Raw genomic sequence first — 69,531 nt, 5'->3', positions numbered from 1 at the left:
GCTCATGATATGGAGTTGAGCATGATGGCAAGCGGGATCGAAGGACCACCAATCCAGGAGTCTAGCAAATTCAAGCCAGAATTCAAGAAAGGAGGAAAACCATATGACAAAGCACCAAAGAATGAATCTATGGCGATTAAGGCAACTTCGGTGAAATTTCTAAAGAAAGAAGCTAATCAAGAAGGCAACCAGAACACTTCACGAGACCATCAGAACTCTTCCCGAGACGTGGGGCAAAGAAGAACTACCTTGAAAGAAATGCAACAAAAACAATATCCATTCTTAGACTCTGATGTTTCAGGAATTTTTGATGACCTGATCAAAGAAAAGCTTATCGAGTTGCCAGAAATGAAGCGACCAAATGAAGCAGGGAGGACAGACGATCCAAGTTACTGCAAATACCATCGTCTGGTTGGGCACCCCATACATGATTGCTTCATCTTCAAAGACAGGGTCATGCGGTTAGCTCGAGAAGGGAAAATATCTCTTGAAGAAGACGCTAATACTGTAAATATGGTCTCCACCGACTTGAATGACATAATAGAAGGTATTGGAACCCTGTATGATACATCCAACCAAGTAGATGAAGAACCTGAGCTAAATATGGATGAAGACGATGATGCATTGGCAATCACATTCTCCAATGAAGACTTGCAGCTTGGATCTGAACCTCATAACAGGCCATTGTTCGTGAGTTGTTATACACAGGAGCATAAGGTCAATCGAATTCTCATCGATGGAGGCTCGGCGGTCAATATTTTGCCACTAAGGACTTTGAAGCAATTGGGAATCCAAGTAGATGAGCTGTCAAACAGTCGATTGATGATCCAAGGTTTCAATCATGAAGGGCAAAGAGCTCTTGGAACTATAAGGTTGCGATTGCTGATGCAGGACATGGATTCGACAGCGTTGCTTCATGTTATCGATGCCAAAACGTCCTATAATATGCTTCTGGGTCGACCATGGCTTCATGAAAATGGTGTTGTTCCTTCTACATTGCACCAATGCTTCAAGTACTATCAAAATGGTGCCATAAGAAAAGTGGTTGGTGATCAAAAGCCGTTTACGGAAGCAGAATCACATTTTGCTGATGCTAAGTTCTATTTGGAAAGAACCAAAGTCTCAATGGTGAAAGATGATACATCACATGACGAGTTGAGATCTTGCCAGGAGAAAAAGAAAGAAGAATCTTTTCTGAAGATGGAAGGATTCACCATGCCTTTAACGAAGATTGATGCCAAGAAGCCAATTCACCAACCATTTGAAGGGTTTGTCCGACCAAAGCAAAGTAGCATCACAGAACATGGAGATCTCTCAGACAAAGAACTCTCAAAACACTTTGGTCCGAAGGCATACAAACTCCTTGTGAATGCTGGATACAATCCCCAAGAAAGCTCCACGTCAAAGTCTTATGTGAGAAAAACTGCTAATACAAGCCAAAATCCCAAGGCAGGCTTGGGATACATGGTGCAAAGCCCCATTCGTATTGCCATCAAGAGAGCCACTGCTAACTATGCTAGCACCAAGCAAATCCCGAAATCTTCAAGCAATCGGAGAACCCAAAGGGTTTCTGTTTTCAAAAGATTGGATGAAAGAAAAGCTCAACGAATATCTGTCTTTAAAAGGCTTGGCAAAGGCAAGTCATGGAAAAAGGACGTGACAAAAAGGGCCAATGAATTGGACATAACAGAAAAGCTAAGAAGCTCGATTCCTTCTCGTATGAAGAGGTGTACCACTTTGCTCATATCATGTGGAAAAGAATTGAAGGCCAAAATGAAAACAACCATCTTCACACGAGATGCCATAGATCAAGAAGATAGAGAAAGTGTGGCTTCCTCTTACTACACTACTAATAGTGCTAGTAATCCAGTTCCTCTTCCTCATACTACTCAAAGTCAAGTGCGTCGTGAAATTGCAAGTCTCGTTAGAAGTGGCGTTATCACAACAAGCGTTGCAGAGAATCTAGCCTTCATACGCCAGAGAAATGAAAGCATAATGACGTGTTTTGATTGCAAAGATCCTCGCCGAAAAGATGAAGACGATGTCACAACAAACCATATCACCTCCTGCGAGAAAATGGTCGTTGGAGAAGAGAATTCGCACTTAAGCCCCAAAGAACTGGAAACTCTGGATGAAGAGAGACTAGAAGTCCAGCAAAAATTGGAATACTATCAAGCTCTTCCTTCAAGATCCTTCAACAAAGCAGTGCGAGCGCCCTCTTTTCAAATTGGAGACATGACCCTCGCTGCAAGGAGGCCAATTGTTATCACTCTCAACGGAAAGTTCTTGAAGTACTACTATCCTTGAAGGGTGGTAGAAGTTGAAGCATGTACATATGTATATAGTTTGAAAAAAAAAAAAAAAATGAAAAGCAGAAAAGCCAAAAAGATGAGTCAGATGAAAAGCCACAAAACAATGAAGAAAAACAACAAAATGGAGCATATGAAGACAGCTCCTTGACGCACGAGCCTAAACTGCATGTTACTCCTGGCCCGCATGAGTATAAACTGTGCACGGCACCCAATCTCAAACACATGTTGATCATATGAACTACGTTTTGACTTGATCCCTTTCAAAAGGGTACGTAGGCAGCTTAGATAATTTCTAGGTTCAGTCATGAATTGTGTTTGACTCTTTTCAATTTATATCATCAAAGTTATGATTTAAGTTGATTATGTGAAGCCGAAGATGTCTCAAATTGGGAAGAAAATCAAGCCATCAAAAGAAGCACAAGCATTTGGAGAAGATGTCAAAATATCCATCACAAACCAAATAAGAATCATCAAGAGAGAAATGATAGAAACTGCGGTTTGCACCAATACTAAGTAAATGGGTTTTGATCCTCCAAAGTTCTCTGAGCAGAGATCAAAAGTGACTCTGAAGTCTTCAAAATTCCGCAGCATTTCCTCATTAACATGTGCAACTTTATGTTTGTCAAAATCTCTTTTGAATTCTGGGATTGCACCTCGGACAATATGAAAGGAGGCACTATCTTGCTTGAAGGACAACGTCATCTCTGTCTTCCACCTCTCTATCATAGCAAGCACTTCCTTGATCAAAGCAATTCGGACGATGGCTTCATTCTCCTTGGCTTAAGCATCAAGAAGAAAATACTCAATCTTCTCGAGCTGTTGTGCAGAATTCTCCCAACTTCGTGAGATGCCAAACATAACAACAACCTCACTTAAACCAGAATCAAACAATCCCAGGCCTGAGCGCACCCAAGACCTGTCAAAGAATTGAGTCATCTAGCATTGAGGTCGGCTATGCATCGACAAATTCACTTCTCTCCAATCTAAAGTTGAATGCGCTCGTGGAGTTGAAACACATGTTCGCCAAACATAATAGAACACCATTGAGTCATCTAGCCTGCTCGAATGCGCGCAAAGAGAAAATGTAACCAGCAATCTTCAAAGGTTGGACTCACAATGGCCCAGATCTGAGCGCACCCGAAATCTGATTAAAAGCCAATTGAGCCACCTGAAGTGCAAAGTAAACATCACTCAAATAAAGTCTTAGATAGGCTGCTGTCAGATTTTTGGATGAACTCTCTGAGGATGGTCTTTAGTCGGGCTGATGGAGATGTCAAAACTGAAAGAAAAATGACAATAGATTCCGAACTTTGCAAATACTCAAAGCATCTTGTTTGGGGCAAAATCCGCCATCAAATTGGTTGATAAGATTACACCAATCTTGAATACAGTGATGGAACAGTGCAACGGTCTTTTGCAGGTCGTCATCATTAAGTTCGAAGGGCCAACGCCTCAAAGTCAATAGAAAATTGGACTCCTTGCTTCGCCAAGGACGGGCCGGATGCAATGTATGAGCCTTCGACGCTTTGTTCAAACTGATCTCGCTGGTCCACTCCGACTGATATAGAGAATTCAAAAGTTTGGGCCAAGGTTTCACATAGTGGCCTATCAATGCCGGAAATACTCTTAGATGCGTGCCCATTTCCGTCTCTTGCTCATCATCACTCAAAATCAGCAAATAGTCTTGACTATTGACCACAATATCTTTGAAGACCACCATCGTGACACTGCAAAGAAGCAACAAATCCAGACTTAGAAATTTATTTACATTTAAATAAAATGTGAATTAAATTCTAGTCAAGATAAAAGGAGGCAAGCAAAAGGAGGCAAGATTGAATTATATATATATATATATATAATAAAAAGGAGAAATTTAATCATTAAAAAAAAAAAAAGGCCACCATTCCTTGAATTATATATATATATATATATATATATATATAGAAATTCAATCATTTTAAAAATAAAAAAAAATAAAAAAAAGGGTAAAAAAAATCGGCCCACTCCTAAACTTTCAAAAAGAAGGCCCAATACCCATCTATTACTCCTTGAGAAAACAAAAGAAAATAAAAGCCCATCTCTCATTAAAAATGAAAGCCCATTTTTTTCCTTTCACAAAAAAAAAACCCACTATCTTTCTTTCACAAAAAGGGCCCAGACTTTTTATTTTTATCACCAAAAAGGGAGCCCATCTCCTTTTCCACTAAAAAAAAAGGGCTCATCTCCCCCTCTTCTTCCTCACAGCCGCGCCTCCTCACAGCCCCATCCCTTTCGCCCAAAAAAAAAAAAATCAAGATCCAGCTGCTGCGCTCGATTCTCCATCACCACCATGACTGGAAAAAGCTAAGCCGAAGAAGCACACCGCCAAGGAACTCGCTGCGAAACTCGACGCCGCCACCATCAATCGCGGCGGCGGTAAGGCCGGCCTCGCCAACCGCACGGGCAAAAGAGAAAGGCGGCCACGCCAAGCTGGAGTGCCCCCTCTGCAAGGTCACCGCCCCCGACATCAAGTCTATGCAGATCCACCACGATGCTCGCCGTCCCAAGATCCCCTTCGACGATTCCAAGCTCAAAAAAAATCTCTCCTCTCTCTCTTTCTCTCTCTCGATATATTGATCATAATCAGTCAGAGGGAAAAATTTATGAGAGAGGTGGACATGATAGAGAAGAGGGTAAATCATGATATTTGATTTGTTTCCCTATATGTATTTTCTTTTGTTTTCTTTTTTGATTGAAAATGGAAGTCAAAGAATCAAAGGAGATTGCCACAAACTTGAAATTTGGATTGACTGTGGCTTTATCTCTCGGTGGGGCTCTTTATACCTATCATAGAATTAAAAATATCAAAGTTCCTCCAGGGCATGGTAGAAATGTGGATTCAAGAAATGAAAATGGCGAGATCAAGAACGATGATCGTGCATTAGAAAATGGAACATACAGAAGAGTCCTCTCCCAGAATTCGGTGAGCGACGTTTCATCAAGCAGCAGGCGCAGTGTAGAGAGAGAGAGAGAGTGTTTCCTCCTCCCAGAATACAACGACGATGATCTGTGTCCTAAGAAATGCGCCGACGAGGAAGAGCACGAGCGAGAAATCCGGCGCCTCCGCAACCGCGTGAAAATCCTGGAAGAAAAGGAGAGAAACCTGGAGCTGCAGCTGCTGGAATACTACGGCATCAAGGAGCAAGAAACCGCAGTGATCGAGCTCCAAAACCGCCTCCGCTTGAACACCATGGAGGCCAAGCTCTACAACCTCAAGATCGAGTCCCTGCTCTTGGATAACAGACGCCTCGAAGCTCAGGCTGCCGACCACGCCAACGCCAGCGCCGAGCTCGAGGCCGCCAAGGGCAAGATCAAGATGCTCCGCAAGAAGCTCAAGTCCGACGCCGACTGAAATAGAAGGGCTGTTAGTGGAAGACAAGCTACAGCTAACTCTATCAAAGATGGCGACAAGAAAGATGAAAGAAAGAGAGATGGATTTCTTTGAAGGAAATTGCTTCTACTGCTAGTATTGAAAATGCAAATAGCTACTGAAATCTACTGCTAAGGGAATTGGTGAATGAGGAAGAGTGGCAACATTCTATTTATAGGCAAACTTCTCACCAAAAATCCTAGCTACCAAATCCCTAAACATAGCTGCCAGTGTACGAAGAGTGGAGTTCCAGCTGTTTTCCAGCCTGCAATAGCTCTCAAGCAAGAAAAAAAAAAAACATTGTTGCAGACTACATTTAATGCCATAATACTTCTCTATGCATAAAACTCCCTTTTTTTAGTTATGGGGCAAAAAAAAAACAAAACTGGCTGCGAAAAGGATAAAAGGACAGTGGAGTTAGCTGGAATTGAAGTTGTGTTGCTGGAAAGGGTAGCCAAATATAAAATATTGGGCCTAGCCTTCAAAAAAAAAAAAAAAAAAAAAAAAAAAAAAAAAAAACGTAGCAAGTTTTCAAAATTTTGAACTCCTAAATACGAGTATAAACTATTTACAAATTCAAATCCAAGTCGAGCACTCCTAAATACGAGTATAAACTATTTATAAATTCAAGTTTGAAGTGAAGGACTCCTAAATACGAGTATAAACTATTTATAAATCCAAATAAATTGAAGAACTCCTAAATACGAGTATAAACTATTTACAAAGTTCAAGAAATTCAAGAACTCCTAAATACGAGTATAAACTATTTAAAATTTCAAAATCAAATGAAGAACTCCTAAATACGAGTATAAACTATTTAAAATTTCAAAATCAAATAAAGAACTCCTAAATACGAGTATAAACTATTTATAAATCCAAAGAAATTCAAGAACTCCTAAATACGAGTATAAACTATTTACAAAGTTCAAGAAATTCAAGAACTCCTAAATACGAGTATAAACTATTTATAAATTCAAAGAAAATGAAGAACTCCTAAATACGAGTATAAACTATTTACAAAATTCAAATCAAGAACTCCTCGATAAGAGTTTAAACTATCAAGATATATTTCGAGACTCGTCTATTACCAAAGGCATTTCGTCTATAAACAAGTCTCGATGGGGCAATTTGTAGACAATTAAATTGTCGTCGAATTAAATCGTGCCACGTGTAAATTCATGAATTAAATATTCAATTATATTTTCTATTTTATTAAATGGGATTTTATTCCTAATTAAATAGATATATATGATTAATATTTAATGAAATGAATTAATGGGCTTATTGGCCACTTAAGGCCCTAAGGCCCATACATGGAGGCCCAAAGCCCATAAAGCCCACGAGGCCCATCTCTAAAATCTATAAATAGAGGTGTTGGGGTGCTCATTATAACAACGTGAAGGAACAGAAGATTGAAGAGCATAAGAATTCTCTCTAGTATCACAAGTAGAAGAGGCGAAGAATTGGAGAGTTCAAGTATTCAAGTATCTTGAAGAATTCTATCTAACGTTCAAGTCTCCTTCAAATCTTCAATCGTTTGAGTATTCAAATCTTCAAGTATTCTTCGAATCTTCAAGTATTTGAGCATTCAAATCTTCAAGTATCCTTCGAATCTTCAAGTATTTGAGCATTCAAATCTTCAAGTATCCTTCGAATCTTCAAGTATTTGAGCATTCACAATCTTCAAGTATTCAATTATCTTCAAATCTTCAAGTATTTCTTCAAATCTTCAAGTGATCAAGGCGTTCTTACAAATTCCAAGAACGATCTTCCTCAAATCAAATCAACCAAGTCCCAAAGCTTCAAGGCGTTCTTACAAATTCTAAGGACGTTCTTCTCAAATCAAATCAAGTTCAACGTTCAATCCAAAATCATGACTTAAGTCCCTTGGATTGGCGTCATCAAATCAAGTATTTCAATAACCTTCGAGCTTGTTCAAGAATCAAATGGAAGAGAAGAATCAGAGGATTAACTAGAGATTGCAACCCGCATAAACTCTATCTTCAAATCTATCAAATTATCTTTGTAACGCGTTTTGTATTTTATCAAATTGAAATACAAAAAATTTGTGTTTACATATAGTGATTCAAATAACTCGCAGCAATTAATTGCATTCTATTTTTAGATATCGGTCGTGATTTTTCAGCATAATAATGCGTGAAATTCCTTTTTTTCGAGTTCGTCCGAAATTCAACGCCAAATCACTTATAGTAATAGGACTAAATAGCATCATACTATTTGATTGGAGTTTCAGTATCGTGTGCCATTGTTCAACGTAATGCGAGAGAAGGTGCATAATTTCGACATCAAATAACTTATAGTGATGCTTGTATAGTTGTATTACAGTAAAGCTAACACAAAAACTTTGGTACAATTGGGTGTATCGTACAATTGAATTGACTCAAATTGCGTAAATGATACTATTCGATTATACAAATGACATTGTTTATAATTGATACTATTCAGTTATATAAATGACATTGTAACATTTTAAAATGTTATAGTGTCATTAAAATATTATAGTGTCATTTACAATCTTATAGTGTCAATTATACACATTGTCATTTACAATATTATAGTGTCTTTTATACGCAATGTCATTTGTATAACAGAATAGTGTCAATTACAGGCAGTGTCATTTGTATAACCGAAATGTATCATTTACACGATTTGGATCAGGATGCTGGTCAATCCGATTGTACGGTACACCCGGTTGTATCCAAAACGACATCTAAAGCTAAAAAATAAAGCTCTTTGTTATATCTAGTATTTGCACTCGTGTTATACATTAAAAGTATATTTATACTTCTTTATATATGTAAATTAAAATTGATATCAATTCAATTATTATATTTATAAATATAATTTTAACATTCCTCAAAAACCAAATACCTAATATAGTTGAGCTGAATAAAAAATAAATAAAGACGAATTCACAATAATAAAATTTAATATTATTTTAAAAAATAGAAAAAAAAAATTAAACTAAGTTAAAAGAAGAAATGAAAATGAAAATAGAAAGGAATTTAAAAAGGGTTAATTCGCTCTAACTCCTTAAACTATAGTCATTTTCCATTTTTTCCCTCGATCTTTGAACTTCCCACAAAAAATCCCCAACTTCCAATTTTTCCTAATTTTCCAATGACGGATTTTCCGGCCAAATTCGGGGTCAGAATTTTCCTATGTGGCGTTCTTCATGCCAAATTACCCTATATGTGGCAAATCACCCCCACCCCCCCTCACACGTCTCTCTCTCTCTCTCTCTCTCTCTCTCTCTCTCTCTCTCTCTCTTCCCCCATCCCCCTTTCCCCTCTGCCCCCGTCTAGCTCTCCCCCCCTCTCTTCCTCCACCGCCGCCACAATCGTCCAAGCTGCCGTCCAGATTCCCGGATCTGCGCTCCCAAGATTCGACCTAAGAACCCTTCTCTCTGACACCCACGTTTTCAGAGTTGCAGCTAGGGTTTCGCCCCCTCTTCGCGCCGCCTAGAGTTTGCACCGCAAATAGCGGTGCTGCCTTGACCTGTCTCCTCCGATGAGCCTCTGCCTCCCAGTCACACCACCTAACGCCCCGACCTCTGGTCTTGCTTTCTGTCATTGCGCCGACCGTAAACGACGTCCGACGGACAATCAACCTCTAAAACTATAGGTATTGAAAGTATTCATAGGTTCACAAAGAGCAAAGAAAATAGGTTTCCATTTGGGCATATGTAGATCTGTTCTTGAAGTTTGGTATCTGAGTGGAGGAGAGAGGGAGGAAGGGGGGCGAAGTGGATTTTCAAACGTGGGTTTTCAATCGGCACTGGGAATCAAGTGGAGGAGAGAGGGAGGGGGCGGAGGAAGTGGCGGCGGTGGGGGATCGGGGGGAAGGGGGAGAGCCGACAGAGGTCCCAAAAAACGTCGGCCCTCTGCCGGCGCCGCCTGAGCTCGCTCGCCGCCTCTGAAATTTCGGCGGAGTCGACACCGCTCTTCGGCTTGTGCCGTCTCCTGGAAACCACCGTCCCGAGAATCTGGACGGTTGTGGCGGTGAGAGAGAGGAGGAGAGCCAGACGAGGGGAGATGGGGAAGGGGGATGGGGGAGGAGAGAGAGTGACGTGGGAGAGGGAGAGTGACGTGTGAGGGGGAGGGTGGGTGTGATTTGCCATGTATAGGGTGATTTGGCATGAATAACGCCACATAGGAAAATTCCGACTCCGTATTTTGGCCGAAAAACTCGTCATGGGAAAATTAGGAAAAATTGAAAGTTGGGGGTTTTTTGTGGGAAGTTCAAAGATTGAGGGAAAAAATGAAAAAATGACTATAGTTTAAGGATTTAGAGCAAATTAACCCATTTAAAAATAGATAAGTTTCAAACAAAAATGAGAGAGAGAGAATTTGGTTAAGTTTTAATCTTTATGTAAACATAACTTTTACATTATAAATCTAATATTTACATAAAAGTATATCAAATAAAAGTTTTTGTCGTGATCTTGAATTTCATTTGCATATCAAATATTTTAAGGATATTTATCGTAAAATACACGAACCTTCAACAAATTCTGACTTTTCTCATAACCTTTAAAATTTGAAAAAAAATATACACCACCTTTCAATTTTTTTATTTATTTTTCCTATGAATATGAAATTCCCTCAAATAGAAGTTGATTTTAAGGCTTTTGACTTAGATTTTTTTATACTTAAGCGTCAGGGATTTTCATTTCACGGATACATCGGCTTTATTATGCCACCTTCATTATCTCTCACGCTTAGGTATCAGAAAATTTAAGTCAAAAGCCCTAAAAATAACTTCTATTTGGGGGTATTACATACCCGTGGAAAAAAAAATCGAAAGGTGGTGTAAATATTTTCAAATTTTAAAGGTCATGGGAAAAATCAGAATTTGTTGGAAGTTCGTGTATCTTACGGCAAATATCCAAATATTTTATAATTAGCCAATTTTTACAATTTAGGAAAAGAAATAAAACATAAAAATAAGAAAATAAAGAAAAATAAAGTTAAAAGAAAATATCTAAATAAGAAAATAAAGAAAAACAAAGTTAAAAGAAAAAATATAGTATATATAAATAAACCTTAAATTTTATTATAATTACAAAATTTACACTTAATTTTAAAATGAAAATTACCTTTTTAATACTCCCTCCGTCCCGTTAATAATGGCACGTTTTCCTTTTTGGGTTGTCCCGCTATTGATGGCACGTTTCCTATTTTGGAAAAAATAAGGGAGTGATTAATGTTAATTAAAACCTAATTAAAAGCCTAATTAAAATATCTTTAAAACCTACCCCCTCTCTCTCTCCCGATTACTCTCTGTTTCTCACCCTCGCCGCCTCACCCTCCTCCACGGCGACGACGCGGCGACTCCGGTCCACCCACCCTCCTCCGCCGCCTCCACCCTGTCTCAAGTAACCCCATTATTTCTCTCTCTTTCGAGATCTATTTCTCGCTGCCCTCTCTCTGCTCTCCCTCTCGATCTCAATTTATCTCTTATTTGCGCGGCCGCTGCGAGCCGCGGCGGCGCATGCAGCACCGGCCGCCGCCGCCGCCGCTTCTGCTCCCTCTTTCTTCCTCGCTCACTCCGCCTCCATGTTCGTCTCAGATCTGTCTCTCACTTTATCTTACTCTATCTTACACAGCGTCGTCGGAGTGCGCGACGGTGGAGTGCGCTGCCCACACCGACTTCACCACCTCCTAGCGCTCGTAGCAGCGGCGACGGCGGAGCAGCGGCAACGGCGGAGTGCTCCACAAACTCCAGCGACTTCACAGACTTCACACCCCTCTCTGTAAAAGAACCGAGCCCTAGATAACCCCATTTTTGGTTATAGAAATTGTTGGAATTTTTAGTTTTGAGTAATTGAATTTTTCAGATTATGTTGCTGTGATCTTGTTGCAGAAGAAAGAAATCGAAAATGTTGCCAAATGTTTCAGATTTTTTGAAATTTTTGGTTGTGATCTTGCTGCAATCTTTGCTGCGATCTTCTTAATTTTTGGCTGTGATCTTGATTTTTGGCTGTGATCTTGCTGCGATCTTCTTAATTTTTTATTCTACGATTCTCTAATTTTTGCTCAGTCATTGAATGTGAATCTGAAGCTATTCAGATTATTGAATTAAAATTGTACATATAAAGTCTTGATACAATAGAAACAATTAATAATCCCTTAATCACAAACACCACACTCCTTATTCACCTAACTTGCTTCTCCTTAATCTCCGTGCCGAAAAGAAACGTGCCATTATTAGCGGGACGGGGGGAGTATATTATACATTATAGATATCACAACATAATATTTTAAGGGTTAAATGCATGTAAAATCACAAACTTTGGTCAAAATACACTTTACCCACAAATTTTGAAAATTTTACTCATTCATCAAAAGGAGAGTGCTGAACTTTTTCACAAGTCCCCCAAATAACTTCCTCATAAGGGACGACACAGGTTTTAAGAAAAATTTGTTAAGTGTATTGATAGTATAAAAAATGTGTTATAATTAGTATTAGGAATAGGGAAAAGTTGAAAGGTAAGAATAAATAAAGTGTTATTAGTGGTGGGGTAATGTCCCAACATGGATAAGAATTGGGGGACGTCCCAAAAAGGAAATATATGAAGTTATTTGGGGGACAGATGAAGTATTTTGTATCAAAAACTTTTATAAGTGTTTACTTTTAACCATCGATTTCATATCCAGTGAACTTAAAATCAACGTGGCACTAACGTGAATTTAATTTTACATGTGTAGATTTGTAATAACATTGTTTTACAAATGAAACAACGTCGTTTCATGATAATCTATGTAACTGATGAAACAAGTATTAACAGATTAAATAAAAGGATAAAGAACACGAATATTTACGTGGTTCGATCATAAAATCTACGTCCATGGGAGGTCGCCGGAAAATTTCTCTATCCGCCTTTGAAAATTACAATTACAAGGTTTAATGAAGAAAAGAGAGAAAGGCCTAAGTTTACGAGTAAAAATCCTATTTATAGTTTACAAAGAAACCCTAGCTTAAAAGGCCCGTCTAGACAAATTTGCCCAAGCCTTATTACAATAGTTTTTATCTCAGAGCTGAACTGTTAAGTATAAACCAGAGTTGAGTATGGCAGAGCTGAGCTGCCAAGTGTAAGACAGAGCTGAGTTACCAAGTGTGGGGTAGAGCTGAGCTGCCAAGTGTAGAGTAGAGTTGAGCTACCGAGTGTGGAGTAGAGCTGAGCTGCCGAGTATGGAAGAGTTGATCTATCAAGGGTGACCTCGATAGAGCTGACCCGTCAAGGGTGACATTAGTGTCTTCACTTTCTTCTTCGATAGTTTCCCTTCATCAAATTTGACTCTTTTCCCTTACTCATACCCTTTATTAATTGGCCAGGGGGCTTAGCCCACTGGCCACCGGGTCCTCACTTAAGTGAAGTGACCCGGGTTCGATCCCTCTTGGGAGCGAATTGGAGATTGGAGATATAAGGTGAATTTGGTGAATGGAGAGATAAGGTGGTTCTTGGAGTGGATGGGGGGACTAATTACTAACATCTAACATGACTTTGCCCGATCAAAAAAAAAATACCCTTTATTAATTGGATTTGGGTCAAAGAGGTGTGTATAATATTGTCCTTATCAGTAAGATTCCTAAACCCTAAAATAATATCCCAAAGCACACATTCATCTCTAACATAAATGAAAAGCATTGCACCAAAACCGTCTTCTCCAACATCTTGTTCAATCTTCTAAATTTGTTTTACTTCAAGTTCGTGAATTATTTTTCTAAAACGCTCAATGTGTCCAATAAGCATCTGACTCACACCAATCCAGTAATTAAATTTTTTTGTGGGCCATCTTTAACAATGTAGACACACATTTCAATTTGCCTATGTGCTTTACACACCCATACAAAAAAAAAACACTATAATTGAAAGCATGCCCAGGATTCTTTGTGTTAAAGTTTCAACATCTGTGGCCTTATTACACATACAAACAATGATTTTTAGATTCGAATCTAAAAAAAATGAAAAAGAAGAAGATATCTTTGATTCTTCTCACTTGTACCATGATAAAATAGCTTAATATATTGCTCGATTGGAGCTCATATGAAAAAGAACAAAAAGGTTCCCCTAATTGCACAGAAACACGACAAGAAAAAAAAGAAAGATTATGGTTCTGATTTAAATTTCATAGATTTAATCATTGATATATATACTACATAGTTTTGTACTGTTACAAAATGATGCATTTAAGTTATCAGACAGGAAAAATTATGGCGCGTGCTGGCGAGCCACATCACTGCCACATCATTCTTGAATTGGGAGACTTGAAAATCGGTAGTAAAATTAAACAATTGTGAAAGTTTTTAATAAAAAATGTAATTGCCAATATTTGTTGGCAAAATGTATTTTGACCAAAATTTATGATTTTACATGCATTTACCTAAATTTTTAGTACTCTATCCGTCCCACGAATATTGATGTATTTCTAAATATAGTAACAATTAGCTAAAAAATAAAGGTTCTTAATTACCTATTTTATCACTTTATTACCTACACATTTTTCTACTTTATCACTTTTCTATTTTATTACCTATACACTTCTACTTTATTACCTACACACTTAAAACACTAATTTATAATTATTGGGGATAGATCCAACAATTACGGATAAGGACGTCGGGGTCGTCCGGTACGATGGGCACTAGCAACCTGAAACACGAACAACGTTAGAGCCCTTCTTGGATCACCGGTGGGGGTGTCGATGGAAGGGCCTCCGATGCTCAAGTCAGTAAACAATATTAAGAAAAATCATATTGAAAGTAATTAAAAGTAAAGGAAAGAGTAAATCGGGTCGATCTGGTCGACGGAGTTGAAGGGCGATAGAACAATGAGCGGGGGCCGTCGAATCGTCCCGATTGATCTCGTCACCGGAAAACCTAAGGCTGAGAGCGTGGAGACATAATAGTGCGAGTGTGGAGAGAAGGTGGAGAAAACGTGTTGGAGTGAGAATGATCATATGCGTCCATTGACCTAATTGGTCTTTATTTATACCGTGATGGCCTGACGGTTAGGGTTTTGCTGACACGTCTCCCTCAACCCTAGTTGTTCCAATATTTGTGGGGTCGATATCCCTGATTAGTTTCTGCCTTCTTCTCCAAGTCGCTGCCCTCTCTAGGGTTTGTGCCGATGAGCCTTAATGACCTTGCATTCGGGATTGACCCTGATGACCTAGCATTTGGGTCAAATTATTTGAAATTAATTTGACCTTTTTAATTGGACCAGCCAATAGGCCACGAATATTTATTCAAATGGGCTATACGAAATTTGTCAACTACAATAATTCCTTAATTCCCGTGATGAAAACAAATGCATCAAGAATCGTGGGACGGATAGAGTATAAATTAGTGATATTACTCATTTGTATTAAGGAAAAAGAAAAAAATCACTAGGCCCATCAGGAAAAGGCCCACTAATATATGGGCCAAAAAACAGCAAAATCAGCCCAATGAGCAAACAACGAATTCTTCTTATACAAAGCCCCACACCCCCCCCCCCCCCCGCCCTGCTCTCCTTCGCCGCCTTCTTCCACAAACTCGGCGCTCAACTCGCCGGTAATTTCTCGCCGTCTACTTAATCGCTGTACTCGATATTCATCCTAGATTTGATATGAAGAACTCGGAGCCCTCAATTGCAACTTCAACTAAAATTACGTTTGATGACAGTGATGACCACGAAACTTCCTCTGGAGAAGTAAGTAATCTGCCCCAAATTGAGTTATTCTATTTCCCTCGGATATCAGCCATCGGAATTCTTAATTTGAAGTTTTTTCGTTATTGAAAGTGTTGTGTATTTTGATGAGAAATCTCTTGCTTTGTTACTTGCTTATTTGATTAATGTATGCGTAGAATTCACCTGAAGCATTGAATTTGTATAGGAGGATATCATAGAGCGTGAGCTTGCTGAAGTAACATTCGAGGAGCTGCAGAGGGCGAGGTCTGATGGTTCTGATTTGGTTTACAGGAAGCCTAAGCCAGAGAAGAAAGGCGGTCGGGCTAATAAGAATAGGTCTTGTGTTCTTCCAGTTTAACTGTGTATTGTGCTCTTATAAAACTGTTTCCCATTACTAATTTTGGATATGTGTATAGGCCGATGGAAATCAGTAGCAAGAAGCCTGTTAGTAGATTCAGAGAAGTTATTCAAGCTCCTAAAAAGGTTGGTATTTTATGCCCTTTTTTTTGTAATTTTATCAACAAATATTGGAATCCCTTCATCTTTTTTCCAGTGACATGTTTGACCTCTAGAAGATTTTTTTTGGTTTATGTATGAATTATGTTAATGTATGGAATTTACCTTCACTATCTTTTTTCCACATTAACAAAATTATAATTTGCTTAACGAGTGTTATTTCTAAATTAAATTGTGTGGCACCCTTATGCTATTTCTGTATAGAGTGCATTATGATGGAGAATCTTGACATGAATGCTCATGTTCGTCTGAAGAAATCACATATTTTTAAATGGTTTAATACAGCCTGAGGACACCTATTTCTAAGAAATTATAGCTTTCCTTATAGTTTGAAGCTCATTGTAGGTCTTCTATCCTCTTGAAGATATTGAACCAACAGTAACATATGTGTCCTCTTAAAGTTAATTGCCCTAGCCCCTAGCTCTTCCTTGTAACTTGGTTCTGTTTATGTCAAGCTTCTGTTAGACTGATGTGTTTTATAGAAATATGCACTATCGACATAAATTAGGCCGTGCTACTTTGAACCACTCACTTTTTCCAAGTGGGTGGTGCTTATATGATCATCTGTCCTTTGAGTGCGTGCTTGTTATCTCACCAGTTTATTATGGTTAAAATCAGTTTATAATTTATCTACAGGTGGTACGGGATCCTCGTTTTGAATCTTTATGTGGCAACCTTGATGTGGATGGGTAAGCTTTTACTTTCATCTCGCTTTCTTTTTACTTTGCTTTGCTCTGCTGTAGGTGCTCATTGTTGAGGGACAATATCCGTGCTTGCACTAGCACTAGTAGAAATGCTGTCCTTGTGGCAGGGATAGTTATTACAGTTATCTCTTCATTTGTTCATTAAAAAATAATTCCTCATGGCATTTGGAGTTGTTTCCTCATGGTATGTATCATGTAGAATATTTAACATTATTCTCTGAAACTGTAGGTTCAAGAAGAGATATAATTTTATTTATGAAAATACACTTCCTGTGGAAAAAGAGGTATCATTTAATCTTCAAAAGGTTACTTCATAGATGCTTTTGCGCAATGTTCTGCTTACATTAGTTGTGGTTCTGGCACCTATAGGAACTTAAGAAACAAATGAAGAAAACAAAAGATCCTGAAGCCATTAATGATCTAAAGGACCGATTGACTCGGATTGTAAGTGCTTGTACAAAATTCTGATCTTTATTTCAGTCCTAGTCATTAATGCCTGCCACGTGCAAGTAGTTTCTGATGCTGAACCCCAAGGTCCTTAAATATTTTACCTGGACCAGGATAAAGAATTGAAATCAGTAGCAGCAAAGCGTACAGAGAAGGACATTTTGGCTGAGCATAAGAAGAAAGAGAGGGAAGCCGCAAAGAAAGGAAAACAACCTTACTATCTGAAAAAATGTAATTTGCTCCTCTCCTGTGCCTCTCTGAGTGACAAACTCTTGATTCTACGTAGAATGTGGATAAAATCATATAGTTTCATTAAGTTTGCTAATGTAGAAATACACGAGAAAATGTCATTTCCCATCAGGTTACATTTTCTTGTTAATTCATGATCAGTATGTTATAGAGAACATAATTCTGGGTTATTTGATGAGGAGGCTGATATTAAAGTATTGCGTAAATGACGTAGAGAAATCTTTTTCCTCTTATCTTTTATCAATTGTTCCCCTTGTTTGGGTAGAGTCCCATTTGCCTGTTTTAGAAATCACAAGTTGTTTATCTCTACTAGGATACTGCTGTAGCTGAGATTAAAGTTTCCATCTCTTAACATTCATTTATATCCGCATTTGTTTGATTTGTAAAAGAAAAAAGTGTATTAACAAAATAGGAAATGAGAGAGAAAAACTAACTGATTTGATTTGATTTGATTTGATTTGATTTGATTATAACAATATCATTTGTGTTTGGTTGCAGCGGAAATTCAGAAGCACAAGCTTGCTGAGAAATTCAAGGAACTCAAGGTACACGAACTAATCTATGACACGTTTTCATCTAGGATAAATTGGTGGGTAAAAGTTTGAAGTTTACCCGAATCTGCAATTTTTATACGACTTCTACAATGCTACAATTAACCCTTTCATTTGCTATTGCCAAGTTATAATGATGAATCTTCTTGTTATTAATCAGGAGTCTGGCAAACTGGAGTCTTTTATTGAGAAAAAGAGGCGGAGGAATGCTGCGAAGGACCACAGATACATGCCATATCGACGCCCTACTGAACAAGGGAACCAGTAGCAGCACTTGTTCTATCACTATTCATCAATTGTGCACCGGCGTGCCATCAGGTTTTGATTACGGAAGCTTGCTGGTCGACAGGCTTGGTGATGGCCTTACTACGCCCGTCTCTAACATAGAGCAGGTTGTTGGGCTTGATGGTGGCTACACTGCGGCCATCCCTCGTTAGAGACAGTTGAAATCTTCAATGTACAGGGGAAAGATGCTGTAGTTTTCTTGTTTATGAGTAGCATCATAGCTAAATCGGAATCAAATTTGTTTGTGCTTAAATTAGACTATGAATGTTGCAAAGTTTATAGCAATGAGAAATTTTATTGGACACCAGCTTCAGCTCTTTGTGTGTATGCTGGAATGGATCTTTCTTTATTTAGGGACATTAAGTTTGGTGGATTAGATTGGACGCCGCAAAGCTTATTTTAAAGAGCTTACAAGATGTTTAAGAGCTTATAAGATATAGTCTCTTAAGATCTTATAAGTTGTCAAAGTGTTTGGATAATTGAGCTTATAAACTAGAAAGAGAATTTTTAGTTAGATAGAGCAAATTTTTGTTAGAGAGCGAAAATTGAAAAAAGATAAAATTAGAATGATATATAATGACAATAAAAAATCATAATTGAGTTATTTATGTAAAATGAGTTTTGTTTATAAGAAAATAAGAAAATAAGTTGAGGAAGGGTAACTTATTTTTTGGAGAGCTTATAAGCCCTTAGAGCTTAATTTTACAACTTATAATTTGTTTAATTGAATAAGCTTATACGCTCAGGCAAACACCCTCTTAAATGGAGAGCTTATAAGCTCTTAGGAGGTGATTGGTATGGTGGAATGGAGGTGGGAATGGAATGGTGATTCCTATCTCCATTCCATTCCTATGCTTGGTATAGTTTTATTTTAGGAATCACCATTCTTAAGGGAATCACCATTCCTTTACATATAGGAATCATCATTCCTTCCCTCCAACATGGTATTACCCATTCCATTCCATTTCTAATTCCACCTAAATTTAGGTTTTGACAAAATTACTCTTATATATTTTGCCCTCATCCCCAACCCCACCCCACCCCCCTGCCCCCCAAAAAAAATAATTTTTTTTTTAATTTTTCTCGCCACCCCACCCCCCACCCCCTAAAAAAATATTTTTTTTTAAATTTTTCTCGCCACCACCACACCCCACCCACCCCTCCCTCCCCTCCAATTTTTTTTTCTCCCCACCCCACCTGCCACCCACCCACCCACCCCACCCCCAACATTTCATTTATTTTTATTTTTTTTATTTTTCTCGCCACCCCTCCCAACCCACCCAAAAAAAAATTAACCTTTTTTTTAGTTTTTCTCGCCACCCCCCCACCCCCAAATTTTTTTTTTAAATTTTTCTCGCCCCTCCCCCTCCCCACCCCCACCCCCACCCCCAATTTTTATTTATTTATTTTACTCGCCACCCCCACCTCACCCCACCCAACCCATCCTTCATGATGCCGAAATGCGACAAAGATACATGCCCCATTGGTATTGCAACTCAAGAAGATCCAATTCTTAAGAAAAAGTGTGCTGGTGAACCTGAACATGCAATAAAAAATGGGTAAATTTGGTATAAAATCATAATAAATTTCTAAATTTTAGTTTTTCTGACAATCTTTCATTCTTGTTTCAAAATTCATGATAAATCATTTTTTTTTTGGAATTTCCCACGATGACATATTTCGATCAAAAATTTAAATGACGTTGCAATACAATGTAATTACATGAAAATTATGTGACATGACAATCGAATTGCCCCCTGCGTTTTAACGGTGATTGATCCCATTAGAGCAGCGCTTGGGGCAGCCTTTAAAACGTGGAGGCATTTTGCTTTAGTTTTGAAACGTTGAGCTAGTAAACAACGTCAACCCTGACGTTAGGGTGTTAAAGGTGACAGGGGTGTCAACGTTGAGCGGGAAAGTGGTACTTAACCCTTAAATATGCCACATCATTCAAGTTCGGCGCCACATCATTTAAAAAATTCGCCGAAAAATCACACTATGGAAAATTTCAAAAAAAGTGATTTATTATGTATTTTGAAACAAGAATGAAAGTTTGTGGGAAAAACCAAAATTTGAAAATTTATTAATGTTTTAAACCAAATTTACCCTAAAAAAATTGGGAGGTAAGGGGGAGGGGGAGGGGGGTTAGTGGGAGGTGGGTGGGGGTGGCGAGATTTTTTTTTAGAAAATAAAAAAATAAATTGGGGGGGGGGGGGGAAGGTGGGGGTGGTGAGTAAAATAAACAAAAATTTGGGGGAGGGGGGTTGGGGGTGACGAGATTTTCTTTTTTAAAAAGATAGAGGGTAGGGTGGGGGGTGGGGTTGTGGGTGGCAAGAAAAATTTAATTTTTTTTTCGGGTGCATGTTTGTGTGTAGTAGTAATATGCATGGAAAACAAGTCAGCTTTTTAAAAAAAATTAATTTGATTAATATTCAACTTTTTTTCTTAATTTTCGATTTTACCCCAGTGCATATTTTGGTTTGTCCCTACAAATATAACACAAAATAGAGGTGGAAGAGAGATGCAAAATAATGCCAATTTGATAAATTATGATGTAAATGTTAATTTAGCAAAACAAAATAATTCAATTCCATTCCTAAAATTTATTTTTAGATACCAATCATAGGAATGGAATCAAACAAGGAATTACAATTCCATTCCTTTTGTATTCCTTATGCATACCAAGCAAAGGAATCACCAAGGTTTGTCATTCCTTTCCTCCCTTCATTCCATTCCTACCTCCATTCCATTCCACCCTCATTCCATTCCATCATACCAATCACCTCCTTAGAGCTTAATTTTACGGCTTATAATCTGTTTAATTGAAGAAGTTTATAAGTTCATGCAAACACCCACTTAAATCTGTTAGGTTAAGTGGATTATGTCTGATACTTATTATCGGTACAATGTTATAAAAGTAGTCTTGGCTTCTTCCATATGATAAGATAATCAATTTATTAATCTCAAATAATCAAACACCTTTTTTTAGTTTATAGAATTAAACTAGTTTTACAGAGGGATATGAACCTTCTTGGCTAATTGTATTGATTTTGATATAATAACACAAAATTGTGTGAGATCGTATTCATATTTAGATATTATATTTTCGATATGAAGTGTATTTATGAATATCATCGCATATACTTGTTGGGTAAAAAGAAATGAGATTGGAAGAACTTTTTCATGTTTCCACATCAAAACCACAGCATTTTAAGTTAACACAATCACAAACTTGAACTCACAGCCCGAGGTTACTTACACACAAGCGTCCGTTCAGGACTAAGAACTTAGGCCCTTAAGATAGTAGCCCAATAAAGTAGCAAAATAGGCCCAGTTTAATAATCCGAATAATATTACTAGAAATTCCACAGTGCAAGTGTGGGAACGACAATGGAGTCATCTTCTGCAAAACCCTCGGTGGGTCCACCTCCCAATCCCCTTCTCCCCCTCTCTACCTTCTTCCACCGAGTCGGCACTCAGCTCGCCACTCGACTCGACGACGCCAAGCGGTTCGCCGGAGCTGCTCTGCTGGCTCCGCCTCCGCTGCCGCGGCTATCCTTGCCTTTCGCTTCCGTGTCGCAGCGCCAGGGGAAGCAGGCGGCTGCACCAGAGGCGTCGTTCAATTCGGAGCATGTAGCTAGGAGGCTCTCCGGAACCTCGGTCTACACGGTGAGCAACACGAACAACGAGTTCGTGTTGATTTCTGATCCTGACGGCGTCAAGTCTATCGGGTTGCTTTGTTTTCGGAGGGAAGACGCCGAAGCTTTTCTTGCGCAGGTATCATATTAAAATTAACTACGCATTAATTGATGAATTTTAAGTTGTCTATGTGTGTGCGCATTGGTGGCGTGAATTCCAGTTACATGGTGCTATTTCTGTGTCGGTTGTTGTTATGGAATGATTGGTGAAAATGTGGTTATATGGTTTAAGTAGAGCATTGTTTAACATTCGTCTTGCTATAATGATCGATTTTTCCAGGTAAGATCAAGAAGAGGCGAAGTGAAAGGCGGGGCGAAGGTGGTGCCGATAACTCTTGACCAGGTGGCTATTATGCATAGACCATTTACAGGAATCTTGTTCTGGAAACTAAATTTTCTGATTTTGGCTTTTTAAGTTATATTGTTGTTTGACTGAATGTGAAGAATTTTAAGTTTGTGTGGTGACTGAATGAAAAGCAGAGTTGCCTAAGAACATACTTTGGGGAGATGTATAAAATGTGAGCTTTTAGCTGAAAAGTTTTTTCTTTTTTTGGGTTGTTTAGCTTCTGAAATTCCGCCTTTTCTGAGCTTGAGATTATCATTAGCTAAAGCATTTCTCTCTGCCTTGTGAAAAGGCATAAGCTTTCCATAACCTATAGTTGTTTTTTTCCATATAAAATGTTTGTCAGTATGGTTATTACTTCTATTTTCAGTAAGAAGGTTAGTTTGTTGTTTTTGGTAAAACTTTGTACTTTTTCCTCTCAAGTGACACTATCTAAGAACTGATTTTGGTCCCTTCATTTGCAGGTTTATATGTTGAAAGTTGAAGGAATAGCATTCCGGTTTTTACCCGATCCTGTTCAAATAAAGAATGCATTGGAGGTCAGTGCTGGAGTTGCTTGCTTGTCATACAAAGTGGAAAATACTAAAGAACGTATGATTGGGATAAGAATGAAATAGGCAATAGTATTTAAAAAGCAAGATCAGAGAGTATCCTGTAGGAAAAGAAATGAAAGTTTGGGAAGGGATATTGATACTCTTTGCAATACACACGCGCGCGCGCACACACACACACACACACACACACATATATATATATATATATATATATATTGTGACAGCATAAAAGCTTTTTCTTTATGAATCATAAATAAAGGTTAACTGCACCTAAGACTAATGCGCTTGTTATCGATCTTAAAACCTCATTTTCTTGCTAGGTTATCAAGTGATGTAAGTTTAATGCTAATGCCTTACTCATCAAATTTATTTTCACATTCTTCATATTGTGATGTTCAGATAAGAGCATCAGATGTCAAGAGTGGATTTGATGGAGTTCCCGTTTTTCAGGTATCTATGAGTGAATACACACGCTCTTTGACACATTTCACATGAGAACGACCTTCTGTGTTTAAGTTGTTTTTGAATTGCCAACGAGCTACAACTTTTGTTTGAGATAAATTGGTGAGTGCTCTTGTGTCGAAGGACAACTTTTTGACATCCATCATACAGATTGGTCAAGATAAAACAGCATCTTAGGTCAGTGTCCTGATTGTTTATGTAGGGAGAGGGGGGTGGGGGTGGGGGGAGGTGAAGGCCTTGAGTTTAGACCTTTCTGATGAGTTGTTCTCTTCATTGGCTAATTTCTCTATCCATTTTATGTGGGCAGATAGACATTGAGATGTCTATGCTATCTCGGCTTCATAATCTAGAGCATATGCTTTAACATCCTTTGCTATAGGAACTAGGAGCTCTCCATTTACAAAAGACATGCGCAGAAATTCATGCATGCATTGAGTCCAGAGTCCAGAATATTTGAGAGCAGATAATAAGGAATATTTGTTGACTAGTGACACCAACTTTCATTTAGTGGCTTCGTACTTGGTTTCTGATTAGCGAGTATAGGGTAGGTATTTCCTGTATTAGATTAGCGAGTATAGGGTAGGTATTTCCTGCATTCTAATACATGCATGCCTTTCCTATCATTGCTTGTTTTTATCAACTTACATAGAATTTGTTTTTGCAGTCAGACCTCCTAGTTGTAAAGAAAAAAAACAAGCGCTATTGCCCCATTTATTTTCAGAAGGTACTCTTCTTTTGTAGGTGATACAGTTAGAAAGGATCCGAATCTGCTTGAATTGCCTTAGGAAGTTGATCATCTTATAATACAGGAAGATATAGAGAAAGCACTGTCAACGGTGTCAAGGGCTTCCAGAGGACCTGGTCTTTCTCAGCACATCTTGGTATTACAATTTGTTACCCACTATCACTTAAGTTTTTCTTTAGCTTGTACTAATATATTGAGGCGGGATATATGTGGATGGATGGCTGTTTAATGAGTTCATATTTATCTGACAAGTTTGGTTTAAGACTTAAGAGACGTATAGAATATTAAATCAGAGTGCCGACAAGAATAACATATTTCACCTTTTCTAGGGTTTGACTACTCTGAGGGCCATGTCGTATACCGTTTGTGCTAAGTCAAAGCTTATGTCTTATGAAGTTATATAGGATTAAACCATGCTCTTCAGGGTCAGGTTAATTTGAGCTTCCAGTTTGTACGATGTTCTTTGTGCAGTTTAAAAATTCGATCATTTGTTATATGAACTGAAGCGCCAACGGTAGTAAATGAATCTCAACTTAGAGTTGGTGCACATTCTCTGTTCTGAGTTAAATAATATCTACCTTAGATAATGCTTAATGTTGAGATGGTAGCTAAATACATAAGAAGTATTTCACCAGATAACAGCATTGAAAATGAGGACAATCATCCATGTAATATGGTGCTGTCTTAGCCAGTATTATTTTGATTTTTGTGTTCAATAATAATTTCAAATGGCTCTTCATGTGTTTGAATGCTGACAGGTCGGGAGTTTGGAGGACGTTCTTAGGAAAATGGAGGTATACTTTCATGAGTGAGTTTATACTTTATTTGGGTTGGGATTCAAATCACTCACTGCAACTTATGATATGGCAGATAAGTAAGAAGAACTCGGGCTGGGAAGACTTAATATTCATTCCACCTGGTAAAAGCCATTCTCAACACATTCAAGAGGTTGTGAAATTATAAAGATTGATTGCAGAACTTCCATTTGACTATACAGCAAGTAGGTGAGGAAATGCATTTTTTGCATCTTTGTCTATCTGTGCTTAATCGAATTACTAAAGTCGATCTGCAAATCTCGGTCTCTCTACCTCTCCCAGCTCATGACCATGCGAGTTCTTCAGCACGCCCAATCCAGCTGATCATAGACTGACTTTCAAACAGAGAACTGAATTGCCATTTGTAGGGCTTGGGAAGACGCCCACTGAAGCCTCTTCTTCTCTCTCTTGTTAGTTCCTCTTTCCATTTCTTTTATTTATATATTTTTGATAAATTTCTCCCTTTCTACTTATGTTACCTCTCAAATTGTACAATATCATTCATGTTCTGCTTGCAATCAATGCTCATGATTTTGCACCTCTTCTCTTTAATCGCATCAAGAACAATGCTGGAAAGCAGATGTGTTTTTTTATTTAATTTTGTTTTAATTTTGATTTTCTTATGTTTGATTCTGTGTTAGAGACGACTCAGACGAGTTGTTCTGCTGTTGGTTGAGTACAGAAATTTGTTGAAGATAAAAGATGTGGTAATTATAAAATAAATATTTGCAGTCTGCTATATTGATCTAAATTTTTGTTTACTTTCCATTGTTACCATTGGGGATGCAATACTGCAATCTGTGGAGTCTTGTAGAAAAATAAGCGAGTCATAAATAATAAAGGAATATTTATCAATCTATGTTATTAATTATAATAGTGATTGATGTAGATTGCTTTTGACTAAATTTGGTTTGTGTATTCAATTGATTGTAACATGTTAGTTTTAACTACTACCCGACGTCGAGTATTACTTTAAATAAATATTTCACTCCAAGTAAAGGAATTTCCATTTTTTTTTTTTTTGATTCACAAGTTCCTTGTTTTTTTGGTTATTTACATTTGTAGCCAATTGTATTAGTAAAGACTGTAAGTTAATGATCGCCTAAACCGAAGCTGATGATGTGTAGTTACTTTAAATAAATATTTCACTTAAAGTAAAGGAATTTCCTTCAGTTCCTTCTTTTATTGGTTATTGACATTTGTAGCCATTTGTGTTAGTAAAGTTAATGATCACTTAAAAAACAGTTGATGTGTATGTCAAAAAAAAGGGTTAATAGTGTTTAATGTCCCGAACTTTTAGCGTTTTCCATAAAATTTTTCGAACTTTCATTTTCCCTTAAAAAATTTCGAACTTTCAATTTTTTTCATAAAATGTTCCGTTATATAAAATTTGGTGACGAAAAGATGATTTATCTCGCCAAATGAAATACTTTGGGGATCATCATTGTTGGAAAATCATACTCCCTCCGTCCCGTCCAAGATGCTACATATTCCTTTTCGGGTCGTCCCAACGAAGATGCTACATTTCTATATTTGACAAAAATAAGAAATTTTAAACACTTAATTAACACTAAGAGCACTCTCAGCAGAAATTCCAAAATTATGCTCCTATATTCCTCCCTAAAGCTTCCCTATTTAATTTTAGGATCTCGATTTTATAAATGCATACACCAGATTTCCTATTTTCTACATAAAAATAATTATTATGTGTGGGCTCTATTAATTATAAGCTTAAAATAAATTTAGGGTGGGTGTAAATTTAAGATTGAATTTAGGTAGGTGTAAAATTTTTTGTGGGCCCCATCCAATTTAGGGGATCTGCTGGATGCATTTTTTATCTCATTTTCAATTGTTTTAGCCTAAATTTAGAGTTAATGATGCATTTAGGTGATCTGCTGGGAGTGCTCTAATTAAGTATTTCCTTATTACCTTCTCTCTCATACTTTATCACTTATTACCTTCTCTTCCTTACTTTATCATTTTATTACCTTCTCTTCCTTATTTTATCACTTTATTACTTTCTTTCTCCTACTTTATCACTTTATTATTATACACTTAAAACATTAATCTACAATTCCTTAAATCCCGTGCCGAAAAGCAAATGTAGCGTCTTGGCCGGGACGGAGGGAGTATTAGGAATCACCATTGTAGGAAAACATTGAAAGTTCGGAATTTTTTTGTCATCTTTTCGTCATCAAATTTTATATAGCGGGATATTTTATGGAAAAAATTGAAAATTCGGGTTTTATTAGGAGAAAATGAAAGCTCGGGATATTTTATGTAAAATGCTGAAAGTTCGAGATATAAAACACTATTAAGCAAAAAAAAAAAAACAAAAAAAAATTGATGTGTAGTTTCTTTTTATTAAAACTAGTACACTCAGTAAGATATACGGATGTTACATCTAAAACTCTATGGGTACGGGATAATGTGTGATATGTTTGACTGAGATATTTTTTACTATATGTCATCTTAAAATGTTTGATAGAATGTATTAAAATATCTATAAAATATAATATGTTGTTTGGTATGATTTATTAAGATTATATAAAGTTAATAATAATTTTTATTATGTACAATGGATATGGTATATAGAATCCCTTAAATCAGTATGATATTTTTGGACTTTTAATATATAAAGGATCGTGTGTTTTGTAAGTATATTACGATATTACAATAAGATATTATGATATTATAAATATATTATACACCCTAATCACATGTAATGATATTATAATTATCAAATAATTTAAATGTTTTATAAATAATACTATAGATAAATACAAATTATTAACTTTATAAAAGTAATAATTGGGTGTGTTATATTCATATGTTTATATTTATGAGACTTCAAATCTCTTAATTTTTATGATAAATGTGTATTATAAGAGCTCGTTTGGTACGCGGTATGGGAGAATGTGTGATATGTTCAATTGAGATATTTTTTATCATGTTATATTAATATTATGTTCGGTAAAATACATTAAAAAATCTGTAAAATATACTCTCTCCGTCCCATAATTTGTTATTCATATTTTCATTTTAGCCTATCTCCCAAATTTAGTATTCTTTTCTATTTTTAGTTAAAATAATCTACACAATCTCATAAATGGTGAGACTCTTACTCAACTATGATCACTTTAACACTTTTATAAAGTTGAGATTCTTATTTCACTCACAACACAATCAATTATTTTATTAAAATCTGTGTCATTCTTAAACGGATACTAAGACCGTGCGAGTAATAGATACCTTTGTGATACTAAATTGGGTTACAATGGTAAAACTGAGTTATCCAAAGACTATCTTTTATCAGAGATCTTAGGTTTAATCCCTACCTATGTGCGGTTAGTTTTTCCACCTTTGTGGGTAGTAAATGTTTTGTCTGCATGTGATTATTTTTCAACCTTTGTGTGGTGTAAAGGTTTCGTTTGCATGTAGATGACTTATTTGATTATATAATTAATAGATATTTTTTGTAATTTTTTTAAATATATATTATTTTATATGATATATGGATTATAGTAAATTATTGGCATTTGTTATCCATGAAATAACAACTTCTTTAATCCAATCAACGAAAGAATTCGATATCTTACATTTGGCTTCTAAATGTAATCCCGGCAAGCCAATAAAAGTTCTAGCCGGCTCCATGTCACTATCACACTGCGTCACCAGATTTGTATGAATTTGTGAAAAGATTTACTTAAAAGCTTCACTACATAACAATTAACACATGGGAAGTTAATATCTTTTGAAATCTTATTTAAGTTTTAGGGTTATTACTATTTAAATACATCAATTTTTCTTCAATTTCAAATTTTAACATAAATTTTTAATTTTTGATTAAAACACATGAACTTTAATACTTGTTCGATTATTAACATTTATTTCTATTTCCTCTAAATTGAATTTCAGATGGTATATCTGAAAGATAATTAGGACTCATGGAGGACAGATACTTCTGTACGACGTTGTACTGCCGATAAGTCATAATCATATTTCAAATATGTCACCTCAAATTCAATTTAGAGAAAATGTAAGTTTGTATCAAAAATTAAGTAACTATTAAAATTTATGTATTTTAATAAAAAAAAATAGAAAATTCTTATTAAAATTTGAAATTAAGGCAAAGTTGGTGTGTTTAAACAATAATAAGCACGAGTTTTATTTATGAAGTGACCGAGCGGTAAATTTATTCGTATTCCAATGCAAGCAAATCACATATGGTTTGTTTCTTAAATATTACTCCTCCGTCCCAGTATCCTATATACTAGAATAGATTTGTTTTTCATTTTGAAATGTCTCATTAGAATAGGTTCGTATTTTATTTTGCAAGATTAATAATGTATTTTAAATGTATAATTGGTGTATACCACACCACTTTTTTCCTCCAAAAATAAGTTTTTTAATTTCTATGACCAAAAAAATTAAGTTTATTCTAGTGGAATGAAGGGAGCAGTATTTTATATCTGGAGTACATCCCTAATTCAAATAATATAGTCTTATAAGTAAGAGATGAGATCCAGTGTCCCACAATCTTATGTGTGCCACTGTGTCCCATGCTTATATATATTATTTTAAAAATATTTTTTATAAAAATAAACTTTATTATATCACTATGAATTATATTGAAGTTTTATTTCAAAAAAATAATTTTTTTAAAACATATATACCATGAATTTGAATTTATCAACCTATTATTAGCTAATAAACGTGAAATTAAATGATAAAAAATAATTATATACCCTAGATTGATGGAATAAACCCTAGTTAATAATCACAAAATTAAACTAAAGCATATAAAGTTGAAATTGAAGAAAATATACATAAGAAATTAAACAAAATTGAAAATGGGACATAAAGTGTGGTACACTGAATCTCATTCCTATAAGATAACGTATATATTAATTTTATGGTATACCCCTGAATGATCACAAATTTAAATAAAATTAACGTGTTGGTAAAAAATTAAGCTGGGCTCGCCCCACATCTTCTAGAATGATTCCAAATTTATCAACTTTGAGAGTTAGCAAAAAAATTTCATTTTATTTTTCAATTTTGGAATTCGTTTCGTTAGACAGCATATATCCATGATTAACATCATCTCAATAAAATATTTAATTAAGAGCATCATCATATATATTATCCCTCAAATGTAGATTAACAGTCGATTTCGATGGACCCATTTTCAAGATTTAATCATTTGTAATAACAACAAACTTATAGCTAAAAGTTGGAAGTAATTCACCAATATTTTTGATGTTTAGTGCAAAATTGCGATATTCTAACGTGCTTAATAAATTGAATTTGGTCCCTCGCACAAAACAATGAATTAATTCCTTCAGGTGTGGTGTGATTATATATCTGACCTAATTATGTAGTAATCTGACTTTGTTAAAAAGAAATGATACTAAAATTGCATTAGAGCTAGATCATGATTAATCTTGGTACCCAACTTACACTACAAAATTCGCGCAAAATAGCTACGGAAATTTCCGTAGCTAAAAACACTAATTCCGTAGCTAAACAGTTTTACCTACGGATTGGGAACGGATGTCGTCCGTAGGTATATCGCTCGTCGCTAAATTTTTAGCTACGGAAATTCGATCCCTCGCTAATGTTAGCTACGGATTTAGCTACGGAAAATCCCTCGTCGGAGTGTGTCGCCATAATCGTCGTCTAGCGGCCACCAACGGACTTAGCTACGGAAAAATCCGTAGCTAAATGGCTACGGAAACATCCGTAGCTAATCTGAATCCGGCGACAGGTGTTTCTTCGCCAGCTATTTGGATTTAGCTACGGAAAAATCCGTAGCTAATCCGTAGCTAAGTTGCTAAAATTTTGTAATTTTTATTTTAATTTTTGTTCACCTAGATACAACCTGTTATGTACTCGATTTCTAGCAGAACTAACAACAATTAATATTATTTTAAGCAATAAAATGCAAGTTTGTCAATTTTATTAACGATTATGGATCTGTTTGTTTGAATCAGAAATCAAGAATCGTTGTATAGAGCATCAACATCACAGAAACATGTACATGGTGTGAGATTGGGAACAACCCAAGAGAAGGTGAAGCGCAGTTAGATGAGCAAGAAGTGCATCAGCTACCTCTACATTAGACTATTACAAATTCGACACCACTACCTAACTGAAGCTTTTTTCAGTATACACTCTTTGTATTCTTCAACTATTCTTGCCATCATCAGTATATGGTGTAAAGGATTACCATTTTGTTGCTCCATAGGTCAGCCAGCAGAAGATGCGGTTTCATCGCCTACCCGAACTCGATTAGGAAGAGGCCTCGCAATGAGGCCATCTACAACCCAACCTGCAATCTCACTATCCTTTTTGACATGGTTGAATTCCCTTTGTACATAATCCAAGGATATCTGAAGCTTTCCCCCGCCTCTGCAATCATCTACGATACTGCTCGACTTTATTCCAGCATTTCTCTCCAACCAGTACAAATAACAAACCTGATACAATGACCTCAGCATGTCTTGTGGGGATGACCTCTCTTTCAGTGCCACCTGATTAAGTTAATTGATTCAGAATGAAAAAGAAATTGGACAAGAATCAAAACATTATTCACTCAATGAGATTAATGAGACATAATGCAACACGTGCAAACTAGATATACATACACAATATCTTCCTTCAAGCTCTGTCAGGATATAAGCCTCGTCTTTGTATAAATCAAATAGAGCAACAACATCTTCCCTGTTTCTCATAAACTCGGAGGGTTTGGAGCCCAGCTGGATAGTATGTCCAATTGTTCCTAGATATGTGTCCAAATACAGGGGTTGTAACATCAAACTCGATTTATCCGACCATTTACACAGCAACTCCACAAATTTTGTAAACCAACTTTCATTCCACCACCAAAGTAGCTGCCCATGCTTTCAATGTAAATCAAAAACTACGACCAGAGACGAAGCGATTTGCGTGTGTAATTCTCAATCACAAAACTCAGACAAGCCCAAGTGACCAGAGGGTGAAACTTGTACCAGAAACCACGGAGAAAATGCAACACAATGAATCTTTATAGAAACCTACTTGCAAAAGAATTCAAGATAGTGGAGAGTTTCACCTACTTTATTTAGAAGCTTACATGTATTGCTGTTGAATCCTGGCTCTGTTTCCTTCCCACCACACTCTTGCTTGCGTTTCTCCAAAATTTTCACGGCTGCATCAACCACTTTCACGTTAGATTCAAGCATTGATGAGCAAATACATGGTGGCTAGGTATGATGTTAAGCTATCCAGAGAGGTAGACTAGGTTTGAAAGGATAAATATAGAAATCATATTTAGTAAAAGCTTTTTGTTAAGCTCCAATTTGATTGTTTCCCAGAGATATAAATGATTATCAGCAGGCAATTGATGCTAATTTAAGGGATTCGTCAAGCTTCATAAATCATGTAGTTCTATGTGACTGCATTCTTTAGGGGCATTTTGTCAAACAACTTGTGCGCACTTTCTACATCGCACATCTTAAAATAAATGTGATTTTAGAATCCATTGGAACAAAGAGCTTGATTATCGAAGAATTTTTTGCTAGCACTAAAACTCCAGCTAAACTGAGATAAACAGAGGCAAACCTTAGAAACTGACGGCGGCTGCGACGGTGAGCGAGCACGGTGGCGGCGCCTGTGAAAGAGAGAGATGGTGAGAGAGATAGAGATCGATATTGAACGTGGTGTGAATGCCGTGATCTGTACCTACCGATGATTTTGAGAGAAACGGCGGAGCAACCACGGCGCGGCGAGGATGAACGGCGCTGGAAGAGTGAGAAACGCTAGGTTTGCAATGAGGGAAAAATCAGAAGGAAAACGCGGCTGCACCTTTAGTTTTGAAATTTGGTCTTAGCTACGGATTTTGCTACGGACATTCCGTAGCTAATAAGTCACAATATCCCGCTACGGACGGAGTCCGTAGCTACGAATTAAATTTTAGTTTAGCTACGGATTTAACTACGGTTATTCCGTAGCTAAATTTTTTTAACAAAAATTAGTAATTTTTTTTACTTTAATGACGGAATACATCCGTAGCAAAAGTATTGCTACGGAAATCCGTCTTTAAATCCGTAGCTAAATTCAACAAATTATTTCCGTAGCTAATCCGTTGTAATTCCGTCACAGAATAGCTACGGAAATAATTCCGTAGCTAATTCCGTAGCTAAATCTAGCGTTTTTTTGTAGTGTTAGATAGTAAACTTTTTGTGTTTCATTTTATTTTTATTAGTACATTCTTTACACATAAAGTGACATATATCATAATAATTTTTTTTGTTTATAAAATGAGAGACTGAAATACAAAAGATTAATTTGGTGTACAACCTTACGACTGCATGGTGGAAGTTGACAGAGCAACTACAAAGCTGTTGGTATTTGCCGAAATCCAACTTGCAAGATTCGTATATCAATGAATCAACTAATAAATTTTACCCATTTTTATGTTCTTACCATTTTCAAAAAAAACAAAATATATATGTCCATTATGATATAAATGAAGAAAAAACACGGTTAATCGCCTCTAATAACACAATACTTATATAAATTTGTAACTTTCAACACAACTTTATATAAAAACATTGAAATTATAACACCATTTCTACAAAATTTGAATATAATTATAGCATTCCCGATTATATTTTTCACTAATACTAATAAAAGATTGTAGAAAACTGAAACCTGGGAGTCTTAAACTCTAGGCATCAGTCAACTACCCGATTGACGACTAGCCAACTCCAAATCACAATTAAAGAGGTATTTTAAGAATAAATCAACATTCAAAACAAAAACAATACATATCTCATTTCCACATGAATCATGATCAATTGGCATCATCATATAATTTTGAGCACTAAACAAATCACATAGGAGGTTTTTGTATCTTCAAGTCTAGGACAAAAGGGGATAAATTAAGCATTCCCCAAAATAAATAGCATTTTCATGGAAATAACAAAAACCTATAACTCATATTGAAAAAGGCCCTCATTATCTCACCCTTTTTCTCCCAAAGGCAAGAAAACCAACAGTACCCTCTCATTGGTTCCACAAAATTTCCCAAACTCAAAATTCATCACTACACATTCTTTACAAAATCATTGTGTATAAATCCGCAGGCAGCATACAATCATCATCTTCACATATATATAAATCACACACATTAATTGTGTCATAAAACATGGTGTTGAAGAAAATGATAATGACGACTTCTGCAAAATCTCTCATCATAAGAATCAATCTCTTCTTCTTGGCATTCTTCTTCGTCGTCTACGCCACCCTCCTCCTCTACCCCTCCGCCTCCGACTACCACCACCGCGCCGCCTCCTTGGTCCGCTGCTCCCTCCTCGACTGCCATCATAAGGTAAGGTGAGCTACCCACATTAATTTTTTTAGTTTCCCCGATCCCTCATCTAAGAGGAGCCAAGGGAGGCTTAAGCCCCCACTAAAAAATCGTTATAGTCATTTTGTCTTTTCGAAATTTCAAACTCAAACTTTAAAAAATATAGAATGTGTTGTTGATTGTTGATGATCAGATTCAGAGTGAGAAAGGGACGATGATGAAAGCGGTTCTAGAAGATTCCGGGAAGCTGAAACCTAGGAGAGAGCTGATCAAGAGAGAGAAGCCGAGGTTCTTGGACGGCGGAATGAAGATCGGAATGATCAACATGGACGACGAGGACGTGTCGGAGTGGAGCGATTACGCCCAGATTTTTCCGGTGAGCTTCGAGAAGGTTCCGGAGCACTTCGAGTGGAAGTCGATTTTCCCGGAGTGGATCGACGAGGAGGAGGAATATTCCGGCGCCAGGTGCCCCGAGATTCCGATGCCAGATTGGGAGGAGTACGGATACGTGGACGTGGTGGTGGCCAAGCTTCCGTGCCGGAGGCCGGAGGAGGGGTGGAGCCGGGACGTTTTCCGGCTTCAGGTGCATCTCGCGGCAGCCAACATGGCGGTGAGGCGGGGACGGCGGGATTGGGGCGGCCGGACCAAGGTGGTGGTGCTGAGCAAGTGCCCGCCGATGCCGGAGTTTTTCCGGTGCGAGGAGGTGGCGGAGAGGGAGGGGGAGTGGTGGTTCTACCGGCCGGAGATGCGGCGGTTGGAGCAGAAGGTTTCTTTGCCGGTTGGTTCTTGCGATTTGGCTCTGCCTCTCTGGGGTAAAGGTACGTTTTTAAAATTATATTTTTGGACAAAACTATTATAATTTAAATATAATAATCAAAATAAAATTGTTCACACGACTGTCCGGTCGGGTCGTGCGGATCCTTTGTTACAAATTATGTTTCGTGTTCGAATTATGTTTTTTTTGTGATAAAATAAATAAGTAGAATGACATTGCTCATGCATATAGATGATAAAATATTTTTCGCGATCATGAGGAACTTTTTGTTACAAATAATCTTTCAACTTCAACTTAGACATTTTTCAGAATTAGATCGATAAATTCTATGATGTCGACGATCCATATACATGCGTGGTTATACCGTTATAGTATTAGGCGGAAGGATAAAATATTACTTACAATAGAGAATTCCAATTGATTAAAATTTTGATTATAATTATTTGTGGTCACGTAAGTATATATTGTGGCTTTGAAGTAAAGTCATAATAATGCTCCTCTTTCCTGGATAAACAACAATATTTTGTTTGTTCCCTAAAAAAAAACAATATTTTGTTTGCTAAAGTATAAAAGTAATTAGATTTTATCATTTACAATGTTTGAAATAGATAATTCAGCTATTTTCAAACTTTTTTTTTATTTTGAGGAGTTGGGAAGGGGAGCAGTGGGATTTAAATCCAGCATCTCACTGTTCACACATAGGAGGAGGTCGCACCGCTTTGGTGTCCCCTTGAAAACGCTATTTCCAAACTTGGATATAACATATATGCCGCAAAAGGTAATAAAGAAAAACTAATTTAATCGCCAAAAATAATAATATTTCGCGCCAGGTAGGGGTCGAACCTACGACTTTCTGCTTAGGAAACAGACGCTCTATCCACTGAGCTACAGGCGCCTCTTATCAAATAAAATATGCTGCACATAAATATGTATCCAAAACATTATCCCCTTGGATTTAGATGAAATTTCACTTTCGGGGGTAGGCGTTGTACCTGCTCCTAATCATTTAGTAGTTGGAAACACTTTTCTTTGATCAAATTATTAGTCATTCCTCAAATTGACAAATCAATATCGTCCCACATGTAAGTAAAAAGGAGAAATTAGTTCACCTAACTTCAAATCTTGATGGTGAAGTTGCTTCTTGTATAATAACCATTATTATGACTTATTTAACATTTCTTCTCTTAACAACTTTTAATCCCACAACAACAGGAGCAGTCAACGAAAGATACGATATATCGAAAATCAAAGCCACCACCCAAAAATCTCGAAAACGAGAAGCTTACGTCACAGTCCTCCATTCATCGGAATCCTACGTTTGCGGGGCCATAACCCTGGCCCACAGCTTGATCCAAACCCGAACACGACGCGACCTAATCCTCCTCTTAGATACATCCATTTCAGAGCCCACCCGGATCGCCCTCAAACGAGCCGGATGGACCCTCCGTTTCATCAAACGGATCCGAAACCCGAGAGCCGAGAAGAATTCATACAACGAATACAACTACAGCAAGTTTCGGCTATGGCAGCTCACCGATTACGACAAGCTCATCTTCATCGACGCCGACATTATCGTGTTGCGCAATATGGATCTCCTCTTCCACTTCCCTCAGATGTCCGCCACCGGCAACGACGCTCACATCTTCAATTCCGGTATGTCCTAAATCGCCGTCTTATTTAATTTAATATCTTCACACGTGCTCGCTTTATATTTTTTAATTCAAAATATATTAACCTCGCTCGCAAAAATATTTTGTTTTCTCAACTGGTGTCTCTTTTTATAAGTGATAGTAGTAACTGTAGATTTTCATCACGCTATAAGAGTTCATTAGGGATCATCCATGACATGCAAGGTTACTTTTCTTGCACGTACATTAAATCTTCTATGTGACTTCCTAAATCCTAGTGCCCCCCTTGTGTTAAACAATTAATTTTTCAGCTTTCCATTTATTTATTTGATCTTACGTTTTTCTTTTATTGTAAAATAATTAACTAACCATAATTATGATTTTAACTATTTATAATTTTTTTTCTCATTCTTAGTTAATTTAGAATGTAATTTTTAGGTCCATGCAAATTTTGGTTGATAAATCTTAACAAGAGTTTATTACTCGTAACAAATTTTTAATTCTAATTTGCATGAGTAATCTTTGTTTATTGAGGCATCATGGTGATTGAGCCATCAAACTGCACGTTCCGCATGCTGATGAGGCGACGCAAGGAGATCATCTCCTACAACGGCGGCGATCAGGGGTTCTTGAACGAGGTGTTTGTGTGGTGGCACCGCCTCCCCCGGCGTGTCAACTTCCTGAAGAACTTCTGGTCCAACTCCTCCATCGAAGCGGGCGTGAAGAACCAGCTATTCGGGTCGGACCCTCCGAAGCTCTACTCGATCCACTACCTCGGCTTGAAACCCTGGCTCTGCTACAGGGACTACGACTGCAACTGGGACATCGCCGACCAGCATGTCTACGCCAGCGACCTCGCTCACCGCCGCTGGTGGAAGCTGCACGACTCCATGCCAGAGGATCTGCAGCGCTTCTGCCGCCTCTCCGACCAGCGCAAGATCGAGCTCGAGTGGAACCGGAAACTCGCCGGAGAGATGGCCTTCCAGGATCAACATTGGAGCCTCAATGTTACTGATCCCAGAAAATTTATTTAATACACTCATTCTTTCTTATTTCAATATTATTTCTTTCTCGTAGAAATGTGTTTTTCTTTTTTTGTTTTTTTTTTAGAGATAGGTATTGAGGAAGTCTTGCTTCTCATAATTTAAGTGTTTGTAGAGAACTAAGAGATGGTGGTTTTTCACCAGCTGTTCAATAAGGATATAAGTTTTATTGTCAATTATTAGTTATTAACTTAGAATGTTACTTAGTTCTTTGCATCTTATGTTTTAAAGAAAGAATTACATTTTTTTTATGGGATTGCAAGAAAACTGCATTGAATGTATAAAGTTACTGTATTTGTGGAAAAATTAATTGCACAGTTGCACTTAAAAATAAATGGAATTTTCATCGATCTCTCCTGAATTTCGAACTTTAGTAATGCATTCATCCATCAAAGTAATATATGCATTCACTATAGATGTTAGCAATTGAAGAGCTCAAACTAATTCTCCATTTCTCGTTCCAAACCCTTTCCTATATACATGTATATATTAATTTCGTCATGAACTATATTAAGCCACAAATGTGTTTGAGTTACAACTAAAATTATGACGAAAACCCTTTTCCTATATGTATATATTAATTTCGTTATGAACTATATTAAGCCACAAATGTGTTTGAGTTACAACTAAAATTATGACGATTAATTTGAATATATACAATGGCAACCATTAATCCCACCAAGTTATTTTTTCCTTTTCTAAACAAACCTATTTTCGTTTTTAAACAGAAACAAAATTGACTTATCAAATGTTTATTGAGGCTCAGAAACGAAAATATTCGACCTTGAGTTGCATTATATCTTAAAGTAGGTACAAATAAATTATTTAATTTAGATACACTTTATTTGTGACCATATCGAAATATGTAATGGGTCAGATTAGGCACTTTAACAACCTAAATCATATAAAAGTAATCATTCCAAATTATAATAATTGAAGAGTCTATAATCATTATCCACAAAGAAGCCCATACCAATTGGGCCTATATCTCTCACGTACCATCGATTTTCTTTTCAGCTTTAAATTTGGAATTTAATTTGGTCGACAATTTTTTTTTTAAATTTTTTTTTTTGACGATTGATAAGAAAAAATAAATTTAGTAATCTATCCAGCGAGATGCATACAGTAAGAAATTATCAGATGTTTAAGAAAATATCGGTTTCGAAATATTCTTAGTTTATTAAAATAAAAAGATGAGCTATTTCTTCTAGAGGTAGCACAAGAGTTACCTTACCATAAAGCTTTAAATTAACCTAAAAATGTACTCCCTCCGTCCCACCATTTTAGTCCTTTATTCCATTTTGAGATGTCCCAAAAAGATAGTCCACTTTTCTAATTAATACTATATAAAAATATTATTTTTATTAAATTAACCTTATTTAATGCTTCACTTAAATGTGAAAAGAATGTGTGAAAATAATAAATAAGGGTATAAAAGATAAAAATATAAAAATTAAATTAATATGTGTGAAAAGTGGGAGGGGACTAAAATGGTGGGACGGAGTAGTATAATATTGTCAACACATCTATTTTGTACGATGAAAGATAACTCATATTCAAGGTTATCACTGGACCGTACAGTAACTCTGATGCCATATAATTTGAGTTTGACCAATAAATGATTGATGAAATTTAAATTTAAGACTTTCACAAGTGTATTCTCTGTCTTTCAATTATATAAGTTTGATTTTCTTTTTCAAATTACTCAAATATATAAACTGATTTTTATAAAATGTAATATTTTTTTTAACTCATTTACTAAAATAGTCATATTACACTTTAATTGATTCGAGCCTTAATTTATTAATTGTCAAAAAATAAATATGAACATGTTTTTGTAATTTATTTATATTTACACATTAATACACACGAGCTGCCCACCAAAGACAACATTAATTAATTAATAAAATGTGTAATGGAACAAAATGCAAAAGTGCTAAAATAAAGGGCCTTCTAATTCCGCAATGGTCGGCTACTTTATCTTTTATCATTACATTAACTAATCATTCGACCTAAAAATATTAATAAAACAAAGACAAAAGTTAATGTTTTCTCGTCATTCAATCAAGGCTTTCTTGCTTCTCATGCAAACCACAAATAATTCCAGATCTCCGAAAATTAAATAGTACAAGTATAATATAAATATAATATATATATATATATATGAATTTTTTCAAATTCCCACAAAATGGGCCTATCGCTTAACGAATTACGGATGGATCTCCTTCGTCTCTGACTGCTTGGAGAAGTAGGCTCCATACACGTGTTATTACAGTCTATACTTGCAACTTTTCTTCATAAAATTTTATCTTGGCGCACTATTTTTGGGTGTTGAGTGATTTTAGGAGGGGTTGTAATTATTTGGAGGTCAGGAATGAGTGGAATTTCCTGTTTTTTCGGGTAATATTTTGGAAATAATTCATAGCTTCGGCGTTTGACTTTTTGTCTCTTGTGGTTTCTGGTGATTCTTGGTACGCTCTCTCTCTCTCTCTCTGTATGTTTGCTTGTTCGTTTATGTGATGATTGTGCTGTTGTAAAAATCGGTTCTCGATTTGGTTTTATCTGTTGTGAGTTTTCGGATAAGTTGACTATTTGTGTTTTTTGAATTTAGCAATGGAATTCAGAGATTATGGGTTGAATTTTTGGTCGGATTAATGATTTTTGCAGCTTTGGTTTTGTGTTCTTAATTAAACAGCTTTATTCAGTTGATTATTGATGGGGATTTGGATATATTTATGTGGCTCTCTTCCTGTAAGAATCAGATGATGCATTTGCTGGTTTGGATTAGGATGATTGTGTATTTCAAGAAAGAAACTAATGTGTCTGAGTTTTCATAATTATCATTAGCTTCCTTGTTGCAGATTTTGGGAGTTCTATTTATGATGTTTAAATTTGGGTAAACAAGATTTATTAGGGGCCTTTCTTATATGGCAATTTGAAAAAGATCACACAAATGAGTTATCATACCTTTGCTTCGTTCTTGGCACTAACTCAAAACGAAGCTTTGTAGAATTCCTTTAAGGATATAATCATACCGTTGCTTCATTCTTGGCACGAACACGAAACGAAGCATCGTAGAATTCTTGTTGGGATGTCGGTAGGGATTCTTAATATGGATGGTTGTTAGATGATTACCAACATCGCTTTTTGTTAGGTTAGGCCAATTAAGCATTTCTAAGATTATAGATGGTATTTTTTCAATAATATCAAGCTGCATTTGTTATTTATGAATCAAGAAATTGAAGGTTCAATCTAGATGTTACATTCAATGCAAAAACCAAAACCAAGGTTATCTATCTCTAATCGTATGTTCTCTTTGACTACAAGTGTGCAGCGATTTAGTTTGAGTGTTGTTTCTTGTTTATTTTAGCTTGTCAATGTATCAAGATACGTTTCGAATATGATTTACTTCTCTATGTTTGTTCTCCCAGCTTTCGTCTCGTTTACACACTGCTGTTGCTATGAATATGGCGATTATTGATATTGAAATGTCGTCTGTGGGTTGCAGGTGCTGGAACGAGGAAGGACCCTACCATTGCAGGAGAATGGAGGGCGCAAAAGTTTTGATCGAGGATGCGCCTCCTGCACCAGGAACTTCACCTCTGAAAGAGGACCAGCCAACAGCTGCAGAGATCACGAACGTTTCTGAATTGGCTTCAAGAGAGAATCTGGTCGAAACTTCTCCTGACGCAGGTGGGGAAACGGTAGCTGCAGAAGAGGAAGCTACCACACCTGCAGATGCCCAAGACGCCACTCTCTCAGTCGAGGAGGAGATGAATAAAGAACCTGCAGAAGGTATCCCTCAAGATAATAATAATGCCACATTGCTTAGAGAACCCGTTTCACCAAGTGCATTGGAAGCAAAGGTGGACAACGCCACCATGTTCGAGAATAAAGAACCAGTAGAAGCATCTGTTCAACCGAGCACATCAGAAGGTAATGCCTCAGTTGCATCACCCGAGCCTCTTCAAGTACAAAACCTCGGCCTCAAAATTATTGCACGTCCGTCACCCGAGGATGATCATATACCACCTACTTCGTCACCTCAAGTCAGAAATGATCCCACTTTCCAGCTGCCCAAAATAGCAACAAAATCTAACAAGCCTGAAAAGTTCCCCGACCTACCTGAGACGCCTAGGACACCTAGGACACCTAGGACGCCTAGGACTCCTAGAACGCCTCGAACGCCTAAAACACCAACTAGCATCGACTTCACCAGAGGTCAAGTTGATACGACAGCACCTTTTGAATCCGTGAAGGCCGCTGTTTCAAAGTTTGGTGGGATCGTGGACTGGAAAGCCCACCGTATGCAGGCTGTCGAGGTATAATCTTCTCCGTGTTACCTTAATTAACGAGTAAACTCTTCTCTCTCGAGTTTTATATGACCCTCGCTAACTTCTTGGCCCTGCAGAGACGAAAAACCATAGAGGAGGAACTTGAGAAAGCTCAAGTGGAGATACCGTTGTATAAGAAACAATCCGAGGATGCCGAAGAGGCCAAAGTCTTAGTTCTGAAAGAACTAGACAGCACTAAGAGACTTATCGAAGAGTTGAAGCTCAATCTCGAACGAGCACAAACAGAGGAGCAACAGGCGAAGCAGGACTCTGAGCTTGCAAAGCTCAGGGTCGAAGAGCTGGAGCAAGGGATTGCCGATGAATCCAGCTTCGCCGCCAAGGCGCAGCTTGAGGTCGCCCAAGCAAGGCATGCGGCTGCCGTTTCAGAACTCAAGGCCGTTCAAGACGAGTTGGAACAGCTCAGACGGGACTATGACCTGTTGGTAGCCGAGAAAGATGCATATGTGAAGAAGGCAAAAGAAGCTATTGCCAAATCGAAAGAGATTGAGAAGTCCGTGGAGGATTTGACAATCGAGCTTATCACTGCAAAAGAGTCGTTGGAATCTGCACACGCCGCCCATCTGGAGGCGGAGGAGCACAGAATCGGGGCAGCTATGGCGAAAGAACAGGACATGCTCAACTGGGACAAGGAGATCAAGCAAGCTGAGGAGGATCTTGAGAAGATGAAGCAGCAGGTTTCATTGTCGAAGGATTTGAAGTCAAAGTTGGCGACTGCAACTGCGTTGCTGCAAGATTTGAAGGCTGAATTGGCAACGTACCTCGAATCAGGACCAGAGCAGGATTCTGGACATTTCAAAGATGTGATCAACGAAACAGATAAAGCAACCCGGGGTCAAATCGATGCAGCTCTTTCTGCAGCTAAGAAGGAACTCGAGGAAGTGAAGCTCAATTTTGAGAAAACGACCGATGAAGTCGCTATCTTGAAGGTGGCTGCCTTATCGTTGCAGTCGGAACTCGAAAAGGAAAAGACAGAACTGACTACTGTTCAGCAAAGGGAGGGAATGGCATCAATTGCCGTTGCGTCTCTTGAAGCTGAGCTGAATCAGACGAAATCCGAAATCGTGCTTATGCAGCTTAGGGAGAAAGAAGACAGAGAGAGAATGGTGGAACTTCCAAAGAAGCTACAAAAGGCAGCACAAGAGGCTGATCAAGCGAAGACCCTCGCCCAGATTGCTCGTGACGAGCTCAGAAAGGCGAAGGAAGAAGCCGAACAAGCGAAGGCGGGTGCCGGTACCATGGAGAGCAGATTACGTGCTGCTCAGAAGGAAATCGAAGCAGCTAGAGCTTCTGAGAGGTTGGCATTGGCCGCTATCAATGCATTGTTGGAGAGTGAGTCTTCTCAAAGCAACAACGAGGAGGATTTGCCAGCTGGAGTAACACTCTCATTGGAAGAATACTACGAGCTCAGCAAGAGAGCCCACGAGGCCGAAGAGGAGGCGCATGCGCGCGTGGTCGCTGCTCTTGCCGAGATCGAGGTAGCTAAGGAGTCCGAGATGAACACCTTGAAGAAGCTGGAGGAGACCAACCGTGAAATGGCTGAACGAAAGAATGCCCTGGAAATCGCGTTGCAGAAGGCCGAGAAAGCCAAAGAAGGGAAACTAGGCATCGAGCAAGAGCTGCGCAAGTGGAGGGCCGAGCACGAGCAAAGGCGGAAAGCTGGAGAGTCAGCTCCGAGCCCGAAGGCAGGCTCAGACGAGAAGCTGGACGTCAAGAGCCACGTCAGCACATTCAAATCCGCGCCTCTCCATCAGGTATCGAGCCCCAAGTCGTTCACAAGCAACACGGGAACGGATACGTCTCCGGAAGTGAAGCCTCTCAAGAAGAAGAAGAGATCCTTCTTCCCAAGAATATTCATGTTCTTGGGCAAGAAGAAGTCGTCCAAGTCATCGTCGGCATCGTGATCGTCTTCTCGTATCGCTTGTGGGTAGTAAACGCCTGCCCTTGGAAGTGAGTTTTTCTCAAAACCACCTTAATCTGTTGTCCATTCTTGACAAACGTCTATATTTGTATAGCAGTATTGTTGTGTACAATAGGTTGCTCAGATCCTAAATTTCTTTTTTTTTTTCCTAATACTTGATTGGGTTTTACAGTTTGTAATCTTAGCTTGGTGTGGCTATGAGGGATTGGATTCTGTAACGAAACTTTTCTGCTTTTTGATTCATTAATATTCAAAGTTTTGTTTCTATATAGTATTAGACTTCCTGATTCCAGCGTTTCTGAAAATGCAAGAAAGATTCTGGTGTTTTTGCATGAAAATAACTATATTTAGTGTATTTCACTCGATGTAGCATTCGCCGTACACACAAAAAAATCCGAATATTGTGATGAAACATTGGAAAAATTCATTCCACTATATATCACAAAGTATCATGCTCAAGATTTAGATCCAAAAACTATTTGAATGATTGTTGTATGCCAAGGATTAGAAAGGTGTTGGATGAGATTATCGATGGGGCCAACATGTGTGACATTTGCTTGAACAAAGATTCCAAGAATAGCCACCATTGCCAATCGCCCTACACAGAAGACAGGAAAAAAGGGGGTTAGAGAGAGAAGGAGAATAAGATGAGAGAGAGAGATAGGGAACCATTTTTAATCTCTTTGAGCTTCCATTCATGAGCATTCTTGATATCTTTTGCTAGTCCAAGAGGATTGAGCAATGGGCCACCAGGATAGCTGCTTGAAGCAGTGCAATGTCAAGGCTACATACATACCAAAAAGGGAAGAAAGCTGCACTACTCTGCAGCATCTTGATGAGCTTATAAAGTTGAAGATTACCCGGGTTCAAGCCCTTGGAAGGAAGCTTCTAAGCCGAAGAAAGATCCATCTTTGGCTTGAGATCCAGGAGTTTTGAAATCCATGTATCTTTTGGTTTCAGCAAAACTGCACCACCAAATATCAGTTGGGCTATGACATGAAGAAAAAGTCATGTAAGAATGTGGATTAGTAGTTCTAGTACCCCATTAAGAGGAGCTGCACTATGATGAGAGTTCTGGTGCTAGCGAAACTGAACTTGGTGGCACCGGCTTCGTACCAAACCGGGAGGTTCCTTATGCCCGTCACGCGCAGTAACTGCAGAGGCCATTTATAGTGTAAAGGCATCAAGAATTTGATCATCGGTTGAAACTGATATATTATTGAACATTTCTGCTCTTTGGAATTTCATGGTTTTTGCTTAGCGACTTACATCAGTTGCAAGAATCCCTGCAACTCCAGCCATGGCAAACCTGGCATGAACTAGCTCTGCTTGGACGTACCACTTTAAGCTATCAGGATCCTCACCGAGCCCGAGGGGATCGAACCCAAAATCTCCAGCTAGTCTACATGAATACATAACAATGCATAGATTAAAAAAATAACAGCACTAAGGTTGTGTGTATAAGCACTAAGAAGTTTACTCAACAAATATGGCCTCACGTTCCATCGAGATAAGGTGGAGGGTCGAGGCCGGGGAGCCACGTGGGCCGGTCCTGAGCTCGAACCACCACCACGCGGTGGTGGTTCGGGGCAGAACCTGCACCCTTCTTCACAAGCCAGCCACCATTTGATCTGGTGAAGGAAGTTCTGTCTCTGCTTTTAACAGTGAATGGGAAGGAGCCAGAGTAAGCCAACATTTGAATCCCTCTTCCCACTGCTATCTGCATCATTTTCTTACCTCATATTTCCAAACTTCTTGCTAAAGTACTCAGCAAAATAAATGCAAAAAACAAGGTCCACAAATAATCAAGAGTTTCATTTATAACTGGATGACGAACATGATAGCATGGCCCCACTTATCCTTTTCTTTTCTTTATTGTTGCTGCACTACTACATGGAATATTATAGTAAAAGCTAATCATTGGATTACGCAAATACTAACACAAGACATTTTCATTCAACTACAAGAAATTAAGATTGCTAGAAGCAACCAGCCACAGCAAATTTGTCTTAGAGAATCTTCCAATACAAGAACAGATAAAGGTCAATATTTTCTAAAATTGACCTCATACATGGAGATTCCCCCTATAAAGTACAGATAAGCTTGATTAATTGTAGATTGAACTTCACAGCTGCAGTCGCCGGCTGGAGATGCTGAAGGAGCTGACTCTCATGGGGGTTGCCACCACAAGTGGTGCCTCAGGTGAGTCGCTGACTGCGAATTTGTCATGCATGAAGCGACTATCAACAATAGAGTCATCCTTCAAGACAACCTTGTAGCAGTAGCAGCTTTTCAGGCCTACTTGGTTTTGATAGCATTCATGAGATCCATCCTTCACCTGTTGGAAATTCCATATAACACTAAACTTGCCCACAGTGGCGACCAAGTGGCGCTCCTGCTTCCCTTCCTCAGTGACCTGAGCAATTAGATGACATTTCTAGCATCAGCATGTGTTGCAGCATATGATCTCAAGAAAAGCCACAAATGGAGGTGCACAGCAGAAAGAGGCTTCAAATTATATTAGGTCAAAGAAATTTTCAGAACTTACTACAGGGATGTCAGTAAGATTAATTTACAGCGATCACCAAAACTCATCATCAAAAAAGCAAATAAGAGAAAATTAAGAATACATAGTTTTTCCCGCCATCATCAAAACTCATCAAGATTCTTTCCATAAAGAACCGATACCTTCAAGTTAAACTCATCAGTGCTGTATCTTGGCCATCATCAACATACAATCATAACAAAGATTTTAGTAGCAGCCAATTTATATTTTTATGACCAAAAATCCAAGATGAACAAAATGGTGGTGACAGCTTGGAAGTCATGACGCTATCGCTCATAACAAGCAAGAAAGCTAAAAGCATCTCATACATGCGAAAAGGATTATACCACTTTACTTTTGCTCTTTCTCCAAGTGTTGAACTAAATATGATTAAATGCATATGGAACAAACTATCTAATATTGATATTTAACTAAATGTGTGAAAGGGAGATTGGGGAGACCTTCTTACAATTAGGAAGAGTGAGAGGATATAAGGAAGATTTCAAATTTGGCATCTCATGTCTGGTAGTAACAAGATTGATAAGTGATGAATAGTTCAAATTTTCCAAAAAGGACTAGCTTACCAAGACCATAATCGTGCAAAAATAATTACATGAATAGAATCAAAACATGTACAATGTTTCTCATTTTTAATGCTTGACTGAATCTATCAGCACATCTAAATCATCGAATTAGCATACATCAGGCATGTGACCACATAGCATTTTTTAGAAAGTTGGGCGAACAGGCTTCTCTAAGCCACAACTCAGCAAAACAAAAATGATAACATGTCTTAATTAAACAGAAAGAAGAAAAAGAAACCAATAACAGTTATATCACAATCTCATTAAAGGAGAACAAACAAGATCAACAATAAATGTTAAGACCAAGCTAACCACAGAAACAACACGAGGAATGAACATGCTTACGTACCCATGAGAACTGAGCATTGCGGAATTTGCTTGCTCCAGCCATGTGTGAATCCACAGGATTCAGCTTCAACAACCTCGGAGCTGAAATCCTATGCCCCATTCTGCCAGAAAAACCGGTCTTCGTTTTACCATCTTTATCTGTGAACAGACTGCATATGAGAACCAAGTAAGTATCAGTGGTTCCCAAGATCCACTTCCCATCAAAGGTAACATCAACATGAGTGATAGGCGAGCCGAGGCCAGGAAACGCAGTCTTGGCCTGCCTCATAGAACTGATGGAATACAGCCTAATCTTCCCATCAAGCGATCCAACCACAATAGAGCCATCACCAGTTGTTGCAAAGCACTGGAAATTAGTCCCCCTCGAAAACTGATGCCCCTGAGTCCAATTCAACACAGGCGTGTTCTCATTCACGATATCTTGGACCATCCCCCTCCTATCACGCATATCCCAACGACACAACCTATTGTCATCCAATCCCAAGAAAGTCGACCCCGAAGGATCCATCTGAGCCCCCTTGTTATCATTAGTGATATCTCTCATTGAAATGTCAGCTCCATCCTTTTCAAACTTCCACTCGCTCACAATTCTCCCGGTTTCAATGTCAAGCTGATGCAGACCCTTCGAATGCGGTTTAGCATCATTCATAGGGCTCATGAGAAGCATATTAGTCTCAGCTCTCATGAGCAGAGCCTTCCTCGGAGTTGCATTAGCACCTTGCCTCCCGCTCAATTTACCATCTTCGAAGTTAACATACATGCCCTTCCCTTGAATCCCATGGCTGTAATTCCTAACAACCTGAATCCCCGAATCGCTGACTAAGAAACTGTTGTCTAAAGCGCCCAAAGCCAAGCTCTGAATAGCGCCACCATTTGCCGCAGCCTCCTCGAACTCCTCAGTCAAATCATTGCCTCGTCTTATCCGAGTTTTGCTCGGAGGAGTCTTCATCTCCGCGTCCTCCCACATTGAATCGTCCGCCGCCTCGGGGTTCGCCCATCCAATGAAATCCTTCCCGTATACCTTCAGCTTATTGGCATCATTAGCTTCATATCCGTAAGTATTCTCAAACAAGCAATCCTGATACATCTTAGTGAAACGATCCCACTCTTCCCCGCTGAAGAACCTAATCGCCCAAACACCATTCGCGACGAAATCCGCGCGCCTCTGCTCCTTAAACGCCTTCAATTGCAAGTTCTCATCAACCCTAGCTCTCACCTTCGACCCGATTTTCAAGAGCCAGCACGAATTCGAGTCGGATCTTCCTCCATCGTCGTATTCGTCGTCTTCCTCGTCGTCGTTCAGAGCCGCCTTCACGAAGGAATAGGAAACGAGCTTCTCGGATACCACCCATTTCGATTTCGCGGTGTGCCCGCCGACGTGGAGGTAGAGCTTCACCGCGTTCTTCAGATTCGGGTTACTGGAGTTGTTGCTGTTGTTGTACTTGAGTTTGAGCGCTTTGAGGCGCGCTTCGACTTCGTCAATCGAAGACGGCGTTTTGGGGTCGTCGCGCTTCCGGTCGGATGGTTGCGACGACGGCGTGCAGTAGGTTTCTTCGGAATCCGATTCCTGGCGGGTGGTTTCCTGAGATTCGGTTTCGGATTCCGAGTCGGAGAGATCCAGATCTCTGCTGGCGTTGGCGCCCATTGCGACGGCTTAGAGAGAGAGAGAGGGGAGCGGGAGTTGAAAAGTTTGAATATGGAGGTTTGGTTTTTCTAGGGTTATTAGCCGATTTTCTTTTAAAAAATACCAACTGGTGACTAGCAACTGATTTCAAGAGTTTGGGAAGGAATAAATTATACAGCTTTTTCGGAGATAAATAAATACCCCGTTTCAACTGGTTTTATAGGAGTACTTTATATATTAATTCATGTATTCGGTTGAAAATAATATTTGTCCACTTCCACGAAAAAGAGTTCCATTTGAGTGTGGACATAAATTTTAATAAAATTATTATAAATAGAATAAAAGTATAATTTGTAGATATAATGTTAATATAAAAATATATATAATAAAAAATACATAATTAATTAAAAAAATATAATAAAAGTATAATTTATAATTAAATATATGAAAAAAGATTTTTTTTTTGATAAGAAAATTATATAAAATAAAACGAAAGAGCGGCACCAGAAGTACCACAAGATTATAGTATGATTAAAGATAGGATATGATGGTTCAAAAAGTGAAATGAAACTCTTTTCCGTGAACAAAAAAAAAATGATAAGTATGACTCATTTTCATGGACGGATGAAGTATTTTTTTTAGAGTTAATTGCATAAAATTATTGAGCTTTCGTCAAATTTTGATTTGTATAGACACTTTAAAAGATAGCGTAGTAATTATTGAATTTTCATCAAATTTTAATTTTAGATACAAAATTTAAAATATAATGTGATAATTATCGAACTATTAATGACAATGAAGCGCAGCTCAATTGGTAAGATATTTTTCCTCTAACTACGGGGATATATATGATGAACTATTATTGATAATCTTGTGAATAAAAGAAAAAAAATGAATTATTAATGTAATCTAATTTTTCTGTCAAACGAGAATTTGGAAAAAAAATTTGAATTATTGATTTAAACTGATTTTTCTATCAAACGAGAATTCGGTCAAATTTACTGTTGACATAGCTACCAAATATTGACGTGGCATAATGGACGGGAAATAACACACTGTATGTTCTATTCAAAATATGCAAAATCATAGTAATATTATTCGACTTACATGTCAGCAGTAAATTTGGTCAGAATCTCGATTAGTAGCAAAAAAATTAATAGTTTATCGTGCTATTTTTTAAAGTTTGTATGTAAAATTAGAATTTAATAACAATTCATTAATTATTATGCTACCTTTTAAAGTTTGTATGCAATATAAGTTCAATAATTTATAGGAAATTAACTTTTTTTTAAAAAAAAATCTTTTTTCATTTGAGGGTTATGGCACTTCAATACATATTTTGATTAAATTATACTAATTTTGTACATGAATTAAAAAATTTCCCGACAAATACACCAACTTTTAAGTGATTTTTTCATATGATTGTTAATGTCCCCTGAATTCTTTTTTTTTTTTTTTTTTTTTGATCGGATAAGAGAAGTTTTTATAAAACCAGGTACCAAAAGTACCAAAAAGAGGAATCAAATACACAGAAATAAAAAGCACCAAACTGAAAACGAGAGGATGTGAATCCTCAAAGACAAACACAAAACAACTAAAAAGCTGACTAATCAGAAAAACTTGCTGCAAAGAACCAGCTTCTAAAATCCTGCGCTTAAAACAACTGATTTGAGGCCAATCTCCATCCCCATAATTTGGAATTAATATCTGCCACCATTCTTTCCTTATTCCAGCTTCCATGTTCAAAAATACAGTTGTTTCAACTCTTCCAAATGCTCCAAGTAACACAAATCCACGCACCAAGATAAAATAGCATCTCATTTTTGCTCCCAATATTCACAAAAGCATTGAAATGAGATTGCTTACCAATCCAACTCAAGATCTCCTTCCAAATTCCATCTGTTTTTTGACATGAGAAGAAAATATGCTCAATGGATTCTTCTTTCTCCTGGTAGAGGACACACAGATCAGCCGATTGCACCACCACTTGTCTCTTCCGGAGATTATCCACTGTTGGAATTCTTCCTTCAAGAATTTTCCATGCTGTAGCGATGGCCTTAGCCGGAGCTTGCGCTTTCCAGATCAGGTGTAATGCCACGACTTTTTATTAAGGATTATAGACTTTTAATTATTGATTTAAGGATTTCTTATGGTAATTAGGGTTCAGCATCCATTAATAAAATACGGACTTATGTGAATTTGATGATTACAAACGTGATAATTTATTTTTATTTTTATTTCAACGGATGATGCACTCAAAGATTTATTTTGAGTTTTCAAAAAAAAAAAAAAAAATTATGTATTTATTTATTTTTACCGAGAAATTTAGGAATGATGAGTTATAAAAATTTTCCATCAATATTTTTCTCAAATTATTTTCCTATGATGTATTTATAAATTGAGAGAGTGCACTAATGTTAGTGCTATTTATTCTAATTTTGATCACAAGAGTTTTATGCTCTAGCATTTTATTAATTGATGATTAGTCTTACATATATTTTTTTCTTACACATGGGTTATTACTACACCACATTTTTATATTTACTTAATGTAACACTCCATTATCCTCCACTAATATTTTCTTTTCCCTACCACTAATCTTTTTCCCTACCATCACTAATATTTTCTTTTCCCTACCACTAATCTTTTTCCCTACCACTACTCCTACCTCTCCACCACACTATTCCTTTTCCCCCACCACTACATTCTTTCTCCCACTCTCACAACTTTTCTCCCACCATTATCACACTCCATAGAAGCCTTTGAAGCCCCAAGAGAAGTAGCAAAGCAAGGGAGAGTGTGGGAAAACTATAGAGTGAAGGTTGTGCTTCGAGGGTGAGTTTTTCTTTGCTTTTTCTCAACTGAAAATGCTTTATGGCCATGGATTTTTACACATTTGTGTGCTATATTATGTGAGGATATGTTTTATGATTTTGGATGATTATTTTGGTAGAGTTTATTGGGTGAAAAACCGTGCATGAGGTAAGGCAGCGAATCTGCCATAAGCACACTGCTCGGCAGTGTTTTGCAAGGCGATTCCAGCCATCCAAACGGTTCCCAAAAATTCCCAAATTAATTGTGTATCATCTTTCATATGTTTTCTATACTTTGGTAAAATTTCAGAAGGTTTGGAGCTCTTATGATTTATTTATGAATTTGTAAACATCACTGCCCATCTGGAATACATTTTTGGTAAACAATCTTTGGGAGGCCATAAGTAAAGTTTCAATCGGTGAAAACCTTTGAAACTTGAATATGTCACTCTAGACTTCCGTATCTTTCTTTCGACATCGGTCTCACCATTTTTGAGTAAGGGAAACAACCGGTATAAATTCTTGAAATCTAGTTCTTATTCCTTGTACCATCCAGTAGATTTTACAAACCTACGACTTTGAGGTGGCAAAGGCCGACTTAAATCTTTGATTCTCAAGCCTATCTTTCTACTGAATATTCACTGACATGTTGGGAACTTACTTGTTCAGTTTTAGAATTTTTGGTGAAGCCTAAAGTGGGTTTTCCGATTTATGTTCTAAATCTGCCAAACTTGAACTCTTTTTGTGCACTGAACTTTAGACAGTCATATCTTCTAAACCATGAATGTTCTTGGAGTAAATCCAACTGTAGAGTGTTATGATCTCTCCCTAGTTTCCAGATTGACCCTTGGGGTTCCCAGTGGAGTTTTGTAAAGGGAGATATGAATTTTTAGAGAAAGCCCACTGACTTGGTTGTAATCTGGAAATCTGAAATTTTCAGATTTTTGCTTGTTAAATACCCATCTTTGAGAGGGCATATCTTGCTCGTTTGAATTTGTTTTCATTCGATTCAAATTGGAGAATGATCCTTGAAATGTCTAGTTTCCAGAATGTCTTTTGGAGCCTCATTTGGAGATCCGAGGCAGATTTGATGTCTGTTGCAAAACAACCTCTTAAGAGCTCAAGTTGTTGAATTATTTTCTATGTATCAAAGTTTATTTTAAAGGATGTTTCATGAAAGATTTAGTATATGTGCGTAACGAGTTTGGGACTATTTATTTTAAATGAGGTCCGTTCTTTTATTTAAATTATGATGGACTTTTAATGAATATATTTGGGATTAAACTCTTATTTCTTGATTTATATAAATTATTTTTTTAAGGACTTATAAATATGAATTTCGTAGGCCTACTGACCTACTGTGATCGACGGTTTGTCGATGTCTAATAGCTTTGAAAATTTTATAGCAAGTCCCTACATGAGTATTGAGTACCCTGGTAAAATTTCAAGCCATTCCAACTTCGTTTGATACTTCTTTAAAATGCAAAACCTAAACTGCACATTACTACCGAGAATTTCAGAGAATAGAGGAAAGAGTCATTCATTTCAGTAGCTTCCTGTGTGATCTAGATTTCCAAATTTTTATGGTATTAACCTTATTGTGTTAGCTAGATATCCACCAAAGTTGAGCCCAGTTTGACAACGTTTACGATTTTTCAAAAAACCAAGTTTTCGATTGTTCAAAACTGCCGAACATGGTAGATCGTGGTAAAAACGTCATATCTCTCAAACCACTTGGAGTTTTCGACTCTACTTTTTTTTTTTATATGAAACTAGACTCGAAGATCTTTCTTTCGGTATGAGTCTCGAGTCCAGGAGATGTCGGAGTCAGAACAGATTAAATTTTGAAGTTGAGTCAGTGTAAAAACAGAGCATGTTTTGATGATGTTTGATTGTGATTCTTATGTGCCTTATGTGTTTGTGTTGCCTATGTGTTTGAATGAGATTAGACGAGGTATGATTGATTTTTGACTGTCTTTAATGTAACGAATTATGGATGCTAGAACCCTAAAACATTAAAAGATACCCTAGGCACGTAGAATTAGACTTTGTCTTATGACAATTTCTTCACGAACTTATCGACTCTTCATCAATGAAGGTCCGGGCGACAGAAAGTGAAGCCGAAGAAGAAATGACTCCACGCCAGCTTTAAGAACAATTGAGGTGGGCATTACTTTTACTATACGTATATAGAGATCCCCTGCGTGTCGTAGGCCTCTTATACGAATATATGCATGAGATGATTTTAACTGTTAATTTCAGTTTATTATTATGCCCAAATGATAAATGACTCTTATGAAATGAAAATGAAATGTTCATGAAATGAAATGAAATGTTTATGAAATGATTGACTGCCAAAAATGTTTATGTTTTTATATGTATCCTATCTGTGTTGGTTCGCCAACTTTAAAGGAAATCCAATTGGGATCCTATGCTAGACAAAGGTCGCTAGCTAGGGTTAACGTGTACACTCATGGAGACCGCGAGTCGCTTGCGACCGGTCTTGGCGTCCGTGGTAAGGAGGCCTCCTTCCCGGCGCGTGACAGAAAGGACAGATATGGATCATATAGACTGAAAATGGGATGCGCATCCACCTTTATGAAAATGAATGAAATGTTTTAGTAAGCGCAGGTCATTCAAGAAAACCCCCGTGTGTTACTGTTGGCAGTTCAATTTATATATGTATGCATGTTGTATTTTCGGCTTATGTCACTGAGTATTTTTATACTCAGCCCTGCATGTATTTCTAAATGTGCAGGTTGAGCAGGCGATGGAATGGATCGGTGTTGAGCGGATTTCCCTTTTGATGTTTATGTAATGAAACCTTGAGTATGCATCTCCATATGCATAACTCACACGTTTTTTCGCTGCAAACACTCTGACTTATTTATCATTTCTACTTGAACTTATTACTACTTCATTTTAATTAACTTTCAGTTGGGGTCTAATCGTTATGGCAGACTCATTTGTGAATTACCCAAGTGGTTATATATATATACCACTAGTTTGTTATTAATGTTGGTTACTTAGTAAATCCCCTTTAATTTCCGTTTCTTATTGTTCACCCCAAGTCATAACCCCGGTTAACCCGTCATTGGGATAGTGGGCTGTGACATCAGGGCCAGCTCTTTATCTTCTCGGCGTTCATTCATCGGTCTTCCTTTCCAACTGAAAATCTCATAAACTGTCTTGACTGAAAAAATGTCCCCTGAATTCAAAGTAAAGTGAAGCTTGAAATGTTTATTTAAGTTAAATGATCAATGTCCTAAACGAGATGTAGTTAGATATTTACGCATTTTAAATAACCATAATGACATTAATTAATTTGTTGAAAATCGGAAAATTAAAGAAATTAAAAGCTTGTATATTTGAATGTATAATTTAAAATTTACATATAAAACAAAAAATTGATCAAAGTTTTTGTATTTTGATGCGCCTATCCTTCATGTTATATCTGATGGAATACACTGATGTTTGCATAACGATAGCATATCTAATACCTATAACAACATCAAACACCTGCGCAAGAGATCATTTTGGCATCATTATTATGAACTGACTGTCAGTTATATATATATGAGAAAATGTTTAATTGTAGCATTTTTCATATGGTAAATGAAATTATGTTTATGTAAATAAAAATATAAAAATAGTAGTAGATGCCTAGATGATTTTTTTTTTTTATCAGAAAAAACACACATACTATTGAAACTACTGGTACCAGAGGTACCACCACGATTAGTTACAGAGAGAAGCCATAGGGCCGATAGAGCACCAAGAGGAGAAGTTAGTCTCCCAATCACAAATATTATAAATTTTGTTCCATCTCCACATTCTAGCGATGATTTTCATAATTGTACTCCCTCCGTCCCAAACGAAATGTCATATTTTCCTTTTTGGGCTGTCACAAACGAAATGTCATGTTTCTTTTTTTGGCAATACACTCTCTCTCTATACTTAATATTTAAATCATTTCCACCAACCCACTTTATCTACTTTATACACATTTCTTAATCTCCGTGCCGAAAAGAAATATGACATTTCGTTTGGGACGGAGGGAGTACTAAAGATATCCCACCCGGTACCTTCAAACCTACTTAATTCTCTAAAGAATCCAAATTGTGCACACCCAAAGATGCCTAGATAGTTTCTATTATTATATTACCCTAATAATACCCTAATAAAAAATTGGCTACTAGTTCTACATTTTATCAACGTGTATGATTAACTACTATAGAATGCCAACTCTAATTAAATATATTGTGCTCTCTAATGATTTACCTTCATGTGAAACCAATTTACAGGTCCAGCTTCTACAACAACTTGTTTCAACAATAAATTAAGAGTAAAATTTTAAAGTAGCCAAAATGGAGCATAAAACACAATTTATGGCCACACATTGAAAAAACACAAATTTTGGCCATTTTTATTGATTTGGACGTTTTTACCCTTAATGAGGCGGACCGGGTAGGATCAGGCACGCGGATCGTGTGTCGGGTCGGGTTAGGCACTTATGGCACTATTAGTGCCATAAGTGCCAACGGAAATCCAAAATAAAACCAAGTAAAATAATCATTTTGGGCACTTATGGCACTAATAGTGCCATAAGTGCCATTTGTGCAGCACAAATACAGAAACAACAACATCATTTAAACCCTAAATGGAACATCTAAACCCTAAATGGATAATCTAAACCCTAAATGGAACATCTAAACCTCAAATGGATAATCTAAACCCTAAATGGAATATCTAAACCCTAGGGGGAAGTGTGCACTTATGGCACTAATAGTGCCATAAGTGCCATACGTGCAACACATAGATCAGATCAGATCAGATCTGTCATGGCTGAAATCGAAGGAGGCGGAGATCAGATCTGCCGATGGAGGAGGCGGCGCAACGATCAGATCAGATCCACCGCCGCCGCCTCATCAGACCAGACCTGCCGCCGCCGCCTCATCCTCTACTCCGACGAATTCTGCCCAGGCGGCGCGCTGGAGAGAGAGAGAGGGAGATGAGAAAGAGAGAGGAGAGAGCGGCAGCCGCTGGAGAGAGAGAGAGATGGAAGATCTCCTCCACCATCGCCGCGAGAGCTCCGACAAATTCTCCAAGCTCGGCGCCGCTGCCGCACAGCCGCTGGAGAGAAAGAGAGAGGAGCCGCTGGAGCAGAGAGAGAGAGATGAGAAAGAGAGAGGAGCCGCTGGAGAGAGAGAGAGATGAGAAAGAGAGATGAGAGAGAGAAGGGTAGAATAGTCATGACATACAAAAAATGGCCAAAATTTATGTTTTTTCAAATGGTGGATAAAATTTGATATTGTATGTTGAATAGGGTCATTCGGCCCTATTGTTTCATAAATTAATTACTTGTGTCCCATATCTTCAGTTACTTCTCATTAGATCAAATCTATAGTAGTATTCAAATTTTCTAAACAGAGGTCCTGTTTGCGTGCGGTTATTTTCTCACGTTTATGTGGTGTAGAGGTCCTGTCTGCGTGTGAGTTGCTTATTTGATTATATTTAGATACATCTTGTAATTCTAATTCAAAAAAAAAAAAGATTAAAAAATTCTATGTCCTCTTTTTTTTTTTAATGAATCTATTTTTTTTTCATTTTTACAATATCATTTTTTTATTATTTTGTGAATTCTTCTTTATTTTTTATAATTATTAAACTCAAATATATTATACTACCTATAATTTTTTATATAATAATTGAATTTAATTGTATCAACTTTATATACTCCTATAAAATAAGATACTATATACTCTGTATAAAAATATTTGTGGTGTATTACAGCATTGCAATTGCTAGTAACCGGAAATTGAAAAATGAAGATCTCATTTGAGGAGTGATGAGTGTTAAAGCGAGATCCTTTATTTCATTCGTCACTCTAATGTTTTACATATATATATTTAATTAATTGAGTGGGAGGTTGACACACACACATGTACATTTAGCTTGCTTCTCCCAAACAGCATAATCAACTCCAGCAGCTGCAACCTCGAATCCCGCTGGAATTAGGTTTCCGATATCCTTCTTCGCCCCGATTTTAGTGATGATCTTACCATCAATCTTCGCCACGTAAAGATCAGTCTCCGCAGCCAGAATCGTCACTTTGCTCCCCGCACCAATGCCATTCCTCTTCCTTACTATGCTCAGCTTTATAATCTCTTCCTTCCAATTCTTCCCCCAATCAAACAAATGATCGTAGAACTACACACACACACACACACAAAATCAATAAAATGAATTTAGCTAGGGGGTGCTTCTGTGGTGGCAGCTTCACCATATTCTTTTATAACTTTTTTGATCTTAATTATATCATGCATGCATGTATTGATTTCCTAAAAAAAAAAAATTAGTCCCCAAAGGGACACCAAGCGGTGCGACCTCCTGTGTGTGAACAGTGAGGTCCCGGGTTCAAATTCCACTGCTCCCCCTCCCCAACTCCCCCAAAACAAAAAAAAAACAAAAAACTAATTACCAGGGATGGAATCCCAGGATGAGTAAGGATATAAGCATAGCCCTGCAACACCTTGTCCGCCGGAAAAGGCCAATGTTTCTGCGTGGAGCCAGTGTCGTGGTTGTCGATGAACGTCACAGCGCTCTCCGGCCTAATCCCTATCAACCCCGGCGGCTTTCCCTGCGCGTCCTTCAACCTCCACTGCTCCCCCTCCACCGCCGCCTGAAGGATCCCCTTTGTCGTGAAGTCCACGGCAGCCACCCTCCCGCCCCAGCCCTCCGCCCACGCCGCCAGCTCCTTCCTGTGGGCGTCCTGATCATAGGCGAGCTTCCCGCTCTTCCCGTAGGCGAGTGCGTTCCAGAGCTCCGCCACGGCGAAGTCCGGGCGCGTGTTGTCCATGTAGATCTTGGTGACGAAGGGGGCGAAGCCCTTCACGAAGTCGAAGCGCCAGCCGTCGAAGCCGACGTCGGACTTGAGCCAGTTGAGCCACTCGGAGAGCTCCTTCTGAACACGAGGGTTGAGATGGTCGATGTCCGGGGCTGCGTCGTAGGGGGCTCCGGAGTCCAGGTTGCCGGTGCCGTCAGAGTACTGTGTGTCGTCGCGGCAGATGAGGGAGGGGCCCCAGTCGAGGCGGTCGTCGGGAGTGCCCCCCTCGAAGATGCTGTAGATCCCCCGCCCGTCCTTCTTCTCGGCGGTGCGGTGGTTGATCACGATGTCCGCCACGGCCTTCATGCCCATGTCGTGTATCGCCTTGATTAGGCTTCGGAGCTCGCCGCCGTTGCCGTAGTTTGATGCGTCCAGGTCGTACAGCCTTCCCGGCAGATATCCTGCGGGGGCACAAACAAGGGAATCTAGACGTTTTATGTCATGTCATTTAAAATAATACTCCCTCCGTCCCACGAATCTTGACACGTTTGGTTTTGATACGAAAATTAAGGAGTTGTAGATTAGTGTTTTATATGTGTAGGTAATAAAGTAGGAGAAAGAATGTAATAAAAGTAATAAAATAAGAGTGAGAATTATTACCTTATTTGGAAATATGCCAAGATTCGTGGGAGGACCCAAAAAAGAATATGTGTCAAAATTCGTGGGACGGGAAAGTAGTAAAATATAAATTACATGGTGATATTCTTATTCTGAAGATCGAAATATTGACTTGAGACATTTTCATGCAAATTTAATAATTAGAAATTTAAAAAAATATTTCATATAGTTAATCCGAAATTTTTTTTATATAAGGAATGTATTTGGATTTAATACAATATTTATTATTATTATTATTATTTCCACCTTTTATATATATGAGTGCAATTTCATGTATTCATTCTTAAACTCTTTTTGCTTTTGTTTTTAGACGGGTACTCTTTTCCCTTTTCACGGTTTTTCCCATTGGGTTTTCTGTGAAAAGGTTTCAATGAGGCTCGGCCCTTAGTCTGTTTTTCTTGTGCTTTCAAGGGTTTCTTTTAGGTTTTCTCTTCTTCTTCTTTTTTTTCCTAATAAAATCGCAATTTAATAATGTATTCATTCTTAAAATTTTAGGTCGGCCTCTGAAGTAAAAAGAGTGTGAGGAAGATGAAAATTTTCAAGAAAGAAACGAGAGAGAAGAAAAAGACCTTGAGAATCAACCGAGTGAGTGGGAGGTGGCAGCCAAATATGAGTAACTCCAAAGCTGGCTATTTCCGGTACAACATCGATAAGCGAATTGTACCACCCTCCTTGTTTGCTCGACTCCCAGTTGAATCCCTAAACACATCGTTATCTTTAAAATTATTTATCTATTTTATCAAAATAAATAAATAATAGTAACACACAAATTCCATATGTTGACTTCTGAAGGAATGAGATATGAATGAATGATGGGAGCTGTGGAAGAGTACCTGAAACAATAAGGTGGAAGTGGACAAGGCGGGGAAGAAAGTAAAAGCAGAAAAAATAATCGAAAAATATGTAACAAAAGTAGTCATGTTTGATATTTCAGTTGGTTTCTATGATTATGTCAAGTAAGGCACCTATTTATACATTTTTTACATTCGTTATTGTAATTAAAATTTATCGTCATGCATGTGGCGCCCACCGCCTATGTGGTGGAAGAGAAAAACAGCGCAATACCTATTTTAATAATGAAGAAACATAATTGTACCAATAATTTAATAACCTCATTTCTAAAAAAAGTTAACCTCGATTCTTGTTGCAATTTTGATTTTCTCTAGTGATATAATATGCAAAGTTTTTTTTTAGGCGGAAAAGAAGCTTTCATTAATTCAAATCACGGTACACAATATCTGTGAGTCTCGGCGAAAAATAAGACGTTCAGATCATTATATGGTCAAAACTAATGGCAAAATTTGCAAAAAAATGGGTTGTTCTATTAGCTTCCCTACGAGCGTGCCGAACATCAATAACAATACTCTCCTTGGCTTTAGCGAACGCTTCATAGAACTCATCACACAGAAAATCCATCCCTCACATCTTCTCGCTAAGAACATGAACCGCAAGAAGAGAATCGGTGAAAACCATAAGCGGATATAAATCCTTATCAATGCAAAATCCAATACCCAACAAAATGGCATGCAATTCTCCCATAAGCGTCGTCTCCGTCCTTCCAATTCGTTTCGCCACCGCAGCTCTAACAATCCCATAAGAATCCCTGACAATGCATCCAGCTCCAACAAGAGAACCATCGGCATGGATGGAAACATCACCATCCAGCCGGTAAGACCCAAAGTTAATTGCAAATAAAATTATCACCTACGATCAAATTTATAATTACTATATATTACTCTAAAAGAGTAATAAAAAAAGATACACAATCTATATATATTACTTTACGAGGTAAATCTTATTAATTATAGCCCTCTTTCATAAAAACATAAGTTTTATAACCTTAGTTTATAATAGATAGGTTATGCAGTAGTTATTCTAAATTTAAAAGACTATAACACCCTTTCACTTTTCGATTACTCGATGGTGTATTTGATGGTACCATCATGTACACTATCGAGTACTTTGATTACTCGATGGTGTATTAGATAGTACCATCGTGTACACCGTCGAGTACTTCGATTACTCGATGGTGTTATAGAAAATCTTCATTTTGTTCATTACTCAATGGTGTACTCGATTATGTCCGGGTACGGCGGCGACAATTAGAACGACGCGACGGCGGCGATCCGTCGGAGGCAATTTTGATGTAGAGAGAGAATGTGTGTAGAAAAGAAAATGTTAAATAAAAGTAAAATATAAAATGTTAAATAAAAATATAAAAAGTTAAAGAATGTTGTAGTCTTTTAAGCCTAAAATAATTATATAATTTATTTATTATAAAGTAAGACTATAAAACTTATATTTTTAACGAAAAGGACTATATGTGATCATTCCCACCTACGTTATTGTACGATTCCAGGATCATTCCTAATTGTTGTTTCGACGATTGGAATCATGACAACTTTTTATTGATCCACGTCGAATATTTATTATTATTATTATTATTATTATTATTATTATTATTATTATTATTATTATTATTATTGTTGTTGTTGTTGTTGTTGTTGTTGTTGTATGAACATATTATATATAACAACGCCAGATTGGAGAAAAGGCAACATCACAATTCCAAGAAGACTGGGTATTAGTCAATAATCCCCTTTTTTGGGTATACATACCGGGTCACCTATAGTAAAAATTATAATATAAAATAAGAATTAAAAATATTGTATTAATGTGTAAAATTTGTATTCGTTGTGCAATTAATTACATTAAAAAAATGAAAAGAAAAAAAAATCGCTCTTTTCATAATTCAAATTCAAATAGTATATTCTTTTATCAGGATGATGTATCCATCATAGATCTTTATAATCGAAAAATTGAGAATGATTCTTTATTTTCATTTTAAATCTTTGCTCTCATATAAAAGATTTGATTCTAATGAAAATCAACCTCCATAAAATGAATGTATCCATCGTAGATCTTCATAATCGAAGCATTGCAAATAATTCTTTATTCTCATTTTAAATCTGTGTTCTCATATAAAAGATTTGATTCTAATGAAAATCAACCTTATTATCTAAACTATGAATAAAGAATCATTACAATATAATATAAGTAGAGCTTCAAATAAGAACTCTTATTTAAAATGAAAACGTAGAATCATTCTCAACCCTTCGATTAAGATAATCTACGATAAATGTAACATCTGGATTGATGAATGCAGCATTTGGGTTCGAATCTTGGCTTAATTTTTTTCGAGCGCAATAAATTTCACCACGAATACAGTAACTTTATACGTCCAATTCAGTGTTCTCACGATAAATGCAGTTTTATAATAACCAACCTCGTATAATATATCTATAGGAGGGAGCTAAAAGCAAAACATCGTCTCTTAAAATATAAAATATGAACCATTTTCAGTACTTAGATTATCAAGATTTACGATTGATTCATTACCTATTGGATTAATTCATGATTCTGAGTTCAAGTCTCATAAATAGCGAAAAAATTAATTTTCGTAATTCACACATTAATACGGCAATTACACGTGTTCTACATAGAATTTATACATTTACATATGATTTTCTTAAAATTAAATCTCAATCGTTAGATTATGAGTAGATAAACAGTATAAATTTATTCTTATTGTATATTATAAGAGCTGTATATATATATATAGGGTGTGGTTTTAGAGAGAACTACATTATTTGTGAGAACGTGAGAACCATCAAATCTAATGCATTAACTGTAAAAATTAATGCATTCGCTGTTAAAATTAATGCACTCAAAAAAATAAAAAAAATTGGTCCCTTCAAGATTCGAGATCTGCTTTCATCGAACAAGATGATGCATCTACCGTAGATCTTGATGATCGAATGACTGAAAATGATTATCTGTTCTTCTTTTATTTAGTGGTTTTTTCTTGAACCTCTCCGTATATATAATCGACCCTTTAAGTATCCCAACTGCATGGGAAAAATTAATGGCATGAAGAGAAAGATATATAAGAAAGAATATTATCGTACAAAAAGCATTATACTACATTATGTTTAAAAATCAATCATCATTATCCATTGATCAAAACTATTGACTGGATTAATTTTCAATATAATGATTTTTATATGATCATCTCCTTGTATATAATTATATATGTCTCCATCATTGAAATTATAAATTATATCTAAAGACGACTTTTAAAGAACTTGAAAAAGTCATCCACCAAGACCACCACCAAAATCGTGCTTGTACAAATTCCACACCATGATATATATAAAATTAATAATTAATTTAATTATCATATAAAAAATTATAGATATAATAAAAAATATAATTCTAGTTGAATATATTAAAACTCTTGTTATAATCTTTAATTTGATATGCATATCAAATATTTTATAATTAGTCAAATGTCATACTCCATCCGTACCCACTGTATGTGAGATCGACCTTTATTTTGGACACATAAATTAAAAAAAGTGTATTTTGTTTGTAGGTGAAAAAGTGAAAATGTGTTTAAATGGTAAAATCTTTACCAAAAAATGAAAGAGTCTCACTTACAGTGGGACGCCTTAAATAGAAAGAGTCTCAGATACAGTGGGGCGAATGGAGCAATTAAAAAAAATAATAATAATAATATGTATGTATGAGACTGCATATTCGAATAGAACTTAAATGATTTGATAAGTGTTACTCGTAACAACAAGATGTATCTTCTTTTCTAGTAACCACTGAGAAGAAATTATACCCTTCAAAAGGGGCGTGCGAGTGAGAATAAAACATGTTAAAAAAAAGACTCGTATTAGTATTTGGGAACAACTGTCAAGTTTAGAGCCAGATCGCTATAAAATATGTCATTGTTAAAAAAAAAAAAAAGCAATGGGATCGAACTAGACAAATTAGAGCAAACTAAAGAAAGAGAAAATATGAGGTTTATGAAACTCGAAACTAACAATTATCACCAATCATTATATACACATCTGGATGGAGCGTGGGTGGTTGGGAAGCAATATGTGAGATGGGGCCGATAGCTTCAAACACATTATTCAATTTTATGTGATCTACACTTAATCAATATGTATCCATAAATGTGTATTTTGTAGGAGTGAATGGCGCCTTGCTCGTTCTGGGCAGAAGGCGTCTCGTTCGAGACCACTGATATGCATGTTTGGGGTGTTGACGCCGCCAACCTGCATTATCAATTTTCAATCTTCAATTTCCACTTCACTTGCAACTCTCAATATTGAAAATATTTAAGGGACGAAAATAAAACTACCCACTTTGATAAAATGTCTATGGAAACTACCCACTTTGCTTTGATGTTGATAGGTAGACATTGAAATTTGAAAAAGTTCTTACACTTTCTTACACAAGTACAATTGGTGTAAGAAATGTGTAAGATATGTAGTTAAAAATGGTTCAAAATCTGAGAAAATGACATTAATTGCTAACTCACGTCAGTTTCAAGCACTGTAGGTTTAAAAAATTTGATAAAATAGGCTACGTTTGTGCGTTATAAAATATCAATACGCAGGAAAAAAGTTTCAAATTTAGGTATATTGTGAACAAAAAATATTCTAAAGCCAATGGAGTAACAAGCCTCCCATAAACCCAAGCCGCCTGCATAAGCCTCGAGGTATTTTCACGCGCGGCTTTTGCAGAAGGCTAGGGTTTATGGGAGGCTTGTTACTCCATTGGCTTTATAATATTTTTTAGTTGACAATATATCTAAACTTGAATTTTTTAGATTTTTTATTAATGTTTTATAACCCACAAACGTGCCCTCATTTCGTATTTTTATATATATATATATATTTGCACATAAAATAATAGGAAATTATCAATTAAAAATATCCAACCTCATATATTCTGAACCAATATAATGTTATCTAGCTAAAAATGTGATAAGCCTCCCAAAAACTATTAGTCGGCGTCACTAGCCTCGTGTAAATTCACCGAAGGCTAGTGATTCCCGCGAACGATTTTTGGGAGGCTTGTTGGTCTGCTAGGTAGGAAATACTTTTTAGTTTCACAATATATATTATTTTGTAATTTTTCGCATTGTCATGAATGTTTCAACGTAACATACATATCCTTATTTTGTATTTGTATTTTTTTTGTTAATTTTTCAGAAAAAAAGTACATGCTGACATGAAATGTAAGAGAATGTGACTCTGCAAAAGGTTGGATGGTAGTGAGGCTTTAATGCTCACTTTATGCATGCATTCCATTGTACATGAAATAATAGGTTGAATTGTACTAAATGAACAATAAATTTCACGTGAATTTGTAAGGAATCTAATATTAGTCCTTATAAAGGCTGCATGTGTGAATGAGAATACACAAATTCAAATACTCATAGATTTGAGAAGTGATTTTTTGCGAGAGGTGGTGCAATTTGTGTTGAATTTCTGCCTCAAAAGGTGATTATCTCATATTCTTCGTATAAATTATCGTTTTCATGTTTGATTGTATGTTGGTTTTAATTAAAAGAGCATGTTTTACATTATATTCATGGTGATTATCTCATATTCTTCCTACTTATGTATATTGTGAAAACAATTTATCTGTAAGACATGGAATTAATATGAATTAACAAACAAGCCTCCCAAAAATGATTGTACTTAAGAACAAGCCTTTGTCTTTTTTTGTGCACGGCTTGTGCCGAAGGACCTTCATTTTTGGGAGGCTTGTTGGTTAATTCATATTAATTACATGTTTTATATAGGATTCAATCGATATAAAAGTGAAAAATAACATTACAGATATTCACACTTATTGGATTAATTGATATGTTCATGAGCACGAGCAAAAAGTTGAGTGCACGAGCAAAAGCCGTTCATCATTTTATGGGCGGCTTGTGATCGCCCACACAAATGTTTGGGAGGCTTGTTGGAGTTTTAGAGTTTTTATGATGTTTTAGAAGTTTTTCAACTCTCAGATTTTACAAATTGTAATTAGAAATTAGACTTCTATAGTTATGACCACCATTGACATGTCATGACAACTATGAGTTGTAATTATGACTGAGAAGTTTGACAAACATATAATGTTTAGAACAAAAGTTGAGTACATGACATAATATAACTTATGAAGCCTTGGTCATGCATAAAACTGAAAAATAAGCTGAAAAAACCCACAAGCCTCCCAAAAATGATATGCCGGCGCTAAAAGCCTTTGACGTTTTGGTCAAAGGCTTATGCCTCCAGACCTTCATTTTTGGGAGGCTTGTTGGTTAATTCAGCTTATTTTTCACTTTTATGTAAGATTCAATTGATCAAAAAGTGAAATGAAATATTGAATTAATAAAACATTAATAAAAAATCTAAAAAATTCAAGTTTAGATATATTGTCAACTAAAAAATATTATAAAGCCAATGGAGTAACAAGCCTCCCATAAACCCTAGCCTTCTGCAAAAGCCGCGCGTGAAAATACCTCGAGGCTTATGCAGGCGGCTTGGGTTTATGGGAGGCTTGTTACTCCATTGGCTTTAGAATATTTTTTGTTCACAATATACCTAAATTTGAAACTTTTTTCCTGCGTATTGATATTTTATAACGCATAAACGTAGCCTATTTTATCAAATTTTTTAAACCTACAGTGCTTGAAACTGACGTGAGTTAGCAATTAATGTCATTTTCTCAGATTTTGAACCATTCTTAACTACCTATCTTACACATTTCTTACACCAATTGTACTTGTGTAAGAAAGTGTAAGAACTTTTTCAAATTTCAATGTCTACCTATCAACATCAAAGCAAAGTGGGTAGTTTCCATAGACATTTTATCAAAGTGGGTAGTTTCATATATTTACACAATATTTAATGTGCAACGTTTAGGCTTTAACAGAAAAACTAAAATCGACTAATGTCCATTATCATTTATCAACAGACCATTTCAATGCAAGGGAATGGCTTTTCTATTCTTATTTTTTTTTCAATTAAATATATTTCTTTTTATTACAATCTATATAATATATAAAAGAGGAATTTTTCCCTCTAATTTTTCTCTCTCTTCTTTCACCATTCACTACAAAAAAACATGTTTTTACCGGCGAAAACTACCGGCGGCTATTTTGCCGTCGGTAGCTAACGGCGGCACGGCGGCGGCAGTCCAGGCGACCCGAACTTTCGAATTTACCGGTCATCTACCGACGGCAAATTCCCCGCCGTTAGCTAGCGGCGGCGACGCCGCCGTTAATATTAAAATACGTATTAAATAATTTATTTTATAGAATTAACGGCGGCAAAGTTGCCGCCGCTAGCTAGCGGCGGCATTTGCCGTCGGTAACCGTTTAAATATAAGGCAGCGGGTTCCTTCTTTTTTCAGTTTCTGCGCCGCACACACACACGAAAATCCACCCCCTCTCCCCTGCCTGCTGCTGCTTCCGCTGCTGCTTCGCCGCCGCCGCCGACCGCCGCCGCCCTAGCAGGTATCTCTCTCTCTCTCTCTCTCTAGATCTATATATATATATATATATATATATATATATCTCATTAATTTTAATTATATATATATAATTATATAATTTTCACTTATATTATTTATTGTAGTTCGACGACCTCGTTTCACCGCCTTCTTCACGACACCCACCTGAAACCACCACCGTACGCTCTCTTATTTATTTATTTATTCAATTATGAATTTATTTATGTATTTAATTATATATTAATTAAATAGATTTATTTGTTATATATAGTTAATTAATTTATAATTGATTTTGTTTATAACTAAATTATATGAAGCATGATTAATTTTAAATTATATTAATCTATTTAATATATGTTGTTAGTTTAATTTTAAATTATGAAGCATGATTAATTTTAAATTATGAAGCATGATTAATTTTAAATTATATTAATTTTAATCAATTAGTTTAAGAATTGTTTGTTAGAATAATTTATATATGTTGGATAATTTTGTTAAATTAAATGTTATGTGCTATGTGTTTATGAAATGTTATATTATTATATATATATATATATATATATATATATATATTGTGGGATAGATTTAATCAATTTCTTAAGGATCTTCTCCCTTTGGGATAGAAATTGATTATTTCTTAAGGATCTTCTCCCTACAAATGATTGTTTTTTAATTTAATTACCATGATTTTTATTGCTTTTATTTGTATTGTATTATTGCTTCGACATTGGGGGGCCGGGTAGACCTAGTATAGGCTTAGTAAATTAGGACCACTATGGTCACTATAGTTGCTGGTAGAGTCGAGCACTTGGTAGTTAGGATAGTGGGGTTATGCTGTCGAAATTTTGTTAGATTTCAAGTAATTTATTATATTTTATTTATTTTTTTCAATTAGAATTTGCAAGAATGAGTGATAATCGTACGTGGATGTACGCGAGATACAATGATCGTACCGCATTTGAAACGGGGCTTGAGTTTTTCCTTGAGTGGGCGTTCAATCAAACGGCGTACACAGATGGACAAGGTAACATTAGGTGCCCGTGTAAGAAGTGCAAGAATCAAGCGTATTTAGATGTACCTACGGTCAGAAAACATGTTAGTAGGCGTGGATTTGTCCTGAATTACAAAGTTTGGGTTTGTCACGGGGAAGCACCGCTGTCTATGCCGAGAGAACATGCTATAATGAATGAGGATGATGGATTATACAATAACTACGAAAGGATGGTGCATGACCATGCTGGACCTAGTAATTATCAAGATCCTCCAAATCTGGAGCAGCCGCCCAATAATGACGCTCAACAGATTTATAACATGTTGGATGCAGCGGATACTCCATTGTACGCAGGATGTGACACGTACACACAATTAAGTTGGATGACTCAATTCATGAGCATAAAGACTGAAAGCCACATGTCAGAGAGGACTTACAATCAGATGTCTTCGATGATGAAAGCTGCTTTACCAGAGGGTAACAACTGTCCAGAAGACTTCTATAGTACGAAAAGAAATCTACGTGGTTTGGGTTTGCCAGTAGAGAAGATCGATTGCTGTGTTAATAACTGCATGTTGTATTGGGGGGAAACTAGTGAGCTACATAGTTGTATGTTCTGTGACCAATCACGATATAAGGACAGCTTGCGTGCATCTGGGAGTCGCAGAAAGAAACAAGTGCCCGCCAAACAGATGCACTATTTTCCCTTGACGCCCCGATTGCAGAGATTGTTTGCATCTCCTGCAACTGCTGAACATATGCGGTGGCATGCGACCTCCACAGACGATGGGATAATGCGCCACCCGGCCGACTCTCCGGCATGGAAACATTTGAATTCAGTCTTTCCTGGATTCGCCGAGGAGATCAAAAATGTGAGATTGGGCCTCTCTACAG

General features: G+C 37.0%; 7 protein-coding genes, 2 long non-coding RNA genes and 1 other non-coding gene across 15 annotated transcripts; 5 read left to right on the top strand and 5 right to left on the bottom strand.

The window, feature by feature from the left end:
• The first annotated feature begins 15,193 nt into the window (after nt 1–15,193).
• On the top strand, nt 15,194–18,477 carry LOC131010851 (uncharacterized). Its single transcript, XM_057938529.1, has 9 exons — nt 15,194–15,439; nt 15,624–15,754; nt 15,835–15,901; nt 16,571–16,623; nt 16,868–16,922; nt 17,008–17,082; nt 17,199–17,316; nt 17,833–17,879; nt 18,046–18,477. The coding sequence occupies exons 1-9, from the start codon at nt 15,356–15,358 to the stop codon at nt 18,151–18,153; spliced, it is 738 nt and encodes a 245-aa protein (XP_057794512.1). The 5' UTR covers nt 15,194–15,355; the 3' UTR covers nt 18,154–18,477.
• A 2,927-nt stretch (nt 18,478–21,404) lies between these two features.
• On the top strand, nt 21,405–25,325 carry LOC131010850 (protein TIC 22, chloroplastic). Of its 4 annotated transcripts, none has more exons than XM_057938526.1 (9): nt 21,405–21,947; nt 22,149–22,211; nt 22,676–22,750; nt 23,165–23,215; nt 23,892–23,951; nt 24,037–24,108; nt 24,731–24,766; nt 24,843–24,976; nt 25,070–25,325. In XM_057938526.1, the coding sequence occupies exons 1-8, from the start codon at nt 21,561–21,563 to the stop codon at nt 24,933–24,935; spliced, it is 837 nt and encodes a 278-aa protein (XP_057794509.1). In that variant the 5' UTR covers nt 21,405–21,560; the 3' UTR covers nt 24,936–24,976; nt 25,070–25,325. The 4 variants fall into 4 exon arrangements, with proteins under 4 accessions (XP_057794509.1, XP_057794508.1, XP_057794511.1 ...); XM_057938525.1 differs by having other exon boundaries at nt 21,503–21,947; nt 24,843–24,972; XM_057938528.1 differs by lacking the exons at nt 23,892–23,951; nt 24,037–24,108 and having other exon boundaries at nt 21,503–21,947; nt 24,843–24,972.
• Nucleotides 25,326–30,769: 5,444 nt separating this feature from the next.
• LOC131010849 (uncharacterized) lies at nt 30,770–32,994 on the bottom strand. Of its 2 annotated transcripts, none has more exons than XR_009096679.1 (5): nt 32,517–32,994; nt 32,393–32,441; nt 31,905–31,979; nt 31,438–31,571; nt 30,770–31,323 (listed from the first exon to the last, which is right to left on the bottom strand). It is a non-coding gene; the product is annotated as an uncharacterized LOC131010849 (long non-coding RNA). The 2 variants fall into 2 exon arrangements; XR_009096678.1 differs by having other exon boundaries at nt 31,888–31,979; nt 32,517–32,794.
• Nucleotides 32,995–33,615: 621 nt separating this feature from the next.
• On the top strand, nt 33,616–37,764 carry LOC131010848 (UDP-glucuronate:xylan alpha-glucuronosyltransferase 2). The gene is made up of 4 exons (XM_057938524.1): nt 33,616–34,163; nt 34,336–34,960; nt 36,130–36,570; nt 37,080–37,764. The coding sequence occupies exons 1-4, from the start codon at nt 33,981–33,983 to the stop codon at nt 37,577–37,579; spliced, it is 1,749 nt and encodes a 582-aa protein (XP_057794507.1). The 5' UTR covers nt 33,616–33,980; the 3' UTR covers nt 37,580–37,764.
• TRNAR-CCU (transfer RNA arginine (anticodon CCU)) lies at nt 35,740–35,812 on the bottom strand. The gene has a single exon. It is a non-coding gene; the product is annotated as a tRNA-Arg (tRNA).
• A 1,810-nt stretch (nt 37,765–39,574) lies between the features above and the next one.
• Nucleotides 39,575–44,132, top strand: LOC131010845 (protein WEAK CHLOROPLAST MOVEMENT UNDER BLUE LIGHT 1-like). Of its 2 annotated transcripts, none has more exons than XM_057938521.1 (3): nt 39,575–40,059; nt 41,097–41,910; nt 42,000–44,132. In XM_057938521.1, exons 2-3 carry the CDS (start codon nt 41,134–41,136, stop codon nt 43,842–43,844), a joined length of 2,622 nt encoding a protein of 873 aa, XP_057794504.1. In that variant the 5' UTR covers nt 39,575–40,059; nt 41,097–41,133; the 3' UTR covers nt 43,845–44,132. The 2 variants fall into 2 exon arrangements, with proteins under 2 accessions (XP_057794504.1, XP_057794503.1); XM_057938520.1 differs by lacking the exon at nt 39,575–40,059 and adding an exon at nt 40,088–40,155.
• A 130-nt stretch (nt 44,133–44,262) lies between these two features.
• LOC131010847 (photosystem I chlorophyll a/b-binding protein 5, chloroplastic) lies at nt 44,263–45,672 on the bottom strand. Its single transcript, XM_057938523.1, has 6 exons — nt 45,361–45,672; nt 45,131–45,263; nt 44,903–45,015; nt 44,722–44,826; nt 44,531–44,619; nt 44,263–44,459 (listed from the first exon to the last, which is right to left on the bottom strand). Exons 1-6 carry the CDS (start codon nt 45,588–45,590, stop codon nt 44,317–44,319), a joined length of 813 nt encoding a protein of 270 aa, XP_057794506.1. The 5' UTR covers nt 45,591–45,672; the 3' UTR covers nt 44,263–44,316.
• Nucleotides 45,673–45,798: 126 nt separating this feature from the next.
• LOC131010846 (protein CYPRO4) lies at nt 45,799–49,119 on the bottom strand. The gene is made up of 2 exons (XM_057938522.1): nt 47,340–49,119; nt 45,799–46,277 (listed from the first exon to the last, which is right to left on the bottom strand). Exons 1-2 carry the CDS (start codon nt 48,981–48,983, stop codon nt 45,987–45,989), a joined length of 1,935 nt encoding a protein of 644 aa, XP_057794505.1. The 5' UTR covers nt 48,984–49,119; the 3' UTR covers nt 45,799–45,986.
• Nucleotides 49,120–51,654: 2,535 nt separating this feature from the next.
• Nucleotides 51,655–54,684, top strand: LOC131010844 (uncharacterized). The gene is made up of 3 exons (XR_009096677.1): nt 51,655–51,797; nt 53,874–53,938; nt 54,534–54,684. It is a non-coding gene; the product is annotated as an uncharacterized LOC131010844 (long non-coding RNA).
• Nucleotides 54,685–57,591: 2,907 nt separating this feature from the next.
• LOC131010843 (alpha-amylase-like) lies at nt 57,592–60,240 on the bottom strand. The gene is made up of 4 exons (XM_057938519.1): nt 60,113–60,240; nt 59,849–59,978; nt 58,257–59,062; nt 57,592–57,985 (listed from the first exon to the last, which is right to left on the bottom strand). The coding sequence occupies exons 1-4, from the start codon at nt 60,197–60,199 to the stop codon at nt 57,689–57,691; spliced, it is 1,320 nt and encodes a 439-aa protein (XP_057794502.1). The 5' UTR covers nt 60,200–60,240; the 3' UTR covers nt 57,592–57,688.
• Nucleotides 60,241–69,531: the final 9,291 nt, after the last annotated feature.

The sequence above is a fragment of the Salvia miltiorrhiza genome, chromosome 2 (genome assembly GCF_028751815.1).
Source record: "Salvia miltiorrhiza cultivar Shanhuang (shh) chromosome 2, IMPLAD_Smil_shh, whole genome shotgun sequence".
In the NCBI taxonomy this organism is placed as follows: domain Eukaryota; kingdom Viridiplantae; phylum Streptophyta; class Magnoliopsida; order Lamiales; family Lamiaceae; genus Salvia; species Salvia miltiorrhiza.
This window is presented reverse-complemented; position numbering and strand designations above follow the sequence as displayed.

Excerpts from the sequence above, each read along its gene's own strand:
- LOC131010847 (XM_057938523.1), bottom strand. The coding sequence starts at position 45,590 with ATGATGCAGATAGCAGTGGGAAGAGGGATTCAAATGTTGGCTTACTCT. Across the intron at positions 44,620-44,721 it reads TTCCAAGGGCTTGAACCCGG|CTATCCTGGTGGCCCATTGC; the intron begins GTAATCTTCAAC and ends TGCTTCAAGCAG. Across the intron at positions 44,460-44,530 it reads GCTCAAAGAGATTAAAAATG|GGCGATTGGCAATGGTGGCT; the intron begins GTTCCCTATCTC and ends TCTTCTGTGTAG.
- LOC131010850 (XM_057938526.1), top strand. The coding sequence starts at position 21,561 with ATGGAGTCATCTTCTGCAAAACCCTCGGTGGGTCCACCTCCCAATCCC. Across the intron at positions 23,952-24,036 it reads GCCCCATTTATTTTCAGAAG|GAAGATATAGAGAAAGCACT; the intron begins GTACTCTTCTTT and ends CTTATAATACAG. Across the intron at positions 24,109-24,730 it reads GTCTTTCTCAGCACATCTTG|GTCGGGAGTTTGGAGGACGT; the intron begins GTATTACAATTT and ends GAATGCTGACAG.
- LOC131010845 (XM_057938521.1), top strand. The coding sequence starts at position 41,134 with ATGGAGGGCGCAAAAGTTTTGATCGAGGATGCGCCTCCTGCACCAGGA. Across the intron at positions 41,911-41,999 it reads ACCGTATGCAGGCTGTCGAG|AGACGAAAAACCATAGAGGA; the intron begins GTATAATCTTCT and ends TTGGCCCTGCAG.
- LOC131010851 (XM_057938529.1), top strand. The coding sequence starts at position 15,356 with ATGAAGAACTCGGAGCCCTCAATTGCAACTTCAACTAAAATTACGTTT. Across the intron at positions 15,440-15,623 it reads ACGAAACTTCCTCTGGAGAA|GAGGATATCATAGAGCGTGA; the intron begins GTAAGTAATCTG and ends GAATTTGTATAG. Across the intron at positions 17,083-17,198 it reads AGGACCGATTGACTCGGATT|GATAAAGAATTGAAATCAGT; the intron begins GTAAGTGCTTGT and ends TACCTGGACCAG.
- LOC131010843 (XM_057938519.1), bottom strand. The coding sequence starts at position 60,199 with ATGACTACTTTTGTTACATATTTTTCGATTATTTTTTCTGCTTTTACT. Across the intron at positions 59,063-59,848 it reads TCACTCGGTTGATTCTCAAG|GATATCTGCCGGGAAGGCTG; the intron begins GTCTTTTTCTTC and ends GTGCCCCCGCAG. Across the intron at positions 57,986-58,256 it reads ATCCTGGGATTCCATCCCTG|TTCTACGATCATTTGTTTGA; the intron begins GTAATTAGTTTT and ends GTGTGTGTGTAG.
- LOC131010848 (XM_057938524.1), top strand. The coding sequence starts at position 33,981 with ATGGTGTTGAAGAAAATGATAATGACGACTTCTGCAAAATCTCTCATC. Across the intron at positions 34,164-34,335 it reads TCCTCGACTGCCATCATAAG|ATTCAGAGTGAGAAAGGGAC; the intron begins GTAAGGTGAGCT and ends GTTGATGATCAG. Across the intron at positions 36,571-37,079 it reads CGCTCACATCTTCAATTCCG|GCATCATGGTGATTGAGCCA; the intron begins GTATGTCCTAAA and ends TTGTTTATTGAG.
- LOC131010846 (XM_057938522.1), bottom strand. The coding sequence starts at position 48,983 with ATGGGCGCCAACGCCAGCAGAGATCTGGATCTCTCCGACTCGGAATCC. Across the intron at positions 46,278-47,339 it reads GCAATGCTCAGTTCTCATGG|GTCACTGAGGAAGGGAAGCA; the intron begins GTACGTAAGCAT and ends CTAATTGCTCAG.